Source organism: Mobula birostris, chromosome 7 (genome assembly GCF_030028105.1).
Source record: "Mobula birostris isolate sMobBir1 chromosome 7, sMobBir1.hap1, whole genome shotgun sequence".
NCBI lineage: Eukaryota > Metazoa > Chordata > Chondrichthyes > Myliobatiformes > Myliobatidae > Mobula > Mobula birostris.
In genome coordinates this window covers 55,662,444-55,734,532 of record NC_092376.1, presented here as the reverse complement: position 1 = coordinate 55,734,532, position 72,089 = coordinate 55,662,444, and the positions used below count along the sequence as shown (strand labels likewise).

At 42.0% G+C, this 72,089-nt stretch overlaps 1 protein-coding gene across 5 annotated transcripts; it reads right to left on the bottom strand.

Annotated features, from left to right (window-relative positions):
• Positions 1–12,039: 12,039 nt before the first annotated feature.
• On the bottom strand, positions 12,040–67,747 carry LOC140200217 (four and a half LIM domains protein 2-like). 5 transcript variants are annotated; one of them, XM_072263210.1, is made up of 7 exons: positions 67,576–67,747; positions 35,018–35,124; positions 33,325–33,506; positions 22,664–22,838; positions 17,605–17,774; positions 14,090–14,276; positions 12,040–12,794 (listed from the first exon to the last, which is right to left on the bottom strand). In XM_072263210.1, the coding sequence occupies exons 3-7, from the start codon at positions 33,478–33,480 to the stop codon at positions 12,643–12,645; spliced, it is 840 nt and encodes a 279-aa protein (XP_072119311.1). In that variant the 5' UTR covers positions 33,481–33,506; positions 35,018–35,124; positions 67,576–67,747; the 3' UTR covers positions 12,040–12,642. The 5 variants fall into 5 exon arrangements, with proteins under 5 accessions (XP_072119311.1, XP_072119310.1, XP_072119309.1 ...); XM_072263209.1 differs by lacking the exon at positions 35,018–35,124; XM_072263208.1 differs by lacking the exons at positions 35,018–35,124; positions 67,576–67,747 and adding an exon at positions 33,685–33,773.
• Between the last annotated feature and the right edge of the window lie 4,342 nt (positions 67,748–72,089).

The window sequence follows — 72,089 nt, the reverse complement described above, 5'->3', positions numbered from 1 at the left end:
CAGCAGCGCGAGGCTGTCTGAGATCTTGCTGCCCGGTACAGCACAGGTTTGGTCCGGGTGGATCACCTGTCCCAGAGCAGACTTGACCCTGTTGGCAATAGCCTTGGACAGGATCTTGTAGTCCACATTCAGGAGAGAGATGGGTCCCCAATTTCTAATGTCCTCCCTTTCCCCGTTCTGCTTGTAGATGAGGGTGATGATGCCCTTCCTCATGGACTCAGACATACTGCCGGCCAGAAGCATAACGTTGTACACTTCCAGCAGGTCTGGGCCCATCTAGTTCCACAGAGCCGAGTACAACTCAGCCGGTAAGCCGTCGCTTCCGGGAGTCTTACCCGACCCAAAGGAACAGATGGAGCCTGTCAGCTCGTCCAGGGTCAGTGGCTGATCCAGGCTCTCCCGCTTGCCGTTGTCTAAGACCTGTGTGATAGACGACAGGAAGTTGCGGGAGACATTTTTTTTTAATTTCAAAATATACTTTATTCAAAAATAAATATATACAATAAACCATTCAATAATTGTTCATCCTTTACATACGTTTCCATTAAACTCAGTACATATCCGTATTTATAGCCACCCACGTGGCACTCCAGTAGTTCAGCTTACCATATCATTGTTGAGGGGTATACTCCCCGCCCACCGACCCCTCCCACTCCCACGGGTGGAGAAACCTATACTGTGGTCCTTCCCCACCGGGCCCTTGCGGTGGCTGCACCGAGTTTCAGTGCGTCCCTCAGCACGTACTCCTGCAGCCGAGAGTGTGCCAGTCGGCAGCATTCTCCCACGGACATCTCCATGTGCTGGTAGATCATCAAGTTTCGGGCTGACCAAAGAGCGTCTTTCACCGAGTTGATGATCTGCCAGCAGCACCGGATGTTGGTCTCCGTGTGCGTCCCCGGGAACAGCCCGTAGATCAGAGAGTCCTCTGTCACGCAGCTGCTGGGGATAAAACATGACACTAGCCCGTCCATTCTCCTCCACACCCTCTTTGCGAACTGACAGTGTGCAAAGAGGTGGGTCACAGACTCCTCCTCACTGCAGTCCTCCCGTGGGCAGTGGGGTGTGGAGACGACGTTCCGGGTGTACAGGAGGGCTCTGACTGGGAGGGCCCCTCTCACCGCCAGCCAGGCGAGGTCTTGGTGCCTGTTGGTGAGATCTGGCGATGAGGCATTTTGCCAGATGAACTGGACAGTCTGCTCAGGGAACCACCCCACTGTGTCCATCACGTCCTTCTCCTGCAGTGCCTGCAGGACACTACGTGCCGACCACTGCCTGATGGCCCTGTGGTCAAAGGCGTTCTCCTGGAAGAACTTTGCTACGTAGGACAGGTATGCCGGCAACGACCAGCTGACTGGGGCGTTGCGCGGGAGTGGGGCCAGACCCATCCTTCGTAGCCAGGGCGACAAGTAGAACCTGGGCACATAGTGGTACTTGGTGCCCACATACCTGGGCTCTACACACAACCTGATGCAGCCACATACGAAGCTGGCCATCAGGGTGAGGGTGACATTGGGGACGTTCTTGCCCCCGTTGTCCAGGGACTTGTGCATGACGGTCCGTCTCACCCGCTCCATCTTGGATCCCCAGACGAATCTGAAGACAGCCCGGGTGATTTCCGAGCTGTAGGAGCAGGGGACGGGCCAGACCTGCGCCAAGTACAGCAGCCCTGAGAGCATCTCACACCTAATGACCAGGTTCTTGCCCGTTATCGACAGGGAGCGCCCTCCCCACAGTCCCAGTTTCTGTTTCACCTTGGCAGTCTGCTCCTGCCAGTTCTTGTTGCACGCCTGAGCCCCTCCGAACCAGATCCCCAACACCTTCACGTGGTCAGACCTGATGGTGAAGGGGACGCTAGATCGGTCGGGCCAGTTGCCGAAGAGCATGGCTTCGCTCTTCGTGCGGTTGACCCTGGCCCCCGACGCTAGCTCGAACTGTTCGCAGGTGCCAATCAACCTGCGAACTGACCTCGGATCAGAGCAGAAGACGGTGACGTCGTCCATGTACAGGGAGGTTTTCACTTGGGTCCCTCCACTGCCTGGCAGCGTCACCCCTCTTATGCCCTCATCCCTCCTGATGGTTTCCGCAAAGGGTTCTATGCAGCAGACAAACAAGACAGGGGAGAGGGGACAGCCCTGCCTGACTCCAGACCTGATGGGGAAGCTGTCTGTTTCCCACCCGTTGACCTGGACTGCACTACGGATGTCTGTGTAGAGCAGTCTGATCCAATTCCGGATTCCCTCCACAAATCCCATTTTGGAGAGCACGTCTGCCATGTACGTGTGCGATATCCTGTCGAAGGCTTCCTCCTGGTCCAAGCTGACCAGGCAGGCGTCCACCCCTCTGTCCTGCACGTAGGCGATGGTGTCCCTCAGCAGCGCGAGGCTGTCTGAGATCTTCCTGCCCGGTTCAGCACAGGTTTGGTCCGGGTGGATCACCTGTCCCAGAGCAGACTTGACCCTGTTGGTGATAGCCTTGGACAGGATCTTGTAGTCCACATTCAGGAGAGAGATGGGTCTCCAATTTCTAATGTCCTCCCTTTCCCCGTTCTGCTTGTAGATGAGGGTGATGATGCCCTTCCTCATGGACTCAGACATACTGCCGGCCAGAAGCATAGCGTTGTACACTTCCAGCAGGTCTGGGCCCATCCGGTTCCACAGAGCCGAGTACAACTCAGCCGGTAAGCCGTCGCTCGTCTGTGTTCAGAGCCACTGGGGAGCGTATGGGCCACGTTCAGAACCACTGGGGAGCGTATGGGCCCTGTTCAGAACCACTGGGGAGCATACGGGCCGTGTTCAGAGCCACTGGGGAGCGTATGGGCCGTATTCAGATCCACTGGGGAGCGTATGGGCCACATTCAGAACCACTGGGGAGCGTATGGGCCACGTTCAGAACCACTGGGGAGTGTATGGTCCGTGTTCAGATCCACTGGCATAGAAAATCAATTGGATGAGGTCAGATTCTTTTCTGCTCTCCAATAGCAAGTGATATAATATTGTTGAAGCTGTGTGTGATAGTCTGGACATGTGACAATTTGAGAATTATATTAACTGGAACATCTAATAGGGAATTAAAGACAAATTACCCTTCATGAATAAACAGTTTTACATAGTAGAAAATGTAATTTGCTGACCTGGATAATATTCTCACCTCCCTGACTGCATTATGGATGACTGAATCTCTGCAAGTCTACGGCAGATGCTCAGAGATTTGAGACGCTGATGGGTCACGGTCGTTACCTCCAGCAAACATTCATTGCCACATCTCGATTATGCAGCCATTAGAGGTATAACACAGAACCAGGCCCTTTTGCCCACAATGTCTGTACCAACCAATGACAACTCAGTTACACTCACCCAACATTAATCTTTAACTTTCAACACCACAGTTCCTGTCTAATGCTCGTTATTTCTTTCAATAGCTTTCTTTAAGTTCTAGGCAGTTGTCCCAGCAAGTGAAAGGATTCAATGCAGTATGACTTCTGTTTTTCCTTCTTCAAGGTGTCAGGTTTTTGAACAGGTACTCCAAGTCTCTCTGTAGTTCATCTTCCTTGAAAGGCTGATCATTGCTACTGTGCCATGTCCACAAGAGTGGCGACTTCAGTTTGCAGTCCTCATCCTTTGCAGCCTGCTATTATAATTTTTCCACCCTTCGAAGTTCAAAGTGCATACACTACCATGGGATTCTTTTTCTTACGGGAAATTCTAAATACTAAGAAACACAATAGGATCAATGAAAAAATGCACACAAAACAAAGTCAGACAAACAACCAATGAACAAAAGACAACATAATGTATAAATACAAAAAGAAAAATCAAATAAATAAATAAACAGGAAGATTGTGAAAATGAGTTGTGGAGTCCTTGAAAGTGAGTCTATAGGTTGTGGGATTAGTTCAGTGATGGGGTGAGCGAAGTCATCCATGCTGGTTTAGGAGCCTGATAGTTGAGGGGTAATAACTGTTCCTGACCCCAGCGGTATGGGTCCTGAGACGCCTGTATCTTTTTCCTTATGGCAGCAGTGAGAAAAGAGCATCGCCTGGAAGACATGGGTCCTTCAAGCTGGATGCTGCTTTCCTGTGTCAGTTCTGCTTGTAGATGTGCTCAATAGTAGGGAGGGTTTAACCTGTGAGGAACTGTGGTGTATCCACTACTCTTCTATTCAAAGGCATTTGTGCTTCCATACCAGGCCATGATTCAACCTGTCAGTATACTCTCCACCGCATCTATAAGAGTTTGTCAAAGTTTTAGAAGACATGTTGATTCTTTGCACAGTTCTGGGAAAGTAGAGGGATTGTTGCGCCTTCTTTGTAATGACACTTACGTGGCAATGCAACCTGAACATTTCCAGGAAAAGTGGAGGCATGAATTAATCTGTCCAGAATTACAACAGAAATCCAGTAGAATCCTAAGGAAATTTGGAGCTGTTTCATTGTGCATGCTTACTGTATATTTCACAAGACACACAATGTATGTTCTAATTATGTTCTATATTTCAGTCTGCAGTGAAATTACTGAAACACCTCCTCATTCTTCCCTACTCAGCCTTCAACCTTGTACTAAATTGGATTTTGTATTTTGTTCTAATTGTGGTTTTTTTGTTAAAAATTATGTTCAGTGATGACTAATTTGTGTTTTCATTGTGAATGCTGCTTATGTGATGCTACATGTTCGTGATGCTGCTGCAAGTAAGTTTTCATTGCACCTGTGCATATAATAAACTTGACTTTGACTTCTCCCTCCAGCGTTCTCCTTCCCATGCTGTAGAATTTTCGTTCACATTTGGTTGGAGTGCCAGAATTAGCTTTATTGTCACTGACTTACTTGAGATTTGAAATCTGTTCAAATAGTGACATGAAATGTGTTGCTTTGCAAAAACATTAAATTATTATAATTTACAAAAATAAGTAAGTAGTGCAAAGAAAAGAATGATGAGGTAGTGTTCATGCATTCATAGATTGTTCAGAAATCTGATGGTGGAGAGGAAGAAGCTATTTCTTCAGTCTCCTGTACCTCCTCCCCGATGGTAGTAATGAAAAGAGGATATGCCCCAGATAGTTAGGGTCCATAGTCTTGAGGCACCATCTTTTAAAGATGTCCTTAATGGGGTAAGGGTTCTGCTTGCAAACAGGTTGGCTGAATCTACAACTTTCTGCAGCCTCCTGTGCGTTGGAACTTCCTTACTAAGCTGTGATGCACCATACATCTATAGGAATTTGTGAGTCTGTGGTGGCATACCAAGTCTCCTCAGACTTCTCATGAAGTTGAGCTGCTGGCACGTCATCATGTTCATATCAATGTGCTGGGCCCAGGATAGGTCTTCTGAGATTTTAATGCCCAGGAACTTGAAGTTGCTCACCTTTCTCACCACGGACTCCTCAATGTGTAAAACTTCACCTTCCTTTTCCTGAAATCCACAATCAATTCCTTGGTCTTGCTGACATTGAGTGCAGGGTTGTGGTGGTGACACAACTCAACCACCCATCTATCTCACTCCTGTACACCTCCTCATTGCCAACTGAGATTTTACCAAAAACAGTGGTGTCATTTGTGAATTCACAGATGGTGTTTGAGCTGTCGTTAGCCACACGGTCTTGAGTGTAGAGGGAGTAGAGCGGTGAACTAAGCACTTTGTGGCATGTCGAAGCACCTTGACATGGTGTAAGGCAAGGTCTGAAGTAACTTACTTCATACTTTGAGCAACGTGAAGTACATGTGTTGGTTATCAGTGATAATAAATCTGATTCTGAGTGCTAATGCTGTGGACTAAGTATTTCTCTATTTGGTGCCAACATAACATGCAGAACAAAGAGGAGTATGGATTACATAAAGAACAAAGTTCCCTCACAGTGATGTGCCTGGATGACACTTTTGAATTCCCATGCTTCCAGCAGACACGTCAATGGTGTTTGCCAAGTGATAATGATTTAGAATAATAATAGCAGAATGGACTCTACTCCTCAATCACTCTAAATCTACATGATCATTTTCTAAAATAATTGCAATATAAAAACAATAGTATATCGTACAAAAGAAGCAAACAAAAACCCTGAATTGAAAGGCAAACTCTGCGGTGTTAATTTTTTTTAAATCTGGCAGTTACCAGATATACTTTTTTTCAATATGCTAGATAAAGACTGCATATTTTAAACTTATAAATTAAAGCTTTTAAAATATTTAAGTCAATAAGAAAGAAAATAGCAAAGAGGTGAAAGGTCTCAGCCTGCAACAGTTATTCTCCTCCATAGATGCTGGCTGACATAATGAGTTCCTCCAACATTTTGTGTGCGTTGCTCTAGATATCCAGCATCAGCAGAATCTCCCCAGTTTAAAAAATAACATTCAATTTGTTATGTTATGCAGTGTTCTTTATTTGTACAGTTAGATTAACATCAGGGGAGACTTGGTCTGGTGTTACTTCCCCTCTATGCTCCTTTGAACCAGATCCCCAGTGTGGTGAATGGTTGGATTAGTGTGGATGGTGCAGACCACCAAATGTCCATGAAAGTCCCAGTAGCGGCACATTGTATAAATTGACAGATTGGTTTATTATTGTCACATGTACCGAGTGCAATGAAAAACATGCATACTGTTTGTACAGATCAATCATTACAACAATGCATTGAGATAATACCTCGTAAAACAATAAGTGAGCATAGAATAAAGTATAACAGCTACAGAGAAAGTGCAGCACAGGTAGACAATGTCATAACAAGGTATTGTAGATTGAGTTCAAGGGTCCATCTTAGTGTACGAGGGAACCATACGAGCAGCTTAGGAAATGTCCTTGAGACACGTGGGACCTACTTTCAGGCTTTTCTATCCTACCTGTTGGAAGAGAGGAGAACAGAGAACCTCCGGGGTGGATGGGATCTTTGAAATTGCTGTCAACTTTAACACCTCTAACGTCAAATTCTCCACCTTCCAGTAATTTCCCCGCTGCAACTTCCCTCTTCTTCCATTCCCCACTCTGGCTGCACTCTGACCACTCCTCTTCTCCTCACCTGCCTATCACCTCCCCCACTGCCCCTCCACCTTCCCTTTCTCCCATTGTCCACTCTCCTCTCCCTCTTTTCCGGCATTTTACCTTTTCTACCTATTACCTCCCTGCTCCTTACTTCATCCCCACCTCTCCAACCCATCTGGCTTCACCTATCACTTTGTTGCTTGTACTCCTTTCTCTTCCCCCACCTTTTATTCTGGCTTCTTCCCCCTTCTTTTCCGGTCCTGATGAAGGGTCTTGGCCCAAAATGTCAATGGTTTACTCATTTTCATAGATGCTGCCTGACCTGCTGTGTTCCTCTAGTATTTTGTATGTATTGCTTTGAATTTCCAGCATTGGCAGAATCTCTTGTATTTCCACAGAGAGGAGGTTGGTTTCTGTGATTTGCTGAGCAGTGTCCATAATTCTCTGCTGTCTCTGGGAGTCATAGGCAGAAAAGTTGCCGTACAAGCCATGATGCATCCAGATAGGATGCCTTCTACAGAGCATCGATAAAAATCAATCGGGACATGCCGAGTTTCTTTAGCCTTCTGAGGAAATAGAGGTGCTGTGAACTTTCTCGACCATGACAGCAACATAGTTGGACCAGATGATATTCACTCTTGAAACTCTCAACCTCAGCACCGTTAATGTAAACAGGAGCATGTGCATCGCAAACCATGCCCCCCCCCACCATCTTCATGAAATTAATGACAACCTCTTGTGTTTTGCTGACATTGAGGGAAAGGTTGATGTCATGTCACCATGTCACCAAGGTCTTTATCTCCTTCATGCACTCCAACTCATTGCTGGTATCATTTCACGCTGGTACCTTCTGCAAGCTTGTAGATAAAATTAAAGCCACACAGTCATGTGTTATAGGAAACAGAGTTGAGGGCTGAGGATGTAACATTGTGGGACACTAGTGTTGGTGGAGGAGCAGGTAGTGTTGAGGAAACAGGCAGGCAGCAGGACTTTGACAGATTAGAAGAATGGGCAAGGGAGTGGCAAATGAAATACAATGTTGGAAAATGTATGGTCATGCTCTTTAGTAGTAGAAATAAATGTGCAGACTATTTTTTAAACGGGGGGAAAATCCATAAATCTGAGATGCAAAGGGACTTGGGAGGCCTTGTGCAGAACACCCTAAGAGTTAGCTTGCAGGTTGAGTTGGTGGTGAGGAAGGCAAATACAATTTTAGCATTCATCACAAGAGCAGAGATGTGATGCTGAGGCTTTATAAGGCACTGGTGAGGCCTCACTTTGAGTATTGTGAACTGTTTTGGGCTCCTCATCTAAGAAAAGATGTACTGGTATTGGAGAGTGTTCAGAGGAGGTTCACAAGGATGATTCTGGGAATGAAAGGGTTATCATACGAAGAACGTTTGATGGCTCTGGGTCTCGGAAGGTGCAGGATCAGTTCATTCCAAAGAGGAAGAAAGATCCTCAGGGGTGTAAGGGGAGGCCGTGGCTGACAAGGGAAGTAATGGACAGCATAAAAATAAAAGAGAAGAGGTATAACATAGCAAAGACAAGTGGGAAGCCGGAGGATTGGGAAACTTTTAAAGAGCAACAGAAGGTAACTAAAAGGGCAATACGCGGACAAAAAATGAGGTACGAAGGTAAACTAGCCAAGAATATAAAGGAGGATAGTAAAAGCTTCTTTAGGTATGTGAAAAGGAAAAAAATAGTTAAGACCAAAATTGGACCCTTGAAGACAGAAGCGGGTGAATTTATTATGGGGAACAAGGAATTGAACAGGTACTTTGGATCTGTCTTCACTAGGGAAGACATAAACAATCTCCCAGATGTAATAGTGGCCAGAAGACCTAGGGTAATGGATGAACTGAAGGGAATTTATATTAGGCAGGAAATGGTGTTGGATAGGCTGTTGGGTCTGACGGCTGATAAGTCCCCGGGACCTGATGGTCTGCATCCCAGGGTACTTAAGGAGGTGGCTTTAGAAATCGTGGACGCATTGGTAATCATTCTCCAACGTTCTATAGATTCAGGATCAGTTCCTATGGATTGGAGGGTGGCTAATGTTGTCCCTCTCTTCAAGAAGGGAGGAAGAGAGAAAACAGGGAATTATAGACCAGCTAGCCTGACGTCGGTGGTGGGAAAGATGCTGGAGTCAATTATAAAAGATGAAATTACAACACATCTGGGTAGCAGTAACAGGATTGGTCCATGTCAGCATGGACTTACGAAGGAGAAATCGTGCTTGATTGATCTTCTGGAATTTTTTGAGGATGTGACTATGAAAATGGACAAGGGAGAGCCAGTGGATGTAGTGTACCTGGACTTTCAGAAAGCCTTTGATAAAGTCCCACATAGGAGATTAGTGGGTAAAATTAGGGCACATGGTATTGGGGGCAGAGTACTGACATGGATTGAAAATTGGCTGGCTGACAGAAAACAAAGAGTAGCGATTTACGGGTCCCTTTCGGAATGGCAGGCGGTGACCAGTGGAGTACCGCAGGGTTCAGTGCGGGACCGCAGCTGTTTACAATATATATTAATGATTTAGATGAGGGAATTAAAAGTAACATTAGCAAATTTGCCAATGACACAAAGCTGGGTGGCAGTGTGAAATGTGAGGAGGACGTTATGAGAATGCAGGGTGACTTGGACAGGCTGGGTGAGTGGGCAGATGCATGGCAGATGCAGTTTAATGTGGATAAATGTGAGGTTATCCACTTTGGTGGTAAGAACGGGAAGGCAGATTATTATCCAAATGGAGTCAAGTTAGGAAAAGGGGAAGCACAATGAGATCTAGGTGTTCTTGTACACCAGTCACTGGAAGCAAGCATGCAAGTACAGCAGGCAGTGAAAAAAGCTAATGGCATTCTGGCCTTCATAACAAGGGGAATTGAGTATAAGAGCAAAGAGGTCCTTCTGCAGCTGTACAGGGCCCTGGTGAGACCACACCTGGAGTACTGTGTGCAGTTTTGGTCTCCAAATTTGAGGAAGGACATTCTTGCTATTGAGGGAGTGCAGCATAGGTTCACAAGGTTAATTCCCGGGATGGCGGGACTGTCATATGTCGAAAGATTGGAGCAACTGGGCTTGTATACATTGCAATTTAGAAGGCTGAGAGGGGATCTTATTGAAACATGTAAGATTATTAAGGGATTGGACACGCTGCAGGCAGGAAGCATGTTCCCGCTGATGGGTGAGTCCAGAACCAGAGGCCACAGTTTAAGAATTAGGGGGTAGGCCATTTAGAACAGAGTTGAGGAAAAACTTTTTCACCCAGAGAGTGGTGGATATATGGAATGCTCTGCCCCAGAAGACTGTGGAGGCCAAGTCTCTGGATGCTTTCAAAAAAGAGATGGATAGAGCTCTTAAAGTTAGTGGAATCAAAGGTTATGGGGATAAGGCAGGAATTGGATACTGATAGTGGATGATCAGCCGTGATCATAGTGAATGGCGGTGCTGGCTCGAAGAGCCGAATGGCCTACTCCTGCACCTATTGTCTATTGCCTATTGTATTCACTGGAATGTAGAAGGATGAGGAGGATCTCATTGAAACGTTTTGAATGTTGAAAGGGCTAGACAGAGTAAATGAGGAAAGGATTTTTCTCTTGGTGGGGGAGGTCTAGGACAAAAGGGCACAGCTTCAGAATAGAGGGGTGTCCATTTAAAGCCGAGATGAGGAGAAATTTCTTTAGCCAGAGGGTGATAAATTTGTGGAATTTGTTACCACAGACAGCTGTAGAGCCCAGGTCTTTGGGTGTATCTAAGGCAGAGACTGTTTGGTTCTTGATTGGAAACAGCATCAAGGGTTACAGGGAGAAGGTCGGGGAGTGGGGCTGAGGAGGGGAAAAAGGATCAGCCATGATGAAATGGCAGAGCAGACTCGAAGGGCCAAATGGCTCAATGCTGCTCTGATGTCTTACGGTCTTATAGAAACTCCATTCCAGAGTTACGCAGACTGATCACCTAGCTACCTTTTCTGGTGGCTGCGTAAAGGGGTTCCTTTAAGAACACCTTGATCACATATTTTCCTGAATACAGCCAGCCTGCAACCTGCGATATTCAAGGCAAGCCAATCTTGTGAACAAACATTTAGTACCTATATATGCAAATAGAAAGGCACAATGGCAATCTTTTTCATCCTTTGCCAATATGCTGGGAAGCACACCTCCAATATTGTTTGCACCTGTCCACTCACTACTTCCAAGATATTCCTTTTGTTTTACACATCAACCATTTTCTAGGCCTTGACAGCTTTTTGTTTAATATGCACATGTGCTGTCGGGGAAATCTGTTTCCCTCTGTCCGCGCTATGACTCCCTTGTCATCAAAGGCTTTCATCATAATCTTAACCAGAAAAGAAAAACTTCTCCAGGAATCTGATTGGAAGTGTGATCAGAAGAAAGGTAAATCTGGATAAAGGTAATAAATCATCTAAAATAGCTATTACACTGAGATTAATAAGTTATAATGGGATCTTTCTAAGAATACTTTGACTAGTATGCAATGTTTGTTATACAGCACTACTCCACAAGAAGATATCATTCTACAAGTAGCAAATTCAACAGTCCATATGAGGTTCCCTGAAAATAATGAAAGACATTATTTTCAAGTTTGCTATTGATGAAAGTAAAGAAATTTCGAAGCAAAGGCATACACTTGTACCCAATTGCCAGAAAACCATCAGGAAGGGCAGGAGATCATGTCGAATTCCCAGCAGAGAATGGAGAAGGCAGGGGTTTATGTTGAATTCCCAGCAGAGAATGGAGACGGCAGGGGTTCATGCTGAATTCCCAGCAGAGAATGGAGAGGCCAGGGGTCATGTCTAGTTCCTAGCACAGCAGCATAGTCAGTAATACATCTGTCCATATTCTGTATATTACTATAGGGATCAGTTTTAGAGCTGATTCCTTTAGCTCTCTCATCTCTGCTTGCTGTGTGAAGTACTAACCTTCTGTCTATTGTGTACAAGAGCGATGTATTATTCACTAGTTAGAGAACGGCTGGATCCATTGCATGGAAAATGTGGGTGTGTGGTTCAAATTTTTCAGCTATTCATAAATGGAGTACAGGAACATTTTTTTTTCAATTTATTAATGCACTTAATACTACAAATATTTAATGCCTGAAAAAAATAATGAAATACAGATGAACCTATGATCATTATTTACTATTCACCTATGTAATCATGCAGTAAAATATAAGTTTTACTTTCAAACTTGTTTTGCCATAATTGATGCAAACAGCAGGCCAAATTATTTAGTTATAAGATCCTGCTTTCCAGCTCTGTTCAGTTCACAACCTGTTGCATGTTTAAATCTGTACCACTTCTATGATAAAAAGAAAAATCTTTCAGTGTTCTTTCATCAGAATTTTTATCCTTTGCTGAGACAATGTGCACCATTACATTTTGGTCATTGAAGTACAGAGATATTTCATATTGTTTATTTCATCAGTGCCTTCCAATAAAATTAAAATAATAATTTTTCACTTGTCCCGGTGGACTCATGCAAACTTCCTTTGAATTCACAAACATTTCATAAACTGATTTTAATAATTTGTCTCAATTATCAAGCTCATACCATCGTGGGCAATTGGCACCATAGCAAGTGAGAGCCTGGTTATTTTGTTTTAATGCAGCTGCAGTCAAGGTTGCTATGAGATTGTTTCCTGGCCTATCTCCTCTTACAGATCTTTCCCACATTCAGGGCAAAGGATGTCATCGCGTTCTGTGAGGAAGCCACGGCCCACCAGGGATATGGAGCATTTCTTACAGTTGAAACAATCATTATGCCACTGACGTTCCTCAAATGAGATGTACTTGCTTCCCCCAAGACCTAAAAGAAAATTGTAAGGAGAAGGTAAACAGATGTTAATGAACACATCATAAACATCAGAAAGTCTGCAGATGCTGGAAATCCAAAGCAACACACACAAAATGCTGGAGGAACTCAGCTGGTCAGGCGGCATCTATGGAAATGAATAGATAGTCGAAGTTTCAGGCCAAGACTTCAGAATTGACTCATTTCGGAAGAACGGTCTCAGTTTGAAACATCAACTATTCCACAGATGCTGAGTTTCTCCAGCATTTAGTATGTGTGTTGCTTTTGACATACACATAGAGTGTCTTAGCAAGCAATGGGGAGAATTGTTGCTGGGAAACTCCAATAAATAGCTGAAACACATGAGAATTAGAGCTATCCTGCCTAGTTATTTATCAGAAACCTAATACCCTTAGTCCTGTTTCCGAAATGGTCCTGTCTTACTTGTTCAGGTTAAATTAAACATTGCAACCTCCAAATGCTGGTCTACTCTGAACTTCAAACCAAAACTCAGTTTATTACAAATGTCATCTATTTTCCTTCCATTGTATTTCTTGACACATCTCCATCATTACTGAAATTCCTGTTCACATATTTTTCAACACAGGGCTCAAAGGTTTCATTGTCTCTCAGGTCAATGAATTAGGTTATGGACATCCCACTCTATTCTAAATCCTACCTGTGCGTTCCCCTGATATAATTTCATTTGTCACTGTCCATGACAAGTTGATCACCCTATGGAGACTATACTTTGCCTCTTGTCCAACTTGTTCGCTTTACTTCCGTTGTTTTGTTTCACCTTTTTTTATTTACAGGTCAGATAATGAGATGTAATGTCTGCAATTAGTGTGACTTTTCAATAAAGATCAATGACTTTATAACAGATTTATTGCAAAACTTGAGCTAAATTATTTTGCCTTAGCGACTGCAGAAATAGAGTGACATCAAACTGAGAGAAAGGTAATATGAAGCTTATGGAAGTGGCAGATACAATTCAAATTGCAGAATGGGGGCAATTAACACTTTTAACAACTGGACGCTAATGTTGAATGCAGATAACCGACAAACCCTTTCCAATGAAAATCGAATGACTTCATCAATAGATGAAACAACACACTCTGTCAAATTACTACCCAAACAAGAAGGTAAAGTTTTCAACCCAAATTCTGCAGTATTCTAATCTGGTCTAAGCATTTCCCAGCTCCTGTTGTCAAGTGAACATGTCTTGCCAGGTTGCCAGTACGAAGGATCCACTGACCAACTGGCGATAATTTGCTCCTTTCGCAACCTGCTCTTATTGAAGAACTTACCCACAATTGGATTGGTACAGCCAGCACACTTTTTGGCATAGAGATGACTGAAGCAATCCAGGCAGTAGGCACATTCATCTCGTGAGGTGAATTGCTGTCCACTCAGTGGTTTCTTACATCCTGTGCACAGAAAACACTCCTTGTGCCAAGGCTGATCACGGTAAGTGACCCCTCCTGTGGTAATTGCCTGGTTACCAAGATAAAATATAGAATATTAGTTATTTCATTTTGAATGATTATACAATAACAGATCTTTAATTATAATGTTGAATCTATGGTAAAGAGAGGTAAAATCAGACAATTTCCTACTTTTATGAGTAAGAATTTATGTATGTACCAGAAGATATAGTCACTTTAATAAACAGATATTTCATTAATATAAATAGAGCACTGACATACTTTAGTGATGTCATAGCATTGTTGGTAAAAATATGTAAGATGCTATTTAAGTGACATTTATTTGTGAAAATAACTTTGAAAATGAGTAAATATTCTCACAACATTAAAGCTTCTGGTCGTGTTTCCATAGAAGCAAAGGAATTAGCCAATCATTTGATTAATTACATGGCTTCTTTACCAACCAAAGAAATAGCTTTAAATCCTTACAGCCAATAAACCCCTGACAGTTCTCCATGACTGATCATCATCTGGCTTTGCAGCAATTCAGCTCAAGTCACACATAGGTCTATGAGAAAGTCAATTGTGTGTACTGACGGTGAAGTCAACTTTGTTTTTCAAAAATATATTTTATTCATAAAGGTTGTAAACATAAAATATAGTACATTTGTTTATTACCATTCACTGAACTAGATAATAAAGGTAGATAACACCTTAATGTTAATATAAAGAAGTACTTGGGTTCCTTAAGGTTGCTATAGCCAGGGATGGTAATGGGGATAAGCTCCCACTACCTATTAAATGCTCCCAATGGCGTGTGCCTCAAATAGCTTCTGACAACCAAGTCCAGCTCCTGGCCTTCATGTGTGGCTTAACTACTAAGCCCAGCAGAACTGCTTCTACTGAAGGGAGAAAGGGCAAAGGCGGGTTACTGGTGCCTTAAAACCAGTTGCTCCAGCCAAGTGGGACTTATCAGCCATGGTTGGCAGCTCATCCAGGAGAAGGAAAACTCTGATCTCAAACCTCTACTGCCTTGCAGCTATACCCACTCATGAGGAAGGCTTCAGGAGTAAACCCTAAGGGAAAAATCTGGAGCTGGAGTCTCTAAGTTCAATGCTGACTGGCAATTCCTGCGACACTTCTGGTACCAAACTGTATCTGTCTCTGCCGTTCCTTTGGGCTCATCAGATGCATGGAGAGGGGGAGCTTGCTACATTGGCAACAGCTTGTTCTCCACATCGTACTGCCCAGGCCTGCATATCTAGTCAGCTAGAATGTGATACCCATGGTCAACTGTGACCAACAGAGACCTCGCCCAGTCACACTTAAATTAACGATGTCAAAGGATGTTACCTTGTTCAGGACTAGGATATCAAACCACAGGTAAGTGATGCTCAGGTGGTTACATGTTCTGCTGATTTGATACCTACATTTCAATAAATTCTCTACACCAACTTAGTTTTATCAAAGAGAACAGAGATGCAAGAGACTGCAGATGCTGGAATTGGAAGCAGCAGCAAGGTGCTGGAGGAATCCAGCAGATCAGCTGGTATCTTTCAGGATACCTGGACTGAGCCAAAATGTCAACTATCCATTTCTATCCATAGATGCTGCCTTATCCACTGAGTTCTTATAGCATCTCGTTTGTTGGTCTCTTTGATCATACTTAGAGACAGTTATTATTGCTTCATGACTTTTTGATCAATGTTCTTCTAAGTATTATTCTGTTAACTTCATTTTACTGGCATTCCATCGTCTTACCCCACCTCATGCCTTCAGCTTCCTTCCCTCGGCTGAATTGAAAGCAGGGAGAGTTCCTGTTCATGATTACTGTGTAGGAGCTCACTGGAAAGTTCAAATATGTATAATGAAAGGGATCAGTCTTAGAATATGCATACTGTGGAATATGTGCAGTGATGTTGCCTGGATTACAACATATCAGTTATGAAAGAAATCAGGTTAATTTTCCTTAGAGTAGGGGAGACAGGGGGGTTACCTGATAGTACAAAGTTATGAGGGTATTAGATAGTGAAGATAGTAATAGTATCGTAGCACCTTGAGTTGAGTAAAATGAGGGCAGAGATGTAAGGTGAAAGCTTTAGTTGAGATCTGAAGGGGGATTTTTTTTCCACTCACAGTGGTTCAAATCTGGAACACATTGCCTGAGGAGGTTGTCGAGACAGGGACTCACACAACATTTATGAAACATCTAGATAGGCGCTTGAATCACCAGCCATAAAAGGTATGGACTAAATGTTGATTTAAAAAATGGTAGGGATGGACATGATCTGCTGAAGGGCTAGTTTCTGTGCTGTGCTCTATAAAAGGACAATATTGTGACTCCACACACCTATACAAAATCAAAAGTATGCAAATTCTAGATATCTGAAATGGAAGCAGGCTAGTTAGCAGTTGTGCAGAGAGCGACAGAATTAATCGTTCAGATTGATGATGTTTTGTCAGAAAAGTAAAATGGTTGAAGAAGACAGAGAAATAAAATATATCAGGATTGATTAACTATCAGACATTTGAAAGAAAGGAATAGGAATTTGAGCAATTAATCTCCAGACTGGTGGCAAATACATTCAATAGGTATAAAGGTGGTGAGTACTGGAGAAAGAGATTTATGAAGATGGTTAGAACCTAGCATGTTTGTTGTTTTATCATATTTTACCTTATCAGATATGTGGCCAATCTACAAAAGTGAAACAGAAGACATTACCTTGGGTTTTTCAGCATGCACACTCCACTTTGCTTTTTCAAAAAGATGCAGAAAGATTCCAAGCAAAGTTTTCTAGCTATCGGTAACCAAAACAAAATACACACAAAAAAATGTGGTTGCTGTAAATCTGAAATAAATGGTGGAGATACTTGTTAGGTCAGGCAGCATCAACAGAGAGAGAACTGCAATTAGTGATTCAGGTTGAAAGCAATAAATAATTCAGGTCATCAAACTGAACCATTAACTATTCCTCTCCATGGATGCAGTTGACTTAATTGATATCTCCAGTATTTCGAAAATGCTGAAGATACTCAGGATTTTCAGCTCCCTATATATTGAATCACTTCAGGGTCAGACAGTGGTACAACTTCAGCAATATGGTTTTAATACTGTGTTTGGGTGCTATCTGTATGGAGTTTTTCATTCTCCCTATGACTGTGTAGCTTGTTAAGGGTGATCCATTTCCCTCATGCATCCCAAGGAAGTGTAGGTTGGTGGGTTAATTGAAACTGTTAATTACCTCTGAGTGGGCATAAGTGATAGAGTTTGTGAGGAGTTGAAGGGTATATGGAGTTTAAAATAGGATTTGGGTAAGTGGGTGCTGGATGGTCAATGGGTAAGGGTCTGTTCTGTGCTGTATGACTCTACAACTCTTTGACTCTATGATCTCGCTCACCTTCTTGCACTGCACACAGTGCATGGCAAACTGTTTTTCATAACACGGCACACAATAGTTCTGATCATTCTTGTGAATGAAGCTTTTTGTGCCCATTGGCTGCTGACAGTGATGACAAATGAAACAAGCCTCATGCCAGCTGTTCCCCTTATGTTCCATCTTGCGAGTGCCTATATTTTTTTTGAGAGACGATGCAAAACAAATATTCAGTTGACACATCTTGCTTTCCCACCAGCTAATTCTGAAACAGTAAAGAATTTGCTATTGTTCCTCCTATACCAGACCGACGGAGCATGCTGTACAAGCAATTGAATATCAAGCAATTAAAACATACCTACTAACTTGAATCTTCTCAGAATACATTGGCTTATGACATTAAACTACGAAATCATAATTATTCTTTACAATCTGTTTGGCAATACAAAGATTTACCCAACAAAGATGAACTTTAATTATATGTTAAGTGAAGGAGATAATTCAACTAATGCATAACTTTCTTGTCTATCTTTAGCTTAGACTTCAAATTTTATCACATTTTATGCTTTGAAAAAACTTTTTTCTTTCCTAATGACTTTGGTGCAGGCAATAATGAAAACTGTCTTCTCCTGACCGTCAAGCAGCCAAACATGTGTGTGCTGTTTTTAGCTCAACTATTTAAAGAAAAAACAGTCATCAGCCTTCTTAATCTGTTTTGTGGCCTTAGAGGTTTTTAGTAAATAAATGTAGAGTCACAAAGAAACCACTGTAGGCCAAATTGTCAGTCTGACATCAATTTTAAGGCAATCAGGATATAAGAGACATTCAGAGAAACTTCAAAGATCAGCGCGATCTAATTGAATGGAGAAGTATCGGACCAAGGAAGCAGTAGAGGCTACCTCATTAAATATATTTAAGACACTGTTAGATAGATTTTTGTATAGATGGAGAATTAAGGGTTATCAGGAAAAAGCAGATACAGTGCCTTGTAAAAGTATTCAGCCCTCAACCCTTTGTTCACATAAATGAGTATTACAACCAGGGACTTTGAACAATTTAACTGAGAATTTTTACTTGTGAATTACATGCTCTTTTTTTTTCAGAGTAGAGCCTAAAAAAATTGTATAGCATGAGAAACTAAAAATTTAAAAAACTGCAATGTCAGCATTCAAAAATATTCATCCTCCTTTCCTCAGTACTTAGGTGAACCACCTCTCACAGTTAAAACAGCCAATAGTCTTTTTCAATAAGTCCCTGAACTTTCTACAACATGATAGAACAAGATTTGCCCATTCCTCCTTGCTCAAGCTGTGCCGGGTTAGTTGGGGTGCAGCAGTGGACAGCATTCTTGAAGTCTTACCAGAGCTGTTTGATCAGATAAGGTCAGGACTCTGACTGCACCACTCAAGGACATCCGTTTTCTTCATTTGAAGCCTGCTATTGCGGACACTCTGTGCAATACTGTGCAAAACTACCATCACTTCTTATCTGGACGGTATGAATGTGTACCCATTACTCTATAATATTACAGTAATTCTTGCACTTACTGTGAACCTGGAAAACTTGTAATCATTAACTTGTTCATCTTGTACATCTTATTTTTAAGGTAAATTTTAAAATTCTTTCTTACTTCTCTTTTAATATTTGTATATCTTTGTACTTGTCATGCTGTAATTTCCTTTGGGATCAATAAAGTATCTATCTACAGTGCCTATAAGAAATATTCACCCCCCCCTCGGAAATTTTCATGTTTTATTGTTTTACAGCGTTGAATCACAATGGACTTAATATGGCTTTTTTGACACTGATCAACACAAAAAGACTCTTGCGTGTCAAGGTGAAAAGAGACCACTTCAAAGTGATCTAAATTAATTACAAATATAAAACACAAAATAATTGGTTGCATAAGTATTCACCCCCTTCAAGTCAGTATTTAGTAGATGCATTTTGGCAACAACTACAGCCTTGAGTCTGTGTGGATAGGTCTCTATTTACTTTGCACATCTGGACACTGCAATTTTCCCCATTTTTCTTTATAAAACTGCACAAACTCTGTCAGATTGCATGGGGATCATGAGTGAATGGTGCTTTTCAAGTCCAGCCGCAAATTCTCAATTGGATTGAGGTCTGGACTCTGACTTGGCCAGTGGAGGGCATTAACTTTGTTGTTTATATGCCACTCCTGTGCAGCTTTGGCTTTATGCTTGAGGTCATTGTCTTGCTGGAAAACAAATCTCCCAAATCGCAGTTCTCATTCAGACTGTGTGATATTTTCCTCTAGGATTTCCCTGTATTTTGCTGCATTCATTTTAAACTCTACCTTTACAGGCCTTCCAGGGCTTGCTGCAGTGAAGCATTCCCACTGTATGATGCAGCCACACCATGCTTCATGGAAGGGTTGGTGTGTTTTTGATGATGCACGGTGCTTGGCTTATGCCAGACATAGCATTTAGTTTGATGGTCAAAAAGCTCAATTTTGGTTTCATCAGCCCATAGAACTGTCTTCCAGCAGACTTCAGAATCTTCCACATGTGTTCTGGCAAATTCTAGCCAAGATTTCATGTGAGTTTTTTTCAACAGTGGCCTTACCTTTGCCACATTCCCATAAAGCTGTGACTGGTGAGATACCCAGGCAACAATTGTTGTCTGTGCAGCCTCTCCCATCTCAGCCACTGAAGTTTGTAACTCCTCCAGAGTTGTCTTAGGTCTCTTGGTGGCCTCCTTCATTAGTCCCCTTCTTGCACGGTCACTCAGTTTTTGAGGACGGCCTGCTCTAGGCAGATTTATAGCTGTGCTATATTCTTTCCATTTCTTGATGATTGACTTAACTGTACTCCAAGGAATACTTAGTGACTTGGAAATTTTCTTATATCGATCTCCTGACTCATGCTTTTTGATAACCATTTCGCAGAGTTTCTTGCAGTGTTCTTTTGTCTTCTTGGTGTAGTTTTTGCCAGAATACTTACTCACCATCCATTGGACCTTCCAGATACAGGTGTATTTTTACTACAATCAATTGGAACACCTTGACTGCACACAGATCTCAGAAAGCAGATCTCCATTTAACTAATTATGAGAATTCCAAAACCAATTGGCTGTACCAGTGATGATTTGGTGTATCATATCAATTATTTTGTGGTTTATATTTGTAATTAATTTAGATCACTTTGTGGAGATCAGTTTTCCATTTGACATGAAAGAGTCATTTTCTGTTGATCAGTGTCAAAAAGTCAAATTCAGTCCACTGAGATTCAATATTGTAAAACAATAAAGCATGAAAACTTCCAAGGGGGGGGGTGAATACTCTTTTTAGGCACTGTATCTATCTACGGTATCTATCTCCATGGTTGCTCTGGCAGTGTGCTTTGGGTCATTGTCCTGCTGAAAGACAAACTTCCTCCCCAGTTTAAGCTTATTGGCAGAGGCTGGAAGGATTTTATCCAGGATCTCTGTGTATGTATCTGCATTCATCTTCCCATCAATCTTGACTAGATTTTCAGTCCCTGCTGCTGAAAAGAATCCCCATAGCATGATGCCACCTCCACCATACTTTACAGTAGGGTGGTGTTACTTGGCTGATGATGCCACGTTATTAGATTAATGCCACATGTACAGTTAATACTGAGACCAAAAAGTTTCACTTCAGTCAATTCTGACCACAAGATCTTCTTCTACATCTTTACAGTATCTTCTAAGTGACACTTTGCAAAGTCTTAATGGGCAAGGATATGCTTTTTTTAAGCCAGGGTTTTTTCCTTGCCACTCTTTAAGCACCCTTTTTGTGCAAGACATTAGAGATTGTGGAGCTATACACTTCATTTCCATTTGCAGCCACTGACTTCTGAAGCTCACTCAGAGTGACTGTTAGCGTCACGGTAACCTCCCTTACAAGAGCCATTATTCTGTAGCGACAAAGTTTAGAGGGGTGGCCTCACCTAGGTAGTGTGACTGTGGTTTCATATATCTCCACTATTTCATGATGGGGACTGCACTGAGCTCCAAGGTACGTTCAATGCCTTTGTACACTTCCCCAAATTTGTGCTTCTTTATTATCATTTCCCTCACTTGCCTTGAATGCTCTTTTGTCTTCATTTTGGTTTGTCTGTTGAAAATCTACCACACCGTTGGATCTTGCAGAGAGAGTGGGGATATTTATTCGTGATCCTCCAATTTTCTGCATCAACAAACTGGGTGAGTTGGTAAGATAATTCCACTTGAGCATTCCACTTGAGGAAAGTCAGCATAGGGGTTGAATACTTTTCACTCTCACCATTTTGTTTTTTAATTTTTACTACATTGCTGATAGGTTTTGGAATTTTTCTTTTTATTTGACATAATGCTCAATGTGTAGATTAGCTCAAAAAATCCTATCTCAATATATTTTAAGTTTAGAAAATAGGACAGTAAAATGTGGAAATAGTCATGTGGACTGAATACTTTCTCAAGGCACTGTAAGTGGAGATGAGTCTACGGCCAGATTAGCCATGATCTTATTGAATGGCGGAGCAGGCTCGACTGGCCAGATGGCGTACTCCTGCTCCTATTTCTTATGTTCTTATGATCTGAAGAAACAGGGGCGAGAAGCCAAATACAGTAGCTGACCTGCTTCAATTTCTTTATTTCTTACCTTATTATCTTACCAGTGTGCATTATCTATAAAATGCACTGTAGAAATTCACTGGTCTTCTTTGACAATTGCTCTTAAACTTGCAGCCTCTGCTACCTAAAAGTGTGTGACCTGAAAATGAACATTACAGAGGCACATACTGTATAGAGCAGGGGTTCCCAACCTTTTTTTTTAATGCCATGGACCAATACCAGCAAGCATGGAGACCGTGGAACCCAGGTTAGGAACATCTGGTATAGAGATACAGCATGGCACAAGGTTCATTTTCAAGTTGTATGCTGTCCTAACTTGGAAGTTTATCTCCATCATCCTGATCTGCCATACTCAACAGCACCATGGGAGTACCTCCACCACAGGAACTGAAAGTATCTTCCCAAAGGCAAATGATGATGAATAGACATTCTTGGCATATAACCTACAAATAAGCAAAAAAAAAGTTCAAAATTTTGCTCCTACCTGGAATGATTGCTTTCTTGCATTCCTGACACTTCGAGGAATACTCATTGGTGTAACACTCTGTACAGAACAGCTGTTCATCCTTGGCAGCAAATGGCTTATCCACTAGTGACTGCTTGCACAGGAAGCAGTTGAAACAGGCTTCATGCCAGTGACGGTCTTTGTAGGACAAGTCCTGTGGGAATCAAAATATATAATAAAAACAAATAGCTAAAGCATCTCAAATTGCATACTAAGCACCTTTCATTTTTTTAAAATTAAAGTTAATGTTCTTTACTCTGTCCATGGAAGGAGGGAAGTCTTGATATGTTTGGTAGATAACACAGATGTTTCTGGTTTACATTTTTGTTTGACAATTAAAAGCATGAGCGGGTCAAAAATGATCTTGAACATATGCACAGGAAGTGCTGCACTAATAACTTAAGAAGTATGAGCACAATAACTCCCACGGAGATTTATTACTGTGGAAAAGGGGAGTAGAAACTGTCAACTTCTTTCGAAAGTATAATCAACCTTCTGAGGTTTGCCTGCAATGTAATTTATCTTTAAGTTTTTCCCTTTTGTTGCATTTTTTTATAATGTACATAGGTCAATGTTCATAATGCAGAAATGAAGTGATAATTAATGACCAAGAAAGAAAGCAGTGGACATTACCCACATGGACTTTAGCAAGGCCTTTGACAAAGTCCTTCATGGGAGGCTTGTCCAGAAGATTAAGTCACTTAGTATTCAGGAAGAAGTAGCTAATTGGAGTCAACATTAGCTTAGTGGGAGAAGCCAGGGAGTGGTGGATGATGGTTGTCTCTCTGACTGGAGGCCTGTGAGTAGTGGTATGCGGCAGGGATCGGTGCTGGCTCCATTGTTGTTTATTATCTACATTAATGACTTAGATGATAATGTGGTAAACTGGATCAGCAAATGAGTAGATGACACCAAGATTAGAATTATAGTGGACAATAGGAAAGGTTATCAAAACTTGCAGCATGATCTTGACCATCTGGGAAAATGGGTTAAAATAATGGCAAATAGTACTTAATGCCGACAAATGTGAAGTGTTGAACTTTGGGAGGACTAACTAGGGTAAGACTTACAGATTGAATGGCCAGGCTCTGAGGCATGAAATAGGAAAAAGGGACCTGGGAATGCAGATCTATAATACCTTGAAAGTGGTCTCACAGGTAGAAAAGGTTACAAAGAGACCTTTAAATATATTGGCCTTCATAAATCAGAGCATGCAGTACTGGAATTGGGATGTTATATTAAACATTGGAGAGGCTAAATTTAGAGTATTTTGTGCAATCTTGGTCACTTGCCTAACAGGAAAGATATTAGTAAGTTTAAAAGAGTGCAGAGAAAATTTACAAGTATGTTGCTAGGGTTTGATGGCCTGAGTTAAAGGGAAAGATTGAAAAGGTTTGGACTTCATTTCCCTCCACACAGGAGAATGAGGGGTCATTTAGAATTATACAGAATTATGAGAGGTATAGATAGGATGAATGCATGCAGTCATTTTTCCCTCAGGTTGAGTAAGTCTAGAACTAGAGGTTATGGTTTTAGAGTGAAAGGTGAAATGTTTAAGGACAATCTGAAGGGAAACTTCTTCACTCAGAGGGTGGTGCATGTGTGGAACAAATGACCAGCAGAATGATAGATGTGGGTTCAGTTGTAATATTTAAGAGAAGATTGGATGGGGTTTGGAGGGATATAGTCCAAGAGCAGGTAGATGGGATTAGATAGAAGATCAGGTTGGCAAGGACTAGATGGGCTGAAAGGCCTGTTGACACAAGACTACATGTTGCTACTTCAGTGTAATGTACAGCCAAGCACAAAACAAATATAACACAACATGACCAACTGGTCCATCAAGCTTATACTATCTATTATTGTGCTATCTGTACAAACTTTTAAATGCTTTACACCCAAGCACTCTCCCTTTCCCCACCATCTTCCACAATTCCTATTACAGCCACATAATCTTCTGAGAGAGATCAATAAGCAAGGAAGAATGTCTTTGGTAAAAAGTCAATAAAATTCTGTCTAATTGCCTTATGTAATCATGCATGTTCAATAATACCCTGGTTACGAATACTGCTCTTACCCTCCTCTTAAAACCACGTTGACTGCATAGTGGTGCTACTGGTTGAGTTGTTGTTTCAAAGTTCCAATAACCCTGATTTGACAGTGACTTCCAGTGGTGTCTGCGTGCTCCCTCCGACTGTGTGAGTTTACCTCCAGTGCTTCAGTTGCTTCCCACAATCAAAAGACACTGGTTGGTGGGTTGACTGGCTACTGCAAAGTGTCTTTAGTATACATATTGTAAGAGAATCAATGGGTGTATTTGAGAGTCGTTTTGAGGAAAGAAATGAGGAATGGGGATGACGAAATTCTTCTGTAAGGCATCTTCACCTCAATGAGCTGAATAGTCTCCTTCTCTACTGTAAGGAAATACGGAACATTGCACTCACATGAACTTGTAAAGCTCCGATTTGAATTATTGCAGCATTTCAGACTCACTGCTAGCACTAGTAACTTAATCCAGTGACCCACGGCACAAAGAGCTTCCTGCCTTCTCAGCTATGATTTACAAATATATTGCACAAATGGGGCCCAGTTGATGGTTTTGTGCTGAATTATTGACATAAAAATAAAATTTTCAATATTCCCCCAATGGCCTAAATTAGTGTTGTAAAAAACAAAAATTAAACAAAATCAAAAGAAATCAACACACTCTGCTTTTCCCAGATGTACACCATTCTTTTTCTGACAGAAAAAGTACCTTTCATGCTTTGGCGTGTTTCCAGTAAATAAATAAACCAATCTTTCTAAAAAAAAGTTTAGAAGATGACTTACTATTTTTCACTTCCATTGTATTTAAAATAAGTTCAAAACACATTTTTTCAGAGAATTGAATGGTACCTCATTGCAGTTTTAACTGGAAATAGGCAAGACAATTATTCAGCAATAATTTTCAAATTGTAATGGGGCCGGTTGTATTATATTCAGGGCAACAAAGAAGCTGCTATAAATGTCATTCTTGCAGGAGGTTGGATGAAGATTTAAACCATCTTTAAATTCTGCCATATGTCATCCGTGGCAGCCAAGTAACGTTGTTTACAACAATATGTCAGAAATCTATTTGCTGAAAATGTTATAATAAGGGATGGGTTGATGCCAAAATAACGTTAACCACACATGTTGAAATGACCTTAGATTTCATAATCTCAACTCTTAGACCATATTTTGCAATCGGTCTAAAAGTGTGGAATTAGTATGCCTCAGTTTTTAACTCCTGAAGTAGCACCAATCATTGATAGAGCAGAATGAGTCATAAATAGAAATAACCTGCAAATTTATTTACCTCTTTTACTTTCTCATGTATAGTATTCAGCACTTACAATAGAAAATTTAAAAAATAAATACTAGGCAATAAAATTAATAGATTATGAAAAGTTTTCGGGATGTTCAGCCATCATCAAACTAAAGTGCTGTCATTGTTGAGCCATGAATATGTACAGTATTTTTAAAGTTCCAAAACAATCAGAAAGTATTTTAAAACCAATCCTTCATTGGAAGAAACAAAAACTTGAGATAAAAAAATGTATTTTATGAGAATTCTTCTATTTTTTATTATCTTAAACCACTAGGCTGAAGAACAGTTGTGTGGCGCGTGGCGGTTTGGGCGTTGGACTAGCGATCTGAAGGTCGTGGGTTCGAGCCTCGGTCGAGGCAGCGTGTGTGTCCTTAAGTAAGGCATTTAACCACACAATGCTCCAGTCTACCCAGCTGAGAATGGGTACCGGCAAAAATGCTGGGGGTTAACCACATGATAGACTGGCGTCTTATCCGGGGTGGGGGGGAGTCTCGTACTCTCAGTCGCTTCACACCACGGACACCGGCATAAGCACTGGCCTGATGGGCCACAAGGCTAGTGACAGACTTTAATAATTAATCAAGAACAGTTACTATCCCTCAACCATCAGGCTCTTGAATAAAAGGGGGTAATGACACTCATCATCACAACCAATGATCTCACCTTAAGGACTCATATCACATGTTCTCGTTATTTATTGCTATTTATTCATATTTGCATTTGCACAGTTTGTTGTCTTCTGCACTCTGGTTGATCTTTCACTGATCCTGTTATAGTTACTATTCCATAGATTTGCTGAGTATAACGCAGGAAAGTGAATCTCAGGATAGTATATGGTGACATATATGTATTTTGGTTATAAAATTTAGTTTGAACTTTCAGTTTTTTGAACTCCTAAGTATTTGAATCAATTTGCATACTTGTGGTAAAAGCAAAATGATCCCCATGCTAATTGGCATTCCACATATCCAAGCTCTGGATGTTTTGGAAAGAAATTATTTTAACAGCAATTAAAGCATATTATTTCAACTATGGAGAAAAGAATACCCTCCTTTCCACAAAGCAGCTTGTCTGACATTTGCAGCCAAATTCCCTGAAGCATGTGAGTCTTGGAAAGCCAGGTCCCAAGATGCCATGTGTTCTATCATTCTGCCTGTTGCACACATGCACGAGCATACAATGTCTATACATGATCTCAGAACTTGCATATGTTCTCAGGCAACATGCATATGTCATCAATTATTATTAAGTCACTTCTCAACCCCCACGGATGTATTCATTTCATTCTTCAGTAATTCCAATCATACCAAGGACTAAATCTTCTCCAGCATTTCCTGTTGGAGAACTCTTATCACTTACACCTTTGCCCAAGTCATCTTCCTTCTCACGCAGCATGCACAGATCCTTAAGCAGCGTGTGCAGGTCATCATACTAACAAAAACCTGGAGCAAATGATTCTGCTATCTGAAGATGAAAAGCGGTAAAAGGTTGATTATGTTCATCCATTTAATAATCTAAGAAAATCCAAGTGTTTATCAGCTGGAAATATAAGGTATCTGCAAGTTATTTTACAATGGAAGACTCCAAAGTAAACTAAATTTCACATCAGGAATGTTCCTCCCGGGATCACAAAACATTGCTGGCCGGCAAAATGCTTTCTCCCATGTGAACTCAGGCCCCATCTTCCCTCTAATTCCACTCCCTTCTTCTCAATGCATCTAGTTCTTGCAGAGAATGCCAAAGCTTTTGGAAGTGTTATACTAAGTGAGGAAATTAAAATATCCATATTGTCATGAAGAAATAAATAAGGCAAGGTGTGGCTAGACAGTGGAAGTGGAATAAAGCAAAAGATTTTGATAGATGATAAAAGCTGGATTTCAAAATCAACAGCTCTTTATAGGGACTGGATGTGCAAACCAGAAGTAACAGCAACAACCTCAAATCATACAGCTCTTACTATCGAGCAAAAATGTACCCTGGCATTATAACATTTTTTTTAAAAGATGCAGAGTCATATTACCAGATGCTAAAAGGATGGCAAAAAGCATAGTTGAGGAGATAGGTTTAAAACTGTTTCTTGAAAAAGGAAAGGAAGATTTTGAGCTGGGTTGAGGTAAGGGTAGAGTTAGATAATACTGCACAATGGAAATGAGCTAGTCTCTGTGATGGCCCAGGCAGGATCAGGTATGAAAACAAGGTTGCAAGCAACTTGGTTCACTTTCAGACAGTGACAGGAATGAAGTTGTTGGTTAGTAAATAGGCAGAACCGGTACCTTTGGTTTTCTGAATGGTCTTTTTGAAACAAAGTTCTCATCTGGTAATGGAACTTAGACAAGCACTGATGATTTAATGACAATAGTCAGAGAGACTTAGCACAGGAGAGCATTCAGATGATTTCATTCTGGTTCAGCTCAAGTTTACACAGGTCGGAAGCTAGGAGACTGGTAAAGTTAGCATTACAGACACTTAACAGGAAAGAACAACAGAGGCAAAATAAACATTAGAGGTTTTGAGCAACACACATCAAAGTTGCTGGTGAGTGCAGCAGGCCAGGCAGCATCTCTAGGAAGAGGTACAGTCGATGTTTCGGGCCAAGACCCTTCGTCAGGACTAACTGAGGGAAGAGCTAGTAAGAGATTTGAAAGTGGGAGGGGGAGGGGGAGATCCAAAATGATAGGAGAAGACAGGAGGGGGAGGGATGGAGCCAAGAACTGGACAGGTGATTGGCAAAGGGGATATTAGAGGATCATGGGACAGGAGGTCCAGGGAGAAGGAAAAGGGGGAGGGGGGGAAACCCAGAGGATGGGCAAGGGGTATAGTCAGAGGGACAGAGGGAGAAAAAGGAGAGAGAGAGAAATGGGGTACGAGGGGGAGGTGGGGCATTAGCGGAAGTTAGAGAAGTCAATGTTCATGCCATCAGGTTGGAGGCTACCCAGACAGAATATAAGGTGTTGTTCCTCCAACCTGAGTGTGGTTTCATCTTTACAGTAGAGGAGGCTGTGGATAGACATATCAGAATGGGAATGGGATGTGGAATTAAAATGTGTGGCCACTGGGAGATCCTGCTTTCTCTGGCGGACAGAGCGTGGTGTTCAGCAAAGTGGTCTCCCAGTCTGCGTCAGGTCTCGCCAATATATAGAAGGCCACATCGGGAGCACCGGACACAGTATATCACTCCAGCCGACTCACAGGTGACGTGTCGCCTCACCTGGAGGGACTGTCTGGGGCCCTGTATGGTGGTAAGGGAGGGAGTGTAAGGGCATGTGTAGCACTTGTTCCGCTTACAAGGAAAAGTGCCAGGAGGAATGGGGGGGACGAATGGACAAGGGAGTCACGTAGGGAGCGATCCCTGTGGAAAGTGGGGGGGGGTGAGGGAAAGATGTGCTTAGTGGTGGGATCCCGTTGGAGGTGGCAGAAGTTACGGAGAATAATATGTTGGACCCGGAGGCTGGTGGGGTGGTAGATGAGGACCAGGGGAACCCTACTCCTAGTGGGGTGGCGGGAGGATGGAGTGAGAGCAGATGTGCGTGAAATGGGGGAGATGCGTTTGAAAGCAGAGTTGATGGTGGAGGAAGGGAAGCCCCTTTCTTTAAAAAAGGAGGACATCTCCCTCGTCCTGGAATGAAAAGCCTCATCCTGAGAGCAGATGCGGCAGAGACGGAGGAATTGCGAGAAGGGGATTGCGAGAAGGTTTTGAACTTTGCATTTTATCCATTAACAAATCAGGTGCAGATTAATGACTAGTCAGGTTAGATTTATGGGTTTCCACTCAAACTGAGCTCCCTAGCTGTATAGGGACAATCATGGTAAGATGTCAAACATGGTAAGATGGTTCTTCAAAGGAAGGAAAGTGCTATGTTTGTGGATTGTCCTGAGGGTCATTTACAACTTTGCCTGAGTGATAACAAGATGCAACATACTGCTGGCCTTTACAGAACTTGTTCTAACTTTGTTAAAGCAAAATCAGGAGCAGCATGATGGTCTGTACAACCAGGTTACCATTATGGCAGTGATGTTAAATACAGACCTTGACACCGTCAACACCACCCCAACCCAGCCCCTATACACTATATTTGGTTTGTAAAACATGTTACTCTGGGTCAGGGATTGACTAGTGTTACATCCCATCAGTCTCCTATCGGTCCATGTAATGTAGCAATGTTAATGAGTTGTAAATGTAATGCATTGGAAAGACCCATTTGAGGAAAGGAGAACAAAATAACCAGAAAACAGCTAATGCAGTCAGATATTGAGAGGCTGCGGAAAACAGACTAATCTTGATGAAGGGTCTTAGCCCAAAACGTCAACTGTTTTCTCTTTTCCATAGATGCTGCCTGACCTGCTGAGTTCCTCCAGAATTTTGGTACGCGTTGCAGATTTTCTTGTGTTTTAGGTGAGCAATTAGTTAACTAATCTCAGCTGGGAACATTGTTGAGGGATCAGAATTACCCAGAGCTGCTTGGCTGAGAATGAGAAACCCTGCAGTGTGAATACTACTGATTGATGTTCAAGGCTGGAATTGCATATGAGCGTTCAGTGGCGATAAATGTGACATTAGCAATTACATAATTGAACAGAGTGACGGCACTCATGGATAAACAAAAGAGATTCTGCAGATGCTGGAAATCCAGAGTAAAATACACACAAAATGCTGGAGGAACTCAGCAGGTCAGGGAGCACCTATGCATAGGAAAGAGCAGTCAATATTTTGGGCTGAGTACCTAGCAATACAAATTCTCAAGTTACAGCATATAATTGGAATTGTGCCAGACAGAACTGAATGGACTATAAAATGATCTCCGTAGCTTTGCACATAAGAACATTAACACGTTGCAAGCTAGGTGTATTGACAGTTCCATCCCCACTTCAAACAAGCTGCGCTCATGTAGGGAGCACTGTCAGAAGGAAGTGAAATGCTGAAGGCCAATAAATGTGATCCATATACTCCTGTTTGCTTCTGAGGCAAGATTACCCATAATAAATACATTTAACTGCTGGAAAAATATCACCAATGGTGTCTCTGAAAAATCTGCCAAATTCACTGGAAGAATATGGGAACCAAACTCAATGTCCTCACCCAGGCAAATATCCCTAGTATTAAGGCCCTATTTGCCTCAATTAAGCCATGTCACCGTGCCCAATACCAGACTCCTGAAACAACATCCGTTACAGGATAAAATTGTCTGGCTGACTGAAAACAGTATTTTAGGATGTTCTCAAAGACTCCTCGATAAAATGCAATATCCTTACAGCCTCCTGGGGATCTTCGGTCCCCGACCATTCAAAATGCAAAAGGACTATTTGGACTGACATTGAGTATCTTGAGTCTGTGCGTCAGGAGTATACAGACGCCCCAAGGGAACAGGTAAAGGAATGCATATCTCACAAACTACCCAAACTACTCTCTCTGTTGGGTTCTGTAGGAATTCAGAGAATGATCCTAGGAATGAAGGGGTTAACGTGAGAGGAGTGTCCAATGGCTCTGCTCCTGAATTCACTAGAATTTAGAAGAATGGAGGGGGATTCTCATCAAAAACTACCGAATATTGATAGAGTGGACGTGGAGGGGATGTTTCCGATAGAAGGAGAGTCTAGGCCCAGAGGGCACAGGCTCAGAATTAAAACAGAGATGAGGAGGAATTTCTTCAGCAGAGGGAGGTGAATCTGTGGTATTCATTGCCACACACAGCTGCAGAGTTCAAGTCATTGGGTATACTTAAAGTGGAGTTTGATATGTTCTTGATTCGTAAGAGTGTTAAAGGTAATGGGGAGAAGCTGGTGAATCAGGCTGAAAGGAAACATAAATCAGCCATGATCAAATGGCAGAGCAGACTCAGTGGGCAGGCAGGCTAATTCTGCTCCTTGTTTTATGGTCGTATGGTCAGGTATCCTCCCTCAGTGGAAAATTCTGTACTTCCCCATCAGAAACCACAACGCCAGAGTGGAAGTAAGTCATCTTTGCCCCTGAGGAACTGCAAAGAAGGAATAAGAAGACTATGCCTCTGGTTTTCAACCTGGAGTGTACTCTTCCTTGCAAGAAAGCACCAAAGGTTACATGGTGTCTCTCAGTCTTTAATGATATTCAGGTAATTTAGTAAGAAAATTCATGAAAAATTAAAATACTGTATATTACACCCTAGCTGTCCCAGTAGTAAAATTGCTGGCAGTCCTTGGAAATCCTAGGACTGATATAGTTCCTTTAAAGCAGGTGATCCCAACCTTTTTAATGCCATGGAGCATCCATGGACCCCTGCTATAAATGGATAGGTGGTAATGTCATCAGGGTTTATGGGGTGCAAGGAGGGAATGTGATTTATCCACTGTGAAGAAGTAAGATTTTCATTCAAAGAGGTAGAAAACCAGTGCATCTCCTGGAACATAGACATTTCCATACAATCAAAGGCCAAAGTCCATCTGATTTGCCGTCTATAATTCTGCTGTTTGCTTAATTAAGCAAGTCTCAGAGTTGCTAGCCAATCAATCTCTGTCAATTAACTCGCAGCAGAGCCAGACATTTCATGAGAACCACGCTAGTGGAGAATTTGGAAGCTTGAAATCCAAAGTCTGCTATTTCTCCCAAATATGTTACACTTACCACATGTCTTGTCTCAAATTACACATATACTGACAGCTACAATTATGAATTCAGTAGCAGTGGTGCTTGAAGCAGCTCATGCATCTACCCTGTCAGCAGCCGTGTTACAAACGCCAAATTGATCTAAAGACAGGGTAATTTATGAAGTAAGATAACATAACCAAAGAAAATTTGAAAAAAAAACAGAATGCTCAACCAGCAAACCCAATCCTGATATTGGAAGTAGTTGTTTGTGTTAGAAATTAGAATAATCCAATAATCTTAATTAAAGAATTAAAACTGATAGAGCATATTGCGAACTTATAATGCAAAGCATTTGAATGAAGCAATGTTAAATATAATATCCATGCCAGCAATTCATAAATTTGGAATATGACTTCCAGAGATGAGAAATTTTTATCTTGCCTGAAATATGTCCTGTCAATTTTGACCCTCTAATAGAGAAAACTTAAAGAAAATTGATAGTGATTTCTGAGTACTTTAATTATATTTAGAGAGGCTGCCCTGAATGACATCTCTGTTGTAGTGGGAGCCAGCTCCCACTGAATTAATAATGTTGGTATTTTCTTTATAACATTATTCATGTACACAACCCTATGCTTCAAAATGCAGAAAATATTCTTCAAGTGCAGATCCCAGTTTTTGCATTGCACCACCATTGCAACCCGGTGAACAAAGATGAAAAATGGTATAGACCTTATTGTCGCAACCAATTGGTTTCTTGCATTCCTCGCAGGTATTGCAATAAAGACTTTCATAGCACTTAACACAATAGGGATTCTCCTCTTGAAGGATGTATTGCTTCCCAAAGAGGGATTCCTTGCAGTAGTGGCAGTCGAAGTGTTCTGTCATTTTGCTGTTTGGAAGGCTTTAAGCACCTATAATTCAAAACAAGAGCAGAAATTTGAAACAATTCTGATTATTTCAATGCTTTTCAGCACAGCTATATCTGATTCAGTTCATTCATGAAAGAAATAGATTTAAAGATTAACATATGTAAAAATCTCAGTGTGACATCAGACATGCAAATTGTGACAAACAGCCACAGTCACTCACTGTTCCGATGGTCAGACATGAGCTAAAATATTAAACCATCGACGCCCTAGGATTCATATAGTTTGAACCGCTGTACGTCTTGTAACTGGTGTGTGTTGTGTAACCGGTGAAGCAATGAGTGGCTGGCTGCCTAATAAAATCCTTGTGTCACTTTACCATATAAGGCACTAAAAGCTCTGAAATCATGCTGTCTCAGAGCCTAATTACAGCTGGCAATGGAACATCCTTTTCCATTGCTTTTTCTCTAATATTTCCTAATGATCAAACCTGCAAATTCCTTTCAACTAGCGCAAAAACATACGTGGCTTGCAAACCCTGGATGATTTATTAATACAGACTGCATTAAAATTGTATTATAATTCGTTAAACCATTATGACTTAATTTCATTTTAATTGCATTAAGATCATTTTCAGAAGAAGCACAGATTTATAGAAATGTATAATATTGCTGAACTGGAATTAAATTAAAATGTAGGATTTTGAGCAATACTGCATTTTTTAGATTTTTTTGTATTAATAGATTATATAGTTGATAAATTATATAATTGATAAATATACATTAAACTAAACTTATTATTACCTTTCTCAAGAGTCAAATGTAATGTCTGCTTAATATAGCACTCAAAACATTCTCAATATTTTCTGAAATGCAAGACAAATATAATGGGCCGTTATAATGGGATCAATCTTTATTTAGAAGGGTGAATTCAAGAGTTAGTGTGTCTACTGAAAAAGACTTTCATACAACAGGCACATGCATGTTTATTTAGTTCTCCACAATATCCTACCTCAAACTGGTTTTAATTATCATGACTGAAGGATTTGTTTTCTAGGACTGTGTCCCAGATGCAGTAAAAATTCCTCCTCCTGCATTTTTTCTCTTATATGAATTAACCTATTCTGTAGCAATGTTAACTTTGTGTGATTGACCATATTTATAGAGGGGCCACCTAATGATTTGAACAGCAATCTGAGATTTCCCTTGCAACTAGAGAAAACAATCACATGAATTTTATGAATCCTGAGTATCTGCCCATTATTGTTTCTTCAGCTGCTCTACTAAACTTGCTTAGCAAGAATAATGATTCAGAATACAATGTCTTCAGCATTTAGGTACCCTCACTATCAAAGTTGGTTAATATTCCTTTCAAATTAAGTATTGGATAGAGCTATCCTGCCAGTTCAAATACTGGTGTCCTCAATCTACTTGAATGGGCAAAAATTCATAATGCTATTTCCCTCACTGATGGCTTGTCTCCATTTGCTATGTCAATGACCAGGACAGATCAAAGATGATTATTAATATTCGCTCCCAGCATTGAAATTCACCTACTATTGGTAAAATCAGCTTTAGACTTTAGATTGCAGACATCATCTCTTGAATTGGCATGATCGAGTTATTAATAATGATGGACCCAGCTGTTGTCTCTTCATAATAACCTAAGGAACAGAAATAGCAAGCTAAAACTGATACATTTGAAAGCAGTCACATCTTACATTATGCACTGCTAGTACTTAGCGGGTTTTGTTTTTTAATGATGATCTGCTGAACCTTTGAGTTCCTTTATTCTGGCTCTATCTTGTAACACATTGGCTTTTGTTGCAGAGAGCAATTTTAAAATTTAGCTCTAGACAAGTCTGGTTTCCGCTGATAATTGTGCCCTTCCTCAATTACGATCTAAGATATCGCAGACAGCCTCTATCACACAAGCTTTTCTGTTGCACAACATTAACAAGTGCTGAATAGCAAATGATGAAAGTGGATTTCAAAAATACAAGTGGTTTTCCTTATTTTAGTTTTCAATCTTTAGGCTATAACGTTCTGGACACACCACTGGACTTGCAATCATAGTGAGGCTGCAGATTGTGAAAAACTGGCAACTGACTGATTTCCAGGACCAGTATTTGAAGAGGAATCAAAAGAGTAACTATTCATGTGTAAGTGACAAATAGTATTCCAATCAACAGACACAAAATGCTAGAGGAATTCAGCAGGTACAATAGTATTCCAATGATGTTTTAATATCGAACGAATACCATGGCACAGTTAGTAGAATTGTTGCCTTACAACACGTGAGATTCAAGATCACTCCTGGCTTTAGGTGTTTTCAATTCTTCCTCTGGTTCTGAGGGTGACTTCCTGACACTCTGATTTCTTCCTACAGCCCAAAGACATGCAGGTCAATTGGGTAATGTAAATTGCTTTGTGTATAGGTGAGTTGTGGTTGATGAGAATGCGGGTAGAACAAACAAGAATGGGATTGATGTAGGAGTAAGGTAAATGGAACTGGATTAGACTATATAATTGTTATTTTCCTTATATTTTAACTTATATTTGCTTCCTTGGCCAGCTGGCCCCTTGGTTTTAAGTTGTAAGTAAACTTCCATGTACCAGTTTTTTAACTTGTGGTTGTAACGTATCCACTTCACCTTTTCGAAAGGCTTCACTGAGATCCCCTCTCATTCTTCGAAGCACCAGTGGGTACAGGCCCAAAGCCATCAAACACTCCTCATGAATTAACCAGAATCATTCTCATGAACCTCCTCTGGACCCACACCAATGTCAGCACAGCTTTTCTTAGAAAAGGGGCCAAAACTGCTCACGAAACTCCAAATGCGGTCTGACTAATGACTTCCAAAGCTTCAGCATTATGCCCTTGCTCCTATATTCTAGTCCTTCGAAATGAATGTTAACATTGCATTTGCCTTCCTGAACCACTGACTCAACCGGTAAGTTAAACTTTAGGGAACCCTGCACAAATCACCTCTGATTTTTGAATTTTCTCCTTGTTTAGAAAATAGTCTACACCTTTATTCCTTCTACCAAAGTGCATAACTATATACTTCCCTACACTATATCCTATCTTCCACTTCTTTGCTATTCTTCCAATCCAATCAGTCCTTCTGCAGACTCCCTGCTTCCTTAACGCTACATGCAGCCAGCCAGATAAGGCCCTCTTTATGCAACACACATCAAAGTTGCTGGTGAATGCAGCAGGCCAGGCAGCATCTCTAGGAAGAGGTACAGTCGACGTTTCGGGCCGAGACCCTTCGTCAGGACTAACTGAAAGAAGAGCTAGTAAGAGATTTGAAAGTGGGAGGGGGAGGGGAGATCCAAAATGATAGGAGAAGGCAGGAGGGGGAAGGATGGAGCCAAGAGCTAGACAGTTGATTGGCAAAAGGGATAGGAGAGGATCATGGGACAGGAGGCCTAGGGAGAAAGAAAAGGGGGAGGGGGGAAGCCCAGAGGGTGGGCAAGGAGTTATAGTGAGAGGGACAGAGGGAGAAAAAGGAGAGAGAGAGAAAGAATGTGTGTATATAAATAAATAACGGATGGGGTACGAGGGGGAGGTGGGGCATTAGCGGAAGTTTGAGAAGTCAATGTTCATGCCATCAGGTTGGAGGCTACCCAGACGGAATATAAGGTGTTGTTCCTCCAACCTGAGTGTGGCTTCATCTTTAAAGTCGAGGAGGCCGTGGATAGACATATCAGAATCATGCCATCAGGTTGGAGACTACCAGCTCCCCCTCATACTTCCGCTAATGCCCCACCTCCCCCTTGTATTCTCAAACTTCCACTAATGCCCCACCTCCCCATCGTACCGCATCTGTTATTTATTTATTTATATACACACATTCTTTCTCTCTCTCTCCTTTTTCTCCCTCTGTCCCTCTCACTATACCCCTTGCCCAACCTCTGGGTTTTCCCTCCCTCCCCCTTTTCTTTCTCCCTGGGCCTCCTGTCCCATGATCCCCTCATATCCCTTTTGCCAATCAACTGTCCAGCTCTTGGCTCCATCCGTCCCCCTCCTGTCTTCTCCTATCATTTTGGATCTCCCCTCCCCCTCCCACTTTCAAATCCCTTACTAGCTCTTCTTTCAGTTAGTCCTGACGAAGGGTCTCGGCCCGAAACATCGACTGTACCTCTTCCTAGAGATGCTGCCTGGCCTGCTGCGTTCACCAGTAACTTTGATGTGTGTTGCTTGAATTTCCAGCATCTGCAGAATTCCTCGTGTTTGCGTTTTTAAAGGCCCTCTTTATTCCTATTCTTTGCCTCCTGCCAGTCAGCCATTCTTCTATCCATGCTAGGATCTTTCCTGCAATACAATCAGCTCTTATCTTGTTGAGCAGTCTCATCTGTGGCACCTTGTCAAGGCTTTCTAAAGCTCCAAGTAAACAACATCCACTGATTCTCCTTTATCTATCCTGCCTGTTATTTTCTAAAGAATTCCAACAGATTTGTCAGGCAAGATTTCCTCTTATGGAAGATTCCCATACTGACTTTGGCCTATTTTATCATGTGCCTCTGAGTACCCAAAAACCCGATCCTTAATAATAGACTCCAACAGCCTCCCAACCATGTAAGTCAGTCTACTTATGCCTCCACAATCTCTTCAGATACGACTAGTCCAGGTGACTTGTTTACCTTCAGTCCATTCAGCTTCCCAAGCACCTTCTCTTTCTTAATAGCAACAACACTCACGTCTGCCTCCCGACACTCTCAAATATCTGGCATACTGCTAGAGTCTTTCACAGTGAAGACTGATGCAACATACTTATTAAGTTCATTTCCATTTCTTTGTCCTCCATTACTACCTCTGGAATGTCATTTTCTCTCACCTCGCTTTTACTCTTTATATACCTGAGAAAAGTTTTGGTATCCTCTTTTATATGATTGGCGGGCTTACCTTCATATTTCAACTTTTCTCTCTTTTTAGTTGCTTTCTGTTGGTTTTTAAAACCTTCCCAATCATCTAATTCCCCACTATTTTTTGCTATATTATATGCTATCTCCTTTGCTTTTATGCTGTCTTTGATTTCCCTCATCAGCCACATTTGTGTCATTCTCCCTTTAGAATACTTCTTCACCTTTGGAATGTATTTATCTTGTGTCTTCCAAATACCCCCAGCAACACCAGCCACTGCTGTTCTGCTATCATCCCTGCTACTGTCTCCTTCTAAACAACTTTGGCCAGCCCCTGTAAAACTGATACATCTGACTTTATCCATTCCTTCTCAAACTGCAGAGTGAATTCTATTATATTATGATCACTGTCTCCTAAGGGTTTGTTTCTCTTAAGCTCCCTAATCAAAACTGGATCATTACACAACTCTGAATCCAGAATTGCCCATTGTGGGCTCAACCACAAGCTGCTCTAAAAAGCCATCTCATAGGCATTCTACAAATACCCTCTCTTTCAAATGTAATCCTAAAATAAAAGTCCAATTGCAATCCTAAAATGACATCTTGATTGCAATCCAAAAGGCCATATTTCAATTATAATGCCGATTATTCCAATAGCAACCCTATCTACAGTGGATTCCAGTTAATTGGGTTATCGACTAAATGAGGCAGCCACTTATTTGGGATAACTCGTAAAGAACAAAACCTAATCGAGAAAACAGCTGGAATTTCCTTTGTTTATTTGGGACTCCATGCCACTGAATTGGGGCAGGAGATTGTTGCTGGAGACTTTCTAACTAGTGTCAGTTCATGTACTTTTGTGGCCATTCGACACTACTCCATGCTTAGAGCACAGTTTTTAAATCCCTTCAAAACCACCTCTTTGGTCAAGAAAGCATAGCAGCATCTCCACTTCCTGAGCAAATTAAAGTGAGTGAGGCTCCCACCGCGATTCCCCCCCCCCCCCCATTTTAACCGATTTTTACAGGAGCACCATCGAGAGGGTCCTGACCAGCTGCATCATCATCTGGTAAGGGAAATGCAAGGCGTCTGACTACAATTCCCTAGAAAGGACTGTGAAGACTGCTGAGAGGATCATCAGGGTCTCTCCTCCAACCATTGGAGATATTTATCATATGAAGGGTCCTTAACATTGTCAGTGATTCCTCCCATCTGTCCAACAATCAGGCAGGAGGTACCAAAGCATTAGGAGAAGAACTGTTAGAATGGGGGACAGCTTCTTCCCCCAGACCATAACACGACTGAACTCCCTACCACCACCCAGATGTCACCACGTATGAAGCACCATGTTTGCTTCTAAGCATATCATATATGCACATGCTGCTGACAAGGTCGAATGCCTTGGTCAAATCGATGAAAGCAACATAGAGGGGCTTCTGTTGTTCCCCGCACTTCTCCTGGAGTTGATGGAGTGAGAAAACCATGTCGACAGTTGACCTCCTTATGCAAAAGCCACATTGGGCCTCAGGGTAGATCCGTTCTGCCAGAGTTTGTAGACGTGTCAGAGTTACACGGGCAAAGACTTTGCCGACAATACTCAGGAAGGAGATACCCCTGTAGTTGTTGCAGTTGCTCCTACCACCCTTGTTCTTGTACAAATTGACGATTTTGGAGTCGCGCATATCCTGTGGTACAGCTCCTTCCTTCCAGCACAGACGGAGGACCTCGTGTAAAGGTTGGAAGAGTGAGCTCTTGCAGTGTCTGATCAGGTCTGGAGGAATCCCATCATTGCCAGGAGCTTTCCCTAGGGCCAGACTGTCAATTGCCTTGCTGAGGTCCTCAATGGTTGGTTCAGAGTTGAGTTCATCCATGACTGGTAGACAATCGATGGCATCAATGACTGAGTTAACAACAACATTTTCCTTTGAGTAGAGCTCAGAGTGATGTTCTACCCAGTGTTCCATCTGCTTGCTTTTATCGGTGATTATTTCATCGCTGGATGACTTCAGGGGTGCTGTCTTGCTCTGCGATGGGCCAAGGGCCTTCTTGATACCATCATACATTGATCTGGTGTTGCCTGTCACAGCTGCTGTCTGAATGTCCTCACTGAGCTGGAGCCAGTACTCATTTGCACACTGCCTTGCAGTCTGTTGCGCTTTGCTTCTAGCAGCTCGAAGTGCCTGGAGTGTTTGGTCAGATGGTGAGCGCTTGTACTCTGAGAGAGCTGCACGCTTGGCTTCGATGACAGGAGTCATGATGTTGGACTTTGCCTCAAACCAGTCACTGCTCTTTGTGGTCTTTCTTCCAAAGATAGAGAGTGCTGATTCGTGGATGGTGTCACGAAGGTATGACCCTTGTTCTGTTGCAGTATCTCCTTGTGAGGAGATAGTCATAGCACCCTGTACTGACTTGGCAAACTGGTCAACCTTTTCTGACTGTTTCATCTCTGTTGTGTTGATGCGAGGTTTCCCAGTTTGTTTGGAGTGGTGGATTTTCTTCGGACGTAGTTTGACCTTGCAGCATACTAAAGCAGATTTTCCTCAAAATTGGCTGTCCCCCGAAACTCCAAAGTATCATCAGGTCATTCCATGATGACATGACGGCTGCTGTTCAGTATGATGGCAGCTCATCAGAACCCTTTGTTATTCATAATGGAGTCAAACAAGGATGCGTGTTGGCCCCAACATTTTTTGACATCTTCTTCTCTCTGCTATTGAAGCACACATTTGGGTCATCAACAGAAGGCATCTACATGCACACCAGGTCTGATGGGTGGCTGTTCAACCCTGCACGCCTGAGAGCAAGAACAAAGGTGCAAATGATCTTAATACGTGACATGCTCTTTGCCGATAAAACTGCTATAACTGCGCACACCAAACAGCAACCACAAACTCTCATGAACCGCTTCTCTAAGGCATGCAAGGACTTCGGGCTTACCATCAACCTAAAGAAAACAAATGTCCTTGCCCAGAACGTAATGGAGACACCAGTCATTGCCATCAACAATTATGATCTGGAAGTGGTCCACGAGTTCACATACTTGGGGTCGACCATTAGCGACACTCTCTCCCTCGATGCTGAAATCAATAGACGTATCGGCAAAGCAGTATTGATCCTTGCTCGACTCTCCTCATGGGTCTGGCAGAATCCAAAACTCACTATAAAAACCAAGACTGCTGTGTACAATGCATGCGTTATCAGCACCCTCCTGTATCGTAGCGAGACTTAGACCATCTACTCCAAGCAGGAGAGGATACTGAATAGTCTCCACCTGCACAGCCTTTGCCGCATCTTTGGCATAGCCTGGAGAGACAAAGTCCCAAACTCAGAGGTCCTCTCCCGCACTGGATTTCCCACAATGTTCACACTTTTAAGACTACGCAGACTGCGCTGGCTGGGCCACGTCCGGCGCGTGAAGGACGGTAGACTGCCAAAGGACATCCTCTATGGAGAACTAACAGCAGGCAAGAGGAACGTTGGTAGATCCCAGCTTCGCTCCAAGGACCTCTGCAAGCACGACATGAAAACCCTAAAAACCAACACAGACTGCTGGGAGGGTACAGCAGATGACCACAACAAATGGCGAAGCATTCTTCAGCAACAGGGCAAAAGAGTGATCCTGAGTCAGTTTGAGGAGCAGAAAGCTAAACGGAGAGCAGAGCGGACAGCAGACAACAACTCCACGATGCCCTACACATGCAGCAACTGTGGCAGAGCCTGCCGTTCCAGGGTCGGCCTCAATAGCCACAGTCAACGCTGCCCAACAAACCAGTGACTACCAGAGGCACAGTACCCATGGTCGACCATGACCGACGGAGGCCACACACACGCACATATGCACCTTATTATTTGTTAATTTATTTGTGGTAATATTAACTTCATCTGTATGTGTGTGTGTGTGGAGTTATATGCAATGTGCTGTTCACCTTGGTCCGGATGAACTTTGTCTCATTTGGTGCTATATGTGTGTACGGTTGAATGACAATAAACTTGAACTTGAACTTTTTGTCACTGATACTTGGTGAGAAATAAGCAGTAAGACAATTCAGAACTGTTTTACTCACTGCAGTTTCAAGCAGTCAGGCTTGGAGATGCGAGAAACAGCCAGGAGTGAAAAGGAAATGACTTCACTACTTCAACAAGTTAGAAATGAGTAAGAATTTGAAAGTAACAACAATTATCTTGAATATTACAATAAAAATTAAGATTTTGAGGATGCAAAAGTTTCTAACTAGCGTCAGTTGCTGTACTAATTTAGTTTATTTACAGTCCAATAAAAGCACTTGGCTGTGTACAATGGATGAATTCCTTCACTGCTACCTATTAGGAACTAAATCACAGTTTTGTAGTGCTATAGTAGTACTGGTCATGTTCTAATGCTCTAATGTTTCTGTATTTTATTTTAATGCATAATTTGATACTCAGTTAGATGGTAGTTGGTCTTTGATAAACTATTTCCATGAAACTTCTGCTAATTGGGGCTGTTACTTAATTGGGCCAAGATGTAGTGGTCCCAGTTTGTCCCAATTAACTGGAATCCACTGCATTTCAATTACTATCCAATAATATTTCAACGCAATCCAATGGTATTTTGATCACAACCCAAGTAATAAAGAGTATGTACAAATTAAGTGTTACCCGAGATTGAACTGAGACAATGGCCAAAGTTGTGAAACCTACCACAGAAAAAGGGGAGCTGAATCTCCAGTTACATATGGACAGATGACCGAGGGTTTGAGTTGTTACCTGAATAAAATATTTCAACTTGATAAGATTAATGAAAAAAAATCCAGATGAAATATGGCATCAATGTTGAGACTATTAAGGAAGCACGTGATAAGATCCAGAGAATGCCGGAGGGAAAGGACAAATTTAGATGGATTTTATCTGTTTTATTGCAGTTAAAAATACGAACATGTGGTCAGTTTGTACAAGTAAAAAAAGTTCACTGATCAATTGGGAAAGGAAAGAGAAACATCTGATGAACTGCAACAAACAATATGATTGAGACAGTAAAATGTCTAAAGAGCAAATTTTTGCATTAACTGTACAAGTGAAAAGAACAACATGATGAGCGTATTGTACAGTATCAGAAAGCCCACCAGAGATTCAAGTGGGTGGTCCTGCCAGTGATGCTCCTACTTGGGAAACAACCTCTACATTGGACAGTCATCCGAGACAGCGCCACCCTCCAAACCTCGAGGAATTACAGGATGGGCATGACATGGACTCTACAGTGACCTCGAACAACTCTAATGAGGATGACATTGATGAAACAATAAGAGCGACAGCTTTGCTACAGCTTGCTACAATAAAGACCAAGGAAGTGAAAACATGGCAGATTGAAATGGAACCTATGAAAGGTGACAGATGGTTTTGCATCAACTACCTGAATCAGAAAAGATTGATGTATTGTCCAAAGAAATTCCACATCTGAAAATGGAAGTTTAAAAGTCTGGGCTGAGCTATAATATATTAAGAACATACACAAACTGTACCCATATGATGGCATCCAAATTTTCACTACAATATTGTCTTCTCAGCAATTCAGACAATTGATTCAAGGAGTTGAAACAACACGTGGGAGATAATAAACAAAATATACAAGATAGTTGGAATGCTATTAAGAGGTTGGAAGAACTGGTCCCAAGACAGACTGATTGGAGGAAAGTGGATGATTGCAAGCAAAATACTTCTGATAATGTTTCTGAGGAAAGGGACACTGCAGGACGGTGTGGTTAAGTTATTCAGAAGTATGAAGTCTCTACTGAAGAACTCTAGGTGCTCAGAACTAAATGACTACCTCCACTCATACACTGATGTGCATTGAATGGCTGGTAATAATACACATCAAAAACTCCATTCCTGCCACACTGGACTCTCATCACTTTGCCTACTGCAGGAACCGCTCTAAAACAAATGCCATGCATCAGTCATGCACCTGGTCCTGACGCCCCTGGAAAATCGGGACATTTATGTCAGAATGCAGTTTCTGGATTTCAGTTCAGCATTCGACACTACTGTCCCACAGACCTTGGTGAACAAACTCCTACTTCTCGGTCTAAACACACCACTGTACAACTGGGTATTAAAGCAACAGAGCTCAGATAGTCAGGATGTACAACCGCTCCTCCCTCCCCCTCATCCTCAACACGGGTACCCCCCACCCCGGGCTGTGCTGAGCCCATTACTGTACACTCTGCTCACGCAGGACTGCACGGCCAAACACCTGAATAATCACATTGTCAAGTTCACCGATGACATGCCAGTGGTGGTGCTTATCACCAAAGTCAATGAGATCATCTACAGGGAGGAAATGGAAGAGCTCGAGGCCTGGTGCCAGGAAAATAATCTCTTCCTTATTGTCAACAAGACAAATGAGATGGTTATCGACCAGGGGAACTTGCACCACTCACACCCCTCTTTACATCAATGGAACAGCAGTGGGTACAGTGAGCAGTTTCATACTCCTGGGAGTGCACATGTCACACAACCGCTCATGGTCCCAGAACACATCCTACACAGCCAAGAAAGCCCACCAACGCCTCTACTTTCTGAGGAGGCTGAAGAGAACTGAACTATGCACATCCATACTCACATCATTCTACAGATCCACAGTAGGGAGCATCATAACAAGCTGCATCACGGCACGGCATAGAAACTGCACTGCAGTGGACAGGTAGACTTTACACAGGTAATCAAAACTGCCCAGTGCATCTCTGGCACCAGCCAACCCAGCATCAAGGACATATGTACAGAAAGGTGCCGGGAAAGGGCCAGCAATATCATAAAAGATCCCACCCGCTCTGCTCATGGACTGTTTGTCCCAGTCCCATCAGGGAGGAGGAAACGTAACATCCTCACCAGGACCACCAGACTCAAAACCAGTTACTTTCACCAAGCAGCACGACCGATCAACACCTCCACCCACTCACTCACCCCACCACCACAACTTTACCATTTCCTGTTAGAGTCACCTTATGTACAGGCACACTGGTGCCTAGCGTCACCTTATTGACATACAATCAATCTATGTATATGCGTTATCTTACCAAATTTTTATTATTATTGTGTTCTTTATCTTATTATGCTTTTTTGTACTGCATTGGAGCCAGAGTAACAATTATCTTATTTTTCTTTACACCCGTGTTCTGGAGATGACATTAAACAATCCTGAATCTTGAATCTTGAGTTCCAGGAATAAATGAAGATAAGATAGAGGACTCTACGTATGATCCCTTGAAGTCAACTTTTATCAGTGGCTTGAAAGCAAGTATTGCAAACACAGTGAAGCTGACAAAACTGAATTGGAGTGAAGTTGGTGTTCCAAATGCTGAGCTAACGCAAGCCACTAGACAAGTGGAACGGGATATCGAAATCCAAATAAGATTAGTTCAGGTGAGTCAGTCACCTGTTGATCAGCAGCCACTTCTTGCTAGTCAACAGGCAACCCCCATTAACCAACAGAAAAAGCAGGACTGGGATTCATCGTGTGTACTGCAGCAATCTCAGTCTGAGCCACACCTCCGAGGCCAATCCCGTAAAACAAAATGGCACCTCTGTGGTAAGAGAGGACATTGGGCTAAAAGTTGTCAACGTAGGAAACAAGGAGCACAGCAGGAGCATGCTCAACAGCAAGTTCAATCTCCAGCCTTGCAAGAGTCTGGAGATCCTGATCTGATAACATGGTTTCAATAAGCAATGTTAGATATAATGGGGGGGGGGGTGTATTGACGCATTTTAAAAAACAACTAAAGCCCTTGCTTGCAGCCCCTGCTTGCCCTGATAAGCAAAAACTGCACACCTCACATGTTAACTTACTAATTGGAAATGAATGTGCTGAATTCTTATTAGACTACAATGACTAATGACCATGACTGTGCAAAATTAATAATATGTCACGAAAAAGCAAATAATTACAAAGAAACACTTTATTGAACCTAAATCTGATTTTGTATTCTAATGGCTCCTCAATGGGCTGTCTGGTCCGGGGTTTCTGAAACTAAAGTGTTGGCATCAGGAAGCATGGCCCCTGCTACCTCTGGGCAGAACTGAAAGCTCTGATTGAAGCGTATCAGCAGGAAGATCAGCAAATACCTACACGGATTCTTGATAAGCCCTGGGGTTGTTCATGCTTTTGGAAACATATGTAGACAAGGGGGATTTCTTATGTTTGTAAGAACCACAATCAAGAATGGCCAACTAGTACAAGAACTTACAAATGCCGTACAATTGCCGTCAGAAATTACTGTAGTAAAATGTAAACGCCACACCAAAAGGACTACAATGGAAGGCCGTGAAAGTGCATTCTCAGATGAAATTGCAAGAAAGGATAAAAGAAATAAAAGAAGTAAAAAAGATCAAATAATTAAAAGAAGTACTGGGAACATAAGCAGTGAACCCAAAAACTGAAATTATGTAAATGTAGTTGATCCCTGTATCACGGATGAACATACAAAATATTCAAGAGATGCAAGCTCTACGATCTAACTAGGAAAAGTGATTCTGGATGGAGAATGGCGGGAGGTTAAACAGCAATGGAGCATGAAGATATGGCACTCGTCAGAGACTAGTAATTCCAACTACATTGCTTCCTTATCTGGCACAGCAAATACACTCTCTAGGACATACTGGAGTGCAAAAGATGATCTGCAGATTCTCCCAGTGGTAGTGGAATCCAAAATTCAAGGAACAAGCTCGAAAAACAATCTGAAAGATGCATGACATTTCAGAAAACGAATCCTGGAACAATGAAAAAGTTTCCACAATTAAGCGCTCCTGCCCCTCCTTGTCCATTTCTACATTTACAAATGGACTACATTTCCTTGTCAAGGCAATACTTACTGGTAATAGTGGACAAGTTTTCAAGATGGATTGAAGCTATCCAGCAAGGAAACCAACTTCAGTCAGAAGACTTCGAACTGGACATGATGCAGCTTATTCTAATATTATTTTGTATTTCTGTCAATTTTCCCCACTCACAATGTGCCAATTGTGATGAATTATAATGCATACTTGCAGGTACCACATGAGTTTGCTGGTGCTGTTAATGCCTCTAGCTGTTGGGTATGTCACACACTTTGAAATAGTCACCATGGTTCTTCAAAGTCTTATGGCATTAGATCTTCTCTTAGCAATTAAGGAGAAGAACTTGCGCAGTTATAGGCAAACAGTGTTGTCTAAATACCTGACAAGGCTGAAGACATAACTGATCTGGCTGATCATATTCATAAAGAAACAACTAAAGTACATCAGTCCGATCAATGGGATTTCTTTGATTGGATTTATTTAAGTCTATGCAGCTGGGGTTACTCAATATTAGCTGTCATAATAATATTATGTGTCAAAATAATAATATTTGTCCTGATATGCCCTATCATTAATTTACATGTTTTATTCTTTTAAGGGCAATCATTAATAGAACAGTTCAAACTCACATGGCTGTGCCTACTTACGAAAACAATCTACCTAACAATCACATAACCATGAATATTTTCATAATGTTGATGAATTTTTGATTATTATATTCTTAACGTAGGTACCACACGATTTTGCCTGTGAATTTTCAGGTGTAATGTTTCCAAATGCGTGATTTAGAGTCAAAGGAGTGAACGTTGAATTAGACTATATTATTATTAATTTCCTTGTAATTTTACTTTCTTATGCAGTTTTGTATTTTTATATGTTTATCTATGTACATGCAATGGTTCCATGTGTTTACAAGTGGTTCCAGTTGCTTTTTAACACCTTGGCTGTAGTTGCAGGCATCATATTAATTGAATGGGGGCTATCTTATTGGTTGCTTCAAGCAACAGAATTTGAATGGGATTTATTGCTGTTAACAAATTGCTATAAGAAAACCAGACCACATTGCATCAGTCTCTTTTTACCTTTTGCTTTCCCTCGCTACTAGGCTCTGCTTTTGCTACTTTCCTTTCCTAATCCCTTTATTCTTTCAGTGCTTAATAAATGATTGTAAGCAACAGGTTTTTATGCCTCATTCTCTACTTCTGAAGAACCTCAGATCAAATATATCAGTATCCAATAATTTTTACAGTTTTTGATGGTCAGTGAAGACTTAGTGATAAACCTAGCAGCTTATCAAAGTGAAAGACAGCATGAAGTATCAGTTCCATCCCAAAAGCAGGAATCCTTCAATTCATACATTGAAAGAATGGAACTGTAAGAAGTGGAGGCAAGTGTGGAAATATTTAGATAAAGCCATACAGAGTGTAAGGAAGCATTCCTCTTGGTAGAAATTGGGCAAGATATTTACATATCATATCAGGACATTTAATGAAGAAAAACAAAATTACAAAACTATTTCTGTTCGAGTCTTGCCAAAGTTCAAAGTTTAAAATCCATAACTGGCAATCAAGAAAAGCCATTAGCCACAACAATGACAAGGAAATGATTGCAACAGAAATCCACGCAAACGTGAAGTTGCACAACACTGAAGCAGATAAGTAAAGGAAGAGAATGTTTTTTATCCACATCTACATGACTAGGAGTGAGAGTAAGAAAAGGCAAAAATTTCAAAATTAAAGCTTAATAGGCTAACATGAATATTGAATCTGACATTAAAACCACTGAACTCAGTGTGTGATCCAACTGTGTGCTCAATTTCTACCCAATCCTTCTTCAGTGTTGGCTCTAATTCTTCCAAATTAAAGAAAATCAAGCCATGATGATGGGGAAAAATTCTGTTAAGAAGATGCTCCACCCTGAGTCCTTCTCAAGGCATTATAAGACCAACCCTATGCTAAAACTTGCTTGTGAATGATTCTAACTACAAAGTTGGGACAGTGATTATCCACATCATGGTCAGTAGCCATGAGAGCCCCCTTTGCTTTCAGATAATGCACAGAGACCAAAAGTGAAAAAGATGTCAGATAGAGAAGAGAATTTCAGAGCTTATAGAATTTTGATGACACAAAATCAAAATCTTTATTTAACCATGCACATGGACTAATTGATCCCAGACAAATAATAAGCAAGGAAACAGCAAAGACCGAGACCAAAGAAAACACAATGCTCCAAATAAGGCTTTATCATGGCTCAGTAGCACAGAAACAAAATCCCTCCACTTTTTTTCCATTCACCCCTTATGATAAAGTTCAATGTTGTATTATCTTTTCTGATTTTTTTTATACTATGCATTAGCCTTTCTAGTGATTTAGATATTTGGAAATCCAATATTCTTTACATGATTAGTAATCAATTACCAATAAGAAAGTGTTCCATTTATTCTTTCTCTGATTCAGAGTACATGACAACAAATTTTCCCATATCAAAATACATCTACTTACTCACAAAATTAGTGTATATACTTTATAACTTCCTGCTCCAATGTATCATATTAATTTTCCAGCTGAACAGCACCAGTAAAATTCTTTTACTCAAGTTGGTCATATACACTGCCTATAATGTGAGTTTTTTCAACAGTGGCTTTCTCTTTGCCACTCTCCCATAAAGCTGGTCAAGCACCTGGACAACAGTTGTTGTATGCACAGTCTCTCCCATCTCAGCCACTGAAACTTGTAACTCCTCCAGAGTTGTCATAGGTCTCTTGGTGGCCTCCCACACTAGCTCCCTTCTTGCACGTTCACTCAGTTTTTGAGGATGGGCTGTTCGAGGCAGATTTACAGCTGTGCCATACTCTTTTGATCTCTTGATGATTGACTTAACTGTACACCAAGGGATATTCAGTAACTTGCAAATTTTCTTGTATCCATCTCCTGACTTGTGCTTTTCAATAACCTTTTCCGCAGAGATGCTTGGAGTGTTCTTTTTGTCTTCATGGTGTAGTTTTTGCCAGGATACTGACTCACCAGCAGTTGGACCTTCCAGATGCAGGTGTATTTTCACTACAATGAATTGAAACACCTTGACTGTACACAGATCTCCAAAAACAGATCTCCATTTAACTAACTGGGTGAATTGCAAAACCAATTGCCTGCACCAGTGATGATTTTGTGTGTCATATTAAAAGAGGGTGAATACTTATGCTATCAATTATTTTGTGTTTTATATTTGTAATTAATTTTGATCACTTTGTAGAGATCTGTTTTCACTTTGACATGAAAGAGTCTTCTTCTGTTGATCAGTGTCAAAGAAAAACAAATTAAATCCTCAGTGATTCAATGTTATAAAAAATAAAACATGAAAACTTCTAAGGGAGGGTGAATACTTTTTTGTAGGCACTGTATGCCTTATTTCCAAAGCCCCAGTATAGATCCATCAAATACTACATGCCACATCTCACCATCAAAATGCACTCCCTTTATTTTCCTCCCTGACGCTAGCTCCCTCCTAACTGCAGGGCAGAAAGTTATCTTTAATTGTATGCATTTCCATGTTTGGCTTTACATTTGTGTAGAAACCTGTTAAATTTCTTCTGAAAGTCTATATAGGAAGCACCACTCTATCCCTCATAAATCTATGCTAATTATTTTATTTAGTTATTGCACAGATCCACACTCATCATTGATTCAAATCGTGATGAAGGGTCTTGGCCCAAAACTACGACTGTTTACTCTTTTCCACAGGTGCTGCCTGGCCTGCTGAGTTCCTCCAGCATTTTGTGTGTGTTGCTTGGATTTCCAGCATCTTCAGATTTTCTCATCATCGTAGGTTTTACTTGCTTCAATTATTGCCTTACCACATTGGTCAAAGACTATTGCCCTGACTAACCTGGCCTTGTCCTTGTGCACTAAAATAGCTCGGAGTCCTTTATCTTCAAGCATCACACCTGTGAATACCATGGAGTCTGAGGTCCCCACAACAGGTTTGAATTCATATCATAAATAACTTGCATATAGCTGAAGTTGCTGGTATTAATAAATCTCAGCCATTCCTCAATCAAGATGCAGGGAAATAGTGAGCCAAGGTCGAAAAGATACATGTTAACTTTGTCCTACACCAGACTTTAGATGGAGCTGATTTTAACTCAAGTGCAGACATCCCACCTCTCCCGGAAGTTCCAGGAGTCTCCCGCATATTAATAGTGGCTCCCTGATGCCCACAAATTATATACAATATCCCAGAAATCAATTTTTTGAGAGCAAGCGAGCGAGAGAGCGCGAGAGCGAGAGAGAGAGCAAAAAAGCGCATGAGAGAGAGCGCGAGAGAGCGAGAGCGTCCACAAGAGAGAGAGAGCGCAAGAGTGAGAGAGAGCGTGAGAGAGAGAGAGAAAGAGAGAGAGAGGGGGAGAGAGAGGGAGCGAGCATGCGCGCCATGGCAGAGTGTTCCAAAAAAAGAAAATATAAAAGGTACGTCACCCAGACTACCCTAAAGTGTACCCCTGCCTAATAGGCGTCAAAAATAACGGCAGTGTTGCTCGCTGCACTGTTTGCAACAGTGAATTTTCTATTGCTCATGGTGGGTTAAGACTGTAAAAGGCATGTTGAGGTGAGTTTAACAGGCGTCATTCATTCATTAGCATAGCTAACGTTATTTAAACTAGCTGGCTAGCTGCTAAGGAGCTACTCTATTGCAGACATCCCACCTCTCCCAGAAGTTCCGGGAGTCTCCCGCAAATTGATGGTGCTACCTCCCTGAAATGAGTTTTTGCAGGGTGCGGTGTTTGCTCAAGTGGGTAAACTGGATGGATAACTGGAGAAATGTCTTAGGAGAAATAGAACTGAAAATTAATCATCTCCATCATAATAATATATAGATAGTGGTGAGGCACTGACGCTATGTTAATAATAGAGTGTCACAGCCAACAGTTGGGAAAAACCATCATTCTTCCCCAGCAAAATAGCAGTTAGAAGTTCACCACATGCAGTCTCTTTTCTCAGTCATACGTTAACCCATCCTGGAAATATATCTCAACGAAGCATCAGTGGTTACCTTTATTTTATAAACTGTTCCAAAAGTGGTTAAAGGCAATACAGTAATGGACTACAAATGCAGGCCCACATCCTGTGTGTGAATAAAGATATTTTGTGGTGGATCTCTGCACATTAATGTCATGTTTCCTCATTATCTAGGTGTGTATTGATATTGTGATCCTGACTGGATGGGTGAATCTGTGATGTGCCAACGTCTTCAGAATATAACAACATCACAAGCATTCAGTCTAGCAGCCTAAAGTCTCAAATTGTAAATAGCTTGCAGCTTCTGTCTTGCAAAATATCTCATGTTTTCTTTGGTGGACATGACAGCTTACCTCTGGACCCCGAAATATTGACGAAGTAACTAACTCTGTGGTGGGAAAATTGATGGTCTCTTTTCTTTAAGCACTACGTCAAAACATAGAATTAGTGAGGCACCAACTTCATCAAAAATGTTTCTTTATAGTTAAGTTTCCTTTAGTTAATCTACAACAATAACGAAAGAAAAGCTGATGTGCTCGTGAGGGTAGAGCATCAGGGAGAGGGAAAATTAATTTGCGGATGAGGAGCTGGTACAGGAAGGAAGGTTTAGGTTCTGGGACCATTGCGAGCTCTTCCTTCTGGGGCAGAGGCAACAAGAACAAAAGGGGTAGCTGCACCTGAGCTGGAGGGAGAGCAATATTATTGTGGGGAGATTTGCACAGGAGAATTTAGACTAGTCTGGCAGGGGGAGAAACCCAAAGTCATGGTATAGCAGATGGGCAATTTAAAAGAAATATAAATGTAAGAGAGAACAAGTTTAGTCAACAGAATAGACAGATACAAGAAGCCTGACAATAAGGGCAGGGCTAGATATATGGGACTGAGATATTACAGCCATTACAGAAAGCAAAACTGACAGTTCAGTGCTCCACGGTGTAGATGTCACAGGTATGACTGATGTGAGTGTAGGACAGGAGAGGAGTTGTACTTTTGATTAAGGAGAACATAACAACAGCACCCAGAGAGGGTATTCTTGGGAAATCATCCAGTGAGGCTATATGGGTGGGGCACTTCGATGGGATTGTATTACTGGCTTTCCAAGATCAACAGGAATTAGAGGAGATTGCAGACAGCAATAGGAAAAATAGGATTTTAAAAGTGAGTGATTTTAACTTCTCTAATATTGAATGGGAATGACATGGTGCAAACGGCTTGAATGCTGCAGAATTTGTTAAAGTCTCCAGCAAATTTTTCTCAAATTATATGCAGATGGCCCTACCAGAGAGGAGGCATCTCTCAAACTCCTGTTAGGACATGTGGCTGGGCAATTGACTGAAGTGTCAGTGGAGGGAGCACTTTGGGAAAAGTGACCAAAATTCTACTGGTTTTTAAACAGTTGCAAAACTTAAAATAATGAGAAAAAAGATAGTCCAATTAAAATCCTAAATATGGGCAAGAAAAATTTTGATGGCATCGGACAGCAATTTGCAAAGGTTGATTGGGATAGGCTGCTTGCAGGTAATGGGAGGTTTGGCAATTGGGAAGTTTTAAAAAAGAGGTAGAGTTCAAGGTCAACATATTCCTATTAGAGTGAAGGTTTTACAGAACCCTAGATGATGACTGACATTGAGGCAATAGTCAGGTATAGACAGCTGGGATCAAGGTAATTAGTGATGTCAGAGGGAAAATCACAAAGGCAATGACACAAGATAACTTTTGTGAATCAGGTAAAGGTGAATCCTGAAGGATTCTGCAAGTCTATTAAGAGAACAAGGGTAACTAGAGAATGAAGAGGTCACTTTAAGGATTGATGGTCGCCATGGTAGCGTAGCGGTCAGCACAACACTATTACAGTTCAGTCCATTGGAGTTTGGAGTTCAATCCCAGCATCCTCTGTAAGGAGTCTCTGTACAGCATCCCATGGAATGCATGGGTTTACCCTGGATCCTCTGCTTTCCTCTCACAGTCCATGGACACACAGGTAGGTTAATTGGTCCTGGTAAGTTGTCCCCTGATTAGGTAGGGTGAAATCAGGGTTGGCGAGAGTTTCTGGTCAGTGTGGCTCGAAGGGCCGGAAGGGCCAATTCCACGGTGCATCACCAAATAAAAATAAATGTAGTCGTCTATGTGTGTGGAGCCACAGGAGATGAGCAAGATGTTTGTTGAATATCACTCATCTGTGTTTACCATGGAGAAGGTCATGAAAACTAAGTAATTAAGGAAATGAACATATCCACATTACAAAGAGGGTGTGTGGGCAGTCTTAAGGTGTACTAACACAGATAAACCTCAGAGCCTGATCAAGTGTATCCTGGAATATTGTGGGAGGCTAGAGTAAAAGCTGCAGAGGCCTGGCAGAGACACTTGCTTTATCTTTCGCCACGACTGAAGCTTTTGAAGACTGGAGGGTGGCTAATGTCATGCCTTTATTTAAATAGGACTAAGAAGAATAGCCAGGGAACTACAAGCTGGTAGGCCTAACGCCAATGGTGAAAGTTACTGAAGGAGATTCTGAGGGACAAGACCTACTAGCATTTGAAGGGGCAGGGACTGGTAAAATCTATATGGACTTTAGAAAAGTCTTTGACAAGGTCTCGAATGTAGGCAAGTCTGGAAAGTTAGATCACATAGAAATCAAGGTGATTTAGCCAATTGGAGACAAGGTTGGCTTAGTGAATGGAGAAAGAGGGAGGTCAATAGCGGAGGGTTGTTATTCAGATTGGAGACCTGTGACCAGTGGTGGCCATAAGGATCAGTGATGGGTTCATTGTTATTTGCCATCTATATTAACATTATGAATGACAATATCATTAACATGGTCAGTAAGTTGGTGTTGTTGATAGTGAAGAATATTATCCAAGATTACAATGGAATCTAGATGAACTGGGGAGTTGAGCCAAGGAATGGCAGATGGAATTTAACACATCCAAGTGTGAGGTGTTGCATTTTGGAATATTAAGCCAGGGTGGGACTTATACAGTGAATGCTGGGACCCTGGAGAGCGTTGGAAAACATAAAGCCTGAAGGTTATACATGTATAGTTCCATGATTGATTCCATTTCTTGCTGATCTTGTCAATTAAAGCATCGACAAGGAAGATTGAAATCAATGAGGGTGAGAGCGGAAGGTGAGCAGGTGTTCAGCACCTCCTGCTGTGTTTGACCAGCCTCTCTCTCACTCTCACTCACTGCTCCCGGAGTAAGGTGCCGCCTGTGTTCAATCACTCTCTCACTCTCGTTCGATGCTGGTGGAGTCTTGGGTCGTGGGCAAGGTTTAATTGATGTGGTTTGTGGATTGGACTCTGTAGATCACATTATGATGTGTTTCTGGTTTCTGGTTGCTCCATTTTTGTTACTATTTTGTGTGATTTTGATCGGGATGAACCGGCTCTGCGGCCAGCAGTCAACAAACAACACGGTGCTAAATTGAACTGAACTGAACTAAACTGAATATTCCAGGACTGTTTCAATTACTTTTTGGCTTGATGTTTTAAATTCTGTGTTTTTCACTCATTTTTTACTGTTTGCGCAATTTGTTCTTTGTCATGTGTTGGGGGTTTGATCTTTTTCTTTGTTTCGTGGCTATCTGTGAGAAGATGAATCTCAGTTTTGCATACGGCACACATACTTTTGGATAATAAACGTACCTTGAAGTTTGAACTTTGAAAACGGCAGCATAGCTAGACAGAGTGATAGACAAGATAGAACTTGGCGTGCTTGCTTCATCAGCCAAGGAACTTAGTGCAGGAGTTGGGACATCGTGGTACAACAGTACGTCATTGGTGAGATGACATTAGAGTATTGAGCACGGTTCTGGTCATTCAGCTCTATGATGGGCGTCATAAAGCTGGAAAAGATGTAGAAATGATCCACAAGGATGTTACCAGAGGGCTTGTCTTACAAGGAGAGGCCGGATAGGCTGGGATTATTTTCCTTGGAGTATAGGGGGCGGGGGTCTGAGGGATGAGGGATGACCTTACAGAAACAATCACAAGGGGCATGGACAAAGTGGATGCTCGGTTTTCTTCCCAGGGTAGAGGCTGGTCCAAAACTAGAGGGTAGAGTGAGAGCGGAAAGATTTAAAACGGATCTGAGGGGAAAGTTTTTCACACAGAAGGTGGTGAGTATATGGAATGAGTTGCCAGAGTAGGTGGTAGAGGTGGCGGATACAATTGCAATATTTAAAAGACATGGGTAGAAACGATTCACTAGGATATGGGCCAAATACTGGTAAATGAGGCTAAGTTGGACATATGTTGTGCGGTCACCACGGCCAAGCTGGGTTAAAGGGCCTGTTTCTGTGCTGTAAGACTCAAAAGCAGCAGCGTAACATGCTGTTAAGTTGAAACAACCTACAAAAATTCATTATTATTAAGCAGTCCAAGACAGATAGTTAGGTATTGTGCAGGGAAACATTCCATCATTAACCACTGAGGTTAAAACCAACACTGAGAGAACCCACAGACCCTCAGAAACGGGTGATACCCAACAACATGAAACATAGCTAAAAGGGTTCCTTGCTCTCAGTGCAATACCTCTGCACGTGATTCTCTAACTCTGGCCCAAAATTGCATTAGCAGTTTATAATTTGAAACAGAGTAGCTTTTAAGTTGAGCCAGAGTTCACCTTTTTCTTTCATACACTGAATAATATCTTTTGTGACTAATTTCTGTTTGCTATGCAGAGAAAAAAAGTTCTGCAGCAGCTGAAAGTCATTTTATAATGATTTCATTAAATCAATCATCAAAACAAAAAAAAAGCAAATTGCAACTCATGCACCCCTAGGAGATCCAACATTTCAGGCTGATATTAGCCAACAAAGTAGATGCTGTGAAGTGTGCTGGTATGTACTGAGACAGTGCAGAATCTAATTCTGGTTTGAACTTTCCATTTCCCTATAGGACTTCTTGTTCCATATTTAAAAGGACAGCTTGCCAATAATAGCACAACAGGTGATGATACACTGTATTAAGTGTAGCCACTGCCTCCTAGTGGTCAAGAGAGGTAGGTAACATTATCGCCACTGGTAAAATCATGGAAGTTATCCACGTGGGCCAAGTATGGTTAATCTCATTAATTTATACTTTCTTAAAAACATCTCTAACTATCCTTAGGTATGTTTATTTCAGCTATTTCCTTGTTGTACTTACTCATTTTATCTCCTATTTCCTTCTGAGAAATAGTGATGGTCAGGAAGGTTGCTTGTTCTGGGGATGGTGGATGAGATGTCCTTGAGTGCACTGTGATCACTGGACTATTTAACATCCATAGGCACACTTGTGAATTCACGATTCTCTGGACTCCAGAAACTATGGGTCCAGACAGGTTGGCACAGCTAGAACAACACCAGCAACCTGAGTTCATTCCTGACCTTTGTGCTGTCGAATGGAATTTGCACGTTCTTCATATGACTGCATGGATCTGCTCTGGGTGATCCAGTTCCCTCCTACATCCTAAAGATGTGTGAGCTGGTAGTCATGCATTGTAACACCGTAAGCTGCCCCTAACGTGTAGATGAATTGAAGAATATGGGGGGGAGGGGGTGCTGTGGAATAGATGGGAATGTGGGGAGGGTAAAATGGAATGAAATGTAGGATTAGTGTCAATGGTCTTTGATGGGTGGTATGGACTCAGCGGGGTGACTTTAGCTAGAGTATCCAGACTGGCACTTCAGTACAAAGGAAGTTCTGCACTGTCAGGGGTGTCAAGGAGCGCAATACGAATATATGAATTAGAAACAACACACCCCCCTCAAGCCTGCTCCATCATTCAACAAGAGTACATTGATCTGAATGAAACCTTAACTCTCCATTTCCTCTCTCACTGTGCTTAACCCCCCTCACTTATGGAGAAGCTATCTAACTCTGGCTTAAAAAATATTCATGGATTCTGTTTCCACCAATCTTTGACAAAAATAGTTCCGAAGTCTTATTACCAATTGAGAGAGAGAAAAAAATCAATTCATGCTCGTCTTAAATGGACAAGCCTTATTTCTCAGCAGTGATCTTCGAGATTCTCCTAAAGGAAAAAACATCCATCAAATATCCACCTTGACAGGATTAGGAAAATGCAAATGAAACCTTGGTACTGGTCTGAGGAAGAACAAAGGAGCTATCCCTGATGTCCTGACCAATGCTTCTCCTTCACTCAACATTCCTAGAAAATGGTTAACTGATAATTAATAACCGTACCCAATACATTAGCCAATGAGAGTATGTTGGCAGTCAAAGTTCAACGTACGGTTATTAAAGTATGTATACAGTATACAACCTTGAGCTTTGTCTTCTTGCAAGAGCCACAATTGAACCCATTCTACTGCTGCTCTAGCTTATCCACGTCAAGTTTCAACGTGTTGTGCATTCAGAGGTGCTCTTCTGCACATCACTGTTATAGCACATGGTTATTTGAGTAACTGTTGCCTTTCTGTCAGCTCGATGACCTTCGACTCATACCGGAGAATGAGGAAGTGATAAACAGGAGCTACAGGGAGGAAGTCACCCCTAGGTTGCTGGGGGTAGGTAACTGGGTGACTGTCAGGAGAAGGAGGGAAATGCACACCTGTGGCCGTTCCCCTCAATGATAAGTAGATACTTTAGATACTGTTGACAGGGATGAGCTACCAGGGGACTTCACAGTGACCAGGTTTCTGGCACTGAGATTAGTGCTGTGGCTCAGAAGAGAAGAGAGGTGAAGAGGACTGCATTGGTGATGAGAGATTCCATAGTTAGAGGAACAGAGATGAGATGCTGTGGGCTCGATAGAGACACCCAGTTGGTATGTTGCCTCCCAGGTGTCAGGGTCAGGAATGTCTCAGATCGGGTCCACACATTGTAAAAGTGGAGGGTGAGCAGCCAGAAGGTGTTGGTACATATTGGTGCCAATGATATAGGTAGAAAAGGTGAGGAGGTCCTGAAAAGAGATTTTAGGGACCTAGGTAGAAACATGAAAAGCAGAACCTCTGGGGTAGTAATCTCTGGATTGCTGTCCATGCCAAACGCCACTGAGGGTAAGAATAGAATAATTTGGCAGGTAAATGTGTGTGCTGAGGAGATGGTCCAGGGGCAGTGGTTCAGATTTATGGCTCATTAGGATTTCATCTGGGGATGGTATGAACTGTACAAAAGGGACGGGTTACACCTGAACCCAAGAAGGACCGATATCCTTGCGGGCAGGTTTGCTAGAGCTGTTTAGGAGGGTTTAAGCTAATTTGACAGGGGGATGGGAACCGGAGTGATCCTGCTGAAGGTGAGGTAGTTGACTTACGAACAGAGGCAATGTGTAGTGAGACTGCTAGCAAGGACAGGCTGGTGATGGGGCAAATTGCAGTCAACAGGATGAGTTGCAATGTAAAAGACAGACAAAATCGAAAAGGATGAATACAGAACTGAAGGTGTTATACTTGAATGTGTGCACTATACAGAATAAGGTAGATGAACTTGTAGCATAGTTAGAAATAGAGAGGAATGATTTTGTGGGCTTCATTGAATCATGGCTAAAAGAAGATTATAGATTGGGCCCTAACATCCAAGGATAGACATTGTATAGAAAAGACAGGCACTTAGACAGAGGGGGTTGGCATGGCTTTGTTGGTAAAACATAAAATCAAATCATTAGAAATAAGTGACAAATGGTTGGAAGATGTCGAATCATTGTGAGTAAAGCTAAGGAACTGCAAGGGTAAAAACACACTGGTGGGAGTTATGTACAGATCCCCAAACAGTAGTAAAGATGTGGTCTACAAATTACATTGGGAAATAGAAATTGCATGCCAAAATGACAATGTTACAATCATCATGGGGATTTCAATATGCAGGTAGATTGAGAAAATCAGGTTGGTGCTGGATTCCAAGAGGGGGAGTTTCTAGAATGCCTACGAGATGGCTTTCTAGAACAGCTTGTGGTTGAGCTCAGTAGGGATCAGTTATCCTGGATTGTGTGTTGTGCAATGAACCAGAATTGGTTAGAGCTCATAAGATAAAAGAACCCTTAGAGGAAAGTGATCATAATATGATAAAATTCACCCTGCAATTTGAGAAGGAGAAGCTAAAGTCAGATGTATCAGTGGAGTAAAGGGAATTACAGAGGCATGAGAGAGGAGCTAGTCAAAGTTGATTGGAAAAGAACACTGGCAGGGATGAAAGCAGAGAAGCAATAGCTAGAATTTCTGGAAGCAATTTGGAAGGCGCAGGATATGTACATACTAAAGAGGAATAAGTGTTCTAATCGCAAGATGACACAACTGTGGCTAACAAGAGAAGTCAAAACCAACATAAAAGCCAAAGAGAAGGCATATAATAGAGCAAACATTAGTGGGAAGTTTGAGGATTAGGAAGTTTTTAAAAACCAACAGAAGGCAACTAAAAAGTCATTAAGAAGGAAAAGCTGAAATTTGAAGGTAAGCTATCCGATAATATTAAAGAGGATACCAAAAGTTTTTTCAGATACATCAAGTGTAAAAGAGAGGCAAGAATGGACATCGGACCACTGGAAAACAATGCTGGAGAGGTAGTAAAGGGGGACATAGAAATGGCAGATGAGCTGAATAAGTACTTTGCATCAGTCTACACTGTGGAAGACGCCAGCAGTATGCCGGAAGTTCGAGACTGTCAGTGGGTAGAAGTGTATGAAGTTGCCATTACTAGGGAGAAGCCCTTGGGAAACTGAAAGTTCTGAAGGTAGATAAGTCACCTGGACCAAATGGTGTACACTCCAGGGTTCTGAAAGAGGTGGCTGACAAGATTGTGGAGGCATTAGTCACGATCGTCCAAGAATCAATTGATCCTGGCATGGTTCTGGAGGACTGAAAAATTGGAAATGTCACTCCACTCTTCAAGAAGGGAGAGAGGCAGAAGAAAGGAAATTATAGGCCAGTTAGTCTGACCTCAGTGATTGGGATGATGAAGTAGATTGTTAAGGCTATGGTTTTGGAGTACTTGATGACACATGATAAAATAAGTTGAATTCAGCATGGTTTCCTCAAGGGGAAATCTTGCCTGTGTCATGGTCCGGATCGGGGTCCCTTTAAACTTACTTTGTTTATGTTACGATCCAGACCGTTGACTCCCTGTTTCCCTTTGGTTCCCTGTTTTCCCATGTCCCTCGGCCTTGGTGATTAGAGGCAATTTACTCTTGGCTGAACCGGTAGTTTATATTCTCTGGTTTTCAGCTGTTCGCGGCGAGAGCGTCTGCAAAGTCACCAAGGTACGGCGTGCCAATGTCATCTGGCCGGAGCAAGCCTAGTCTCCGCCCGAAGCGAGTGCCGGTAATTCGCCTTTCCTCACTGGAGCAACCCTGTCAAGTTACCTCACCAAAGCGAGCCTGCAAAGTTTCCTCACCGAGGTGAGTCCGTCAGGTAACCCACCGGAGGGAATCAAGAACCGCTGTCTACTGTTCCTGGGCCGAGTCGAGAGCTCGCCACTACCCGGAGGCTCCAAGTCAAGTCCTGGCTCCGGCGGCATTCAAGTACCGAGTCAAGTACCGAGTCAAGTCCTGGTCCTGGCGGACCCAAGTTCCGAGTCAAGTCCTGGCCTTGGCAGTCTGTGATTCCTGTCCTACTCCCCTGTCTGAATCCCTTCTCTGCCCCTCTCGCCTCTAGCCCTCGTCTGCAGCCCTCGCCTGCACTTCGGTCTAGTTCCATCACCGGAGCTAGATAGGTACTGTCTGGTGTCCATTCGTGTTGGTCTTGTCTTGTCCTCGCCTCCGTGGGGTAAGTCAGGCCATCTTGTCGTTACCCCGCGGGGGGGTCATGTCTTGTCTTGTCCTCGCCTCCGTGGGGTAAGTCTGGCCGTCTTGCTGTTGCCCTGTGGGGGGTCATATCTTGTCTTGTCTTGTCCTCGCCCCCGTGTGGTAAGTCAGGCCGTCTTGCCGTTGCCCCGCAGGGGGTCATGATTCATGAGTCCTGGCCCTATGTCCTGTACCCAAGGAGGGGTCCCGACTCTGTGTTCTGTGTATGTGTCCATGGTTCTATGTACCTGCTCTCCTGAGACCGAGGCTCTGTTTTTCCATGTTCCTCCTCTCCCTAACCCATGTCATGTCCATGCCTGCTTCTGGGGTCCGAGCCCGGGGCACGACCCAGGTACTGGGTCCTTGCCCAGTCTCTGGCTTGGAGTCCATACCGTGTCCTCTTCATGTTGCCGCTAGTTCTGGATCCAATTCCAAGTCCTGGCCCAGACCCCTAGTCCCAGCCTAGTCATAGTCCTGAGTCTTTGTCCAGTTCGCTATTCCTGCTTCTGCTTTGCTCTCCTGGTATCAAACAATAAACTTATTTTAATTAACCTCACAAGTTGTGTCTTGTATTTGGGTCCACCCTTGCCCCCAATGCCCTCCCCATTGTGACAGCCTGACAAATCTGTTGGAATTCATTGAAGAAATAACAAGCTGGGTAGACAAAGGAGAAGTTGTGGATGTTGTGTACCTGGATTTTGAGAAAGCCTTTGACAAGATGCCACACATGAGGTTGCTTAAAAGTTAAGAGCCCATATTATTGCAGGAAAGATACTAGAATGGTGGTTGGCAGGAGGCAAAGAGTGGGAATAAAGGGAACCTTTTCTGGTTAGCTAACAGTGACTAGTGGTGTTCCACAGGGGTCTGCGTTGGGACCGATTCTTTTTACGTTTCTGTCAATGACTTAGATGACGGATTGATGGCTTTGTGACAAAGTTTGCAGATGATACAAAGATAAATGAAATGCAGGCAGTTTTGAGGAAGAAGAGAAAGACAGACAGATTAGGAGAATGGGTAAAGAAGTGGCAGATAGGATACAGTGTCAGGAAGTGTATGGTCGTGCACTTTAGCGGAAGAAGTAAAAATGTAGAATATTTTCTAAATGGAGAGAAATTTTAAACATCTGAGGTGCAAAGGGACTTGGGAGTCCTTGTGAAAGATCCCCTGAAGGTTAATTTGCAGATTCAGATGGTAGTGAGGAAGACAAATGCAACGCTGGCATTCATTTCAAGAGGACCAGAATATAAAAACAAGGATGTAATGTTGAGGCTTTATAAAGCACTGTGAGGCCTCACTTGGAGTATTGTGAGCAGTTTTGGGCCCCCTTATCCAAAAAAGCTGACATTGGAGAGGGTTCAAAGGAGGTTCACGTAAATAATTCCGGGATTGAAAGGCTCGTCATATGAAGAGCATTAGATTGTTCTGTGTCTTTACTCACTGGAATTCAAAAGAATAAATAGTGACCTCATTGAACCCTATCAAATGTTGAATGGCCTTTATAAAGTAGATGTCGAGAGGTTGTTTCCTATGGTGGGGGATTCTATGACCAGAGGACATAGCCTCAGAATAGAGAAGCGTCCTTTTAGAATGGAGATGAGGAGGAATTTCTTTAGCCAGAGAGTGGTGAATCTGTGAATTCGTTGCCCTAGGCGACTGTGGAGGCCACATCATTGGGTATATTTAAGGCAGAAGTTAATAAATTCTTGATTAGTCAGAGCTCAAAGGGATACGGGGAGAATGCAAGAGATTGGGGCTCAGAGGGAAAATGGATCAGTCATGATGAAATGGCAGAAAAGATTCGATGGGCCAAATGGCCCTATTTCTGCTCCTATTTTATGATCTTATGAACCAGTCTGGCCATTCTCCTCTGACCTCTTTGATTAACAAGCCATTTTTACCACAGAATTGTACTCACTGGATGCTTTTTTTTCTCACACCATTCTCTGTAATCTTGAGAGACTGTTGTGTGTGAAAACTCCAGGAGATTAGCAGATTCTGAGATACTCAACCACACTGGCTGGCACAAACAATCATTCCATGGTCAAAGTCACTTTGATCATATTTCTTGCCCTTTCTGACATTTGGTCTGAACAACAAATGAACCTCTATGGAGTTACTGTCATATGATTGGATGATTAGATACTTGCATTAATGAACAGGTGTGCACAATAAAGTGGCCACAGAGGGCAAGAAAGACGTGAGAATTATGTCAGACAGTTTAAAATTAAAATCTTTAAAATATTTCCCTTCAATTAAAACATTTTGACTTACATTTTGGCTGGAGCATGCAAGGCTGATTTTAAAACTGTAGGCCTCACCATAAAAACTCAGTGGTGTTTGAGGTAGCCCTCCAATGGTGGTCACATTCAGAGATGGAATCTTGTTTTGGGTTGGAGATAAATGATAAATGAATACGATAGGATATTGAGGGCTAGCGTCTGTAGTCAAAATAATAATTAGATTTGGGTATGTGGGTTAGCAGTGAGGGCATATAACTGTACAGATTGGGGCTAAGTAGTTAGTAGGATTTGATTGGCTGTCAGTTAATTCAGTGGGAGTTCATAAGACCATAAAACATAAGATCTGAATTAGGCCATGCGGCCCATCAAGTCTGTTCCGTCATTCAAACATAGCTGATTTATTACCCCTGTTACCCCATTTTTCTTGCCTTATCCCCATAACTATTGACACCCTTACTAATCAAGAACCTATCAACCTCCACTTAAAATTTCCCCAATAACTTGACCTCCATAGCTGTCTGTGGAAATAAATTCCATGGATTCACCGCCCTCTGGCTAAAGAAATTCCTCCTCATCTCTGTTCTAAAGGAAAGTCCTTCTGTTCTGAGGCTGTACCCTCTGGTCCTAGGATCCCCCACTATAGGAAACATCCTCTCCACATCTGCTCTATCCAGGCCTTTCAATGTTTGATAGATTTCAATGAGATCCCCCCGCTCTTATTCTTCCAAACTCCAGGTAATACAAGCGCAAAGCAATCAAATGCTCCTCATACATTAACCCTTTCATTCCTGGGATCATTTTTGTGACCTTTGGACCCTCTCCAATACCAGCACTTTCCTTCTTAAATAGGGGGCCCAAAATTGCTCAAAATACTCCAAGTACAGTCTGACCAATGCCTTATAAAGCCTCAGCATTACATCTTTGTTTTTCTATTCTAGTCCTCTTGAAATTAATGCTAACATTTCATTTGCCTTACTTACCACCAACTCCCAAGTCTGTTTGCATGTCTTATTTCTGAATTTTCTCTCTGGAATATAGTCTATACCTTTATTCCTTTGACCATAGTGCATGATCATGCAGTTCGCTACACTACATTTCATCTGCCACTTCTTTGCCATTCTCCTAATTCCTAATTCCTTCTGCAAATTCCCTGCTTCTTCAAACACCACCTTCCCCTCCACCTAACTTTGAGTCGTCTGCAAACTTGGCCACAAAGCTATCAATTCCGTCATCCAAATCATTGAACGTGGAAAGAAGTGGTCCCAACGTCGACCCCTACAGAACATCACTAGTCACCGCAGCCAATCAGAAAAGGTTCATTTTATTTCCACTATTTGCCTACTGCCAGTTGCCCAACCCTGGATTCATATTAGCATCTTTCCATGGGCTCTTATCTTTGTTGAGTCAATAAGCACAAGCTGGGAATTAATGAGCAGGAGGTTGCAGTCAGATACTGAGAAGAGGGGATAAGTATTTGGACAACATGTCTGTAAGAGGGATTGTGTTTTCAAAGTTCAAAGTAAATTTATTATCAAAGCATATATATGTCACCATATACAACCCTGAGATTCATTTTCTTGTGGGCATATGCAATAAATCCAATAACCATAACAGGATCAATGAAAGCCTGCACCAACTGGGTGTACAACCAGTGAGAAAAACACAATAAACTGTGTAAATACAAAAAGAAAGACAGAAAGAAGGAAGCAATAAATATCAGGAACAAGAGATGAAGGAAGAGTCCTTGAAAGTGAGTCCAGAGTTTGTGGGAACATTTCAGTGATGGGGCAAGTGAAGTTGAGTGAAGTGAAGTTGACTGAAGTCAGACAAAAGTGTGGTGCTATGGTGGTTCTAGAGGGTGGGGGAATTCTGATGGAAGCAGAGACAAGGAAGCAATTAAACAGACCCATTGGACCCACCTTTTCCAGCATTATGGTAACTGTCACAGGATACCCCCAAATTTTTTGAAAGTCAGTCGTCAAATGCAGTTTGCATGCCTCGCATGCTGTTGCTCATCTCCATGCATGTCTACGTACCTCTGTGCATTTTATTTCTCATGACCCTTAGTAACAAATACAGTATGGCAGAAGGCTGTGGTGGAATTTTAAGTCTGACATTGTATGGGATTCACTGAGAAGCCTTCGTATATTGGAAAACAGTGAGCTCAAGTCACACAAGATGTGTGAATAAATACTCACTCCAGTGCTCTACAGACAGTACACCACTTTTTTTCTTCTTCCTCAGAAAAAACAGGGGAGGTCCAACTACTTTGGGCAATAGGTTTTTATTTGGTTTTGGATGGAACTGTTCACTTTGATTTAACAAAGAAAGAAATAGTTTATGGACTGTTCTCAAGAACCTTTATATAACCAGGTTACTGACTATATCTTGCAATATTGACTGAGATGGTTTTGGTATTACTCTGTGTTCAACAGAAACAATTATTAATATCACACAAACATCAGTAAAATCAATTCTTCAGGTGATTTGTCACAAAGCATAATAACAAACAAAGGTAGTAATTAATGACAAAGTTGGTATAGTACTGTGCCAGGCATAAAATCCTAGCTCAAACGCAAAAAATGCACTGCGAATACAGAAAATCTGGAATAAAAGCAGAAAATACTGGAGATCATCAGCAGGTTGGGCGATGTTTGCTGTGAGACAGTTATCATTTCAGGTTAATGACCATTGATCAGATCCTGCTGCTGCCTGACTTTCTGAGTATCTACCGCATCTTGTGCTTTTATTGGAAACTTTTAGTTACAATCTATGACCCATGTTGTGTCAATCATTCAGGAAAGCAGGGATGATAGCGAAGTTCCCCTTATTGCCTGGGTTTAGTCGTGCAGTTTGCTGATACAGCTGGTGCAAGCATGGGAGGGCTGCTGGCACTATAGAACTGAGTCCCAACAAGACAGAGTCTCCCTGAGTGATGCGGAGAAAATTGAAGAAAAAAAAAGCAGAATAGAGTCTAAAATAACTAAAGAGGGGATGTTTAAAAATAACAATGGAATCATGATTTTGTGATGAATTGATATTGGTACATAAACACTGCAAAATGTTTCAATAATTTCCCCAAACTTATTTGTATTTCATTATCCAATATAGCTTAATGTGAGAAACATAATAATCACCAAGTATTATAACAGTCTGATAGCTACACACTGTATTCTAGCAGTCAGTTAATCTGTTTGAAAAGCCTTATACAGATGGAACACTGAATTCATTTCAGGGATAAAAATAGGAGATGACAAAAGAAATAATTAAGAGGACAGTAAACTGCTAATCTATTTTCAGTGCCTGGTCTTGACTATAATGCTATAATGAATCTATTGATTCATTAACATTTCAATTGAATGATTCCAGAGAGAGAAAGCTCTCAATTTCAGAAATGGTGAGAATGAATGTGTAAAATAATTATGGCAGAAAACGTATAGTTGGAGAGAAATGCCAACCCTTACCTCAAAATTGACGGCAACTGTCTTCAATTCCAAGGCAAATGAATGACCGAGCAAGACAAGGGGAGAAACCTACTGCTTTATTTGACTGTCAAAGCTTCGCATTTAGTAGATGACACTAGCAATTAAGCAGATTGACATTCTTTTGCCAAAGAGTCTATAAATACAATATCTCTAAAGCAACTGCTGCTCACTAGAGATAAGAACCACTATTGCTATTGCTGTGCGCAACTTCCTACCTTTTAAGGTATCAGACATTTAACAACACATGTCCTGCAATGGAAAGTCTGCACTAGTAAAAATGTAACCACATATCCTGTTACCTCAAGGACATACAAAGCCGGGATTAGTCTATGGTCAATTGTAACTTATCCCATTTCTAAAATTTTCTCGCATGCACAAAATAAGTTACTGAATAAATAGCATAAAATAAATATATTACCCTGGAATTAGATTCATAAATGCAGAGTAGTTTCAGATAATGTACTTCACTTAATAAACTCTGCTGGTTACCTTTAGGCTGAGTGTCCTAATGTATAATCAGTAAACTAGTCATGGCTTAAGGCAGGTTAAGCAATTATTCTTACAGCAAAGCCACAGTAACAAAATATAGGTAACCTTCAGCAAAGGAGTGATGAAAAAACAATCACAGACAGTGCAATGGAAGAAAATATAGCCTAGTAATACAGGTCTGAAAGTTCACAGAGTTAAACTTATTCAAACCATTTACAGGTAGATGTTATCTGCACATGCTACCTTAAAACTTCCATTGATGAAAAAGTCATTATTTGTGGTGTGATAAAGAACAAAGGGAGAAATAGGGTCCCCTTGAACAGTGACTTTCTTCAGAGCAAGAAGATACCCATCTTAGAATATACTATTTATCCATGTTGATTCTGTGAAGTAGGAATCTAATAGACATTTATCATTTTTGAGCGTGCACACAATGCACATTTGGACATCTCAACAAATAGAAAAGCATAGAAGTTCATCTCTGCAACACTGGAAGAACATGCATTTCTCAGAGAAAAATTGTGTTGCCATTAACTAATTCTATGCATAGTTCTGAGAGAGTTAATGCCAGGGATTAATTTCACATGGACTTTTTGAACCAAGATTTTATTGGTTACAGCTGTTTTCTTGCAACAACTCACACATATGAAACCAACACAAAAATGGATCTTCAGTGAGATTGTCAACTACTTTGGGTGCTCTTCACTAACAAAAGGGGTAAGTTTACACAGAGAGTGGTGGATGCATGGAACACCCTGAAAGGGATGGTGGTAGAGACAGATACATTAGGGACATTTACGAAACTCTTAGGCACAGAAATGATAGATAAATGGAGGGCTATGTAGGAGGGAAGGATTAATTTGATCTTAGAGTAGGTTATAAGATTGGCACAACATCGTGGACCAAAAGGCCTGTATGATGCTGGAGTGTCCTTCACCCTTAAGAACTAGCTTTTACTCATGCTGAGACCCAGACACAACTCTCCTGCATTCACTGATGGAACACTGACAGCAAATCTCAAATAAACTGACACCACAATCCCCCTCAAAAAACTGCAGCACAAGGTACTTGAAGAAAGGCTATAAAGAACAGGAATTCCATGTTCATCAACATAGAAATGAATAAGAAAAAAAGAAACACATTGTCTGCTCACACCTTCTCCACCAGGGTTCACACTACCCTATCAACACTTCTGGCAGGACAAAGATCAGAGTCAGTTATAAGTCCCAATGTGTAACAGTAACAGTGGGAAACCTGTAACTGAGAGCATTAAATGATACCGTCAATATTGTCAAATATTATCTTTGTGTACAAGATAATAAGAGGAATAGATAGAGTGGAGAGCCAGCGCCTCTTCCCCAGGGCACCACTGCTCAATACAAGGGGATATGGCTTTAAGGTAAGGGGTGGGAAGTTCAAGGGGGATATTAGAGGAAGGTTTTTTACTCGGAGAGTGGTTGGTGCGTGGAATGCACTGCCTGAGTCAGTGGTGGAGGCAGATACACTAGTGAAGTTTAAGAGACTACTAGACAGGTTTATGGAGGAATTTAAGGTGGGGGCTTATATGGGAGGCAGGGTTTGAGGGTCAGCACAACATTGTGGGCTGAAGGGCCTGTACTGTGCCATACTAGTCTATGTTCTATGTTCTATAAGTAATGAAGGGAAAGGAAATGAAATACATGAACTGCCAGCAAATATGCTCATCAAACTCTGATGACATAGAACATAGAACATAGAATAGTACAGCCCACAATGTTGTGCCAACCCTTAACCCCTGCCTCCCATATAACCCCCCACCTTAAATTCCTCCATATACCTGTCTAGTAGTCTCTTAAATTTCACTAGTGTGTCTACCTCCACCACTGACTCAGGCAGTGCATTCCACGAACCAACCACTCTCTGAGTAAAAAAATCTTCCTCTAATATCCCCCTTGAACTTCCCACCCCTTGCCTTAAAGCCATGTCCTCTTGTATTGAGCAGTGGTGCCCTGGGGAAGAGGCGCTGGCTCTCCACTCTATCTATTCCTCCTAATATCTTGTACACCTCTATCATGTCTCCTCTCATCCTCCTTCTCTCCAAAGAGTAAGGCCCTAGTTCCCTTAATCTCTGATCATAATGCATACTCTCTAAACCAGGCAGCATCCTGGTAAATCTGCTCCGTACCCTTTCCAGAGCTTCCACATCCTTCCTATAGTGAGGCGACCAGAACTGGACCCAGTACTCCAAGTGTGGCCTGACCAGAGTTTTATAGAGCTGCATCATTACCTCATGACTCTTAAACTCTATCCCTCAACTTATGAAAGCTAACATCCCATAAGCTTTCTTAACTACCCTATCCACCTGTGAGGCAACTTTCAGGGATCTATGGACATGTACCCCCAGATCCCTCTCTCCTCCACACTACAATTATCTAAAGACAATTGTGACTCTCCAACCATTTAAAAAAAAAGTCACACCATCACTAACTTTATCCGCTCAGGGGATCTCCCATCCACTGCTACCAACCTTATAATTCTCACACCCCGCACTTCCCGTTTCTACCTCCTACCCAAGATCCACAAACCTGCCTGTCCTGGCCGACCTATTGTCTCAGCTTGCTCCTGCCCTACTGAACTCATTTCTGCATACCTCGACACTGTTTTATCACCCCTTGTTCAATCCCTTCCGACCTATGTTCGTGACACTTCTCACGCTCTTAAACTTTTCGATGATTTTAAGTTCCCTGGCCCCCACCACTTTATTTTCACCATGGATGTCCAGTCCTTATATACTTCCATCCCTCATCAGGAAGGTCTCAAAGCTCTACGCTTCTTTTTGGATTCCAGACCTAATCAGTTCCCCTCTAGCACCACTCTGCTCCGTCTAGCGGAATTAGTCCTTACTCTTAATAATTTCTCCTTTGGCTCCTCCCACTTCCTCCAAACTAAAGGTGTAGCTATGGGCACCCGTATGGGTCCTAGCTATGCCTGCCTTTTTGTTGGGTTTGTGGAGCAACCTATGTTCCGTGCCTATTCTGATATCTGTCCCCCACTTTTCCTTCGCTACATCGATGACTGCATTGGCGCTGCTTCCTGCACGCATGCAGAACTCGTTGACTTTATTAACTTTGCCTCCAACTTTCACCCTGCCCTCAAGTTTACCTGGTCCATTTCTGACACCTCCCTCCCCTTTCTAGATCTTTCTGTCTCTGTCTCTGGAGACAGCTTATCCACTGATGTCTACTATAAGCCTACTGACTCTCACAGCTATCTGGACTATTCCTCTTCTCACCCTGTCTCTTGCAAAAACGCCATCCCCTTCTCGCAATTCCTCTGTCTCCGCCGCATCTGCTCTCAGGATGAGGCTTTTCATTCTAGGACGAGGGAGATGTCTTCCTTTTTTAAAGAAAGGGGCTTCCCTTCCTCCACTATCAACTCTGCTCTTAAACGCATCTCCCCCATTTCACGTACATCTGCTCTCACTCCATCCTCCCGCCACCCCACTAGGAATAGGGTTCCCCTGGTCCTCACCTACCACCCCACCAGCCTCCGGGTCCAACATATTATTCTCCGTAACTTCCGCCACCTCCAACGGGATCCCACCACTAAGCACATCTTTCCCTCCCCGCCTCTCTCTGCATTCCGCAGGGATCGCTCCCTACACAACTTCCTTGACCATTCGTCCCCCCCATCCCTCCCCACTGATCTCCCTCCTGGCACTTATCCGTGTAAGCGGAACAAGTACTACACATGCCCTTACACTCCCTCCCTTACCACCATTCAGGGCCCCAAACAGTCCTTCCAGGTGAGGCAATACTTCACCTGTGAGTTGACTGGGGTGATATACTGCATCCGGTGCTCCCGATGTGGCCTTTTATATATTGGCGAGACCTGACGCAGACTGGGAGACCGCTTTGCTGAACATCTACGTTCTGTCCGCCAGAGAAAGCAGGATCTCCCAGTGGCCACACATTTTAATTCCACATCCCATTCCCATTCTGACATGTCTATCCACGGCCTCCTCT

Coding starts and splice junctions, on each gene's coding strand:
- LOC140200217 (XM_072263210.1), bottom strand. CDS start 33,480: ATGACAGAACACTTCGACTGCCACTACTGCAAGGAATCCCTCTTTGGG. Junction 17,775..22,663: donor CAAGAAAGCAATCATTCCAG/GTAGGAGCAAAA, acceptor AAAAAAATATAG/GCACTCGCAAGATGGAACAT. Junction 12,795..14,089: donor CTGTACCAATCCAATTGTGG/GTAAGTTCTTCA, acceptor ATTTTCTTTTAG/GTCTTGGGGGAAGCAAGTAC.